This window comes from Triticum urartu, chromosome 7A (genome assembly GCF_056163025.1).
Source record: "Triticum urartu cultivar PI428250 chromosome 7A, HENAU_Tu73, whole genome shotgun sequence".
NCBI classification, from domain to species: domain Eukaryota; kingdom Viridiplantae; phylum Streptophyta; class Magnoliopsida; order Poales; family Poaceae; genus Triticum; species Triticum urartu.
The window spans coordinates 393,225-465,313 of NC_141879.1; the positions used below are offsets into that span (position 1 = coordinate 393,225).

General features: G+C 42.8%; 1 long non-coding RNA gene and 4 pseudogenes across 1 annotated transcript; 3 read left to right on the top strand and 2 right to left on the bottom strand.

Annotated features, from left to right (window-relative positions):
* The first annotated feature begins 921 nt into the window (after nucleotides 1–921).
* Nucleotides 922–3,070, top strand: LOC125532148 (disease resistance protein RGA2-like; annotated as a pseudogene).
* Nucleotides 3,071–4,133: 1,063 nt separating this feature from the next.
* Nucleotides 4,134–9,973, bottom strand: LOC125532149 (DNA (cytosine-5)-methyltransferase CMT3-like; annotated as a pseudogene).
* Nucleotides 9,974–10,786: 813 nt separating this feature from the next.
* Nucleotides 10,787–12,935, top strand: LOC147956637 (disease resistance protein RGA2-like; annotated as a pseudogene).
* A 1,063-nt stretch (nucleotides 12,936–13,998) lies between these two features.
* On the bottom strand, nucleotides 13,999–20,532 carry LOC147956638 (DNA (cytosine-5)-methyltransferase CMT3-like; annotated as a pseudogene).
* Nucleotides 20,533–52,148: 31,616 nt separating this feature from the next.
* Nucleotides 52,149–55,464, top strand: LOC147956639 (uncharacterized). The gene is made up of 2 exons (XR_015612318.1): nucleotides 52,149–54,849; nucleotides 55,216–55,464. It is a non-coding gene; the product is annotated as an uncharacterized LOC147956639 (long non-coding RNA).
* Nucleotides 55,465–72,089: the final 16,625 nt, after the last annotated feature.

A 72,089-nucleotide genomic window follows, 5' to 3' on the forward strand; every position in this document is an offset into this window, starting at 1 on the left:
GGGCGCATGATAGCCGCCGTGAACCCTGTTTTCCTAATGGCTTGCTTGCGAAAACTGTAGAGAAAAACGGTGCCATCACCGTAGACGATGCCGCGGAAACTGTCCATGGCCATCCTCGTCTGCTCTGGGAAGGGGGGGGGGGGGGGGGGGTAGGTTTAGGGTCACGGCTCCGGTAAAAATGCCGATGAGTTTTGGGTCGGGGCCAGCGACCAAGAACCAAGCCGCCGTGCCGTCCGCGCTAGCCACCCGGTTCCTTGTTCTTTCCTGGACGGTGGTTGGTTTGGTTGTACCCCCGGCCGGCGGCTCTGGGAGGAGGATGTCATCGTTGCTGCGGCAGGGGTGACGGAAGTCGACGATGGAGTGCACCATGCGGTAGTCGCGCGACGTGAGAAGCCACGGCAGGCACGATGTCGCCAACGCCGCAGGGGAGAGCAGCGCAGCCGCGTCGCGCCATGGCCTGCAGACCGCAAATAGTATTTGTTTTTTCTTTAATTAGCATGCATGCATGCATGCATTACTTTTCATTGATGTCAAATTGATGCCTCACTGTTCAGTAGTAGGTTACAAGACCAAGATAAGAAAGTGGTGAGGCGCCCGAGCAGCAGGCAGACCTGTTATTATCATCGGCGTTGGAATGGGCTTCATGATCTAGGATCCATTGGGCTGTTGGCAGGCTCGTGTTGGCCTAGGCGTACATGTTTGACACATCCTGCGCTACGCTCTCTCTGTTTCTTAGCTAGGTCAGTCGCCGCACCCTCGCTCTTTAATTTCTCGTCCTCGTTCCTATCGCCCTCTCTCGATTCTGGAGGCCGACGCACACAAATCCGGCCAGATCAGCATGAAGATGCATGGCGGCGACGAGATCGAGATGGGTTCGCTGCTGGGCAGCATGGCGGCGACGCGCTGCTGCGGGCGTGGGGCATGGACAAGGCCCGTCAGAGGCTGGAGCGCCACCTCGCGGCCGTCCAGTGCATCCTGCTGAGCTTAGCGAAAGCAAAACTCTCTACTCCTGGCCAGACTATAAGAAACACAAACCTTCAACACCATTCTTACACGCCCAATGCATATTCACCACCTCTCTACTGTAGTCTGCATGCTGGCTCAGGTAGTGCTATAATCGTGACAAGCCGCATCAACCAAGTTGCTTCTATCATGGGCACACTTCCTCCACATCAGATATCACTTCTAGATGAGGATCAATCATGGAAGCTTTTTCGTAGAAACGCATTTGGAAGGGGAGTGGAAAAGCAAGAGGAATTGATTTTAATGGCTAAGAGTATTGTCCACAAGTGTAAGGGATTACCTCTTGCTATCAAAACCATAGCAGCCTTACTTCGTTCGAAGCATCGCGATCAGTGGGTTTCTGTTCTGGATAGTCATGGTTGGAAAGATGCCATCCTCACAAGTACTGGGATTGTACCTGCACTACAGCTAAGCTATGATCACTTGTCGTCAGAAGCAAAAATATGTTTTTCCTTCTGTGCTATTTTCCCCAAGGATAGCCCGATGGATAAAGACATGTTAATCCAGCTATGGATGGCAAATGGCTTTATTGCATCGGAAACAAGAGGCCAGCAAATTTTTGATGTTCTAGTTTGGAGATGTTTCCTACAAGATGTCGAGATTCAAAAGAATTTGCTTTTTGGGTTTCGAGATGGGTTCATCCACCGACGAACTACCTGCAAGATGCATCATCTTGCTGACTCCGTAAGCGGAAATGATTGCTCCATTTTGCAAGAATCTTCTTCATGTCAAGAATTTTTTCAAGGATCCACAGATGATGCTAGTTCATTACAGCATGAGGTTCGACATTTGTCACTTGACTATGTCAGTAATAATATTATTGCCGCCATGAAGGAAATTCTAGCTCCCCGGCCCCGCACGATATTAGTCTTCCAAAGGAAAATTGGGATTGGGATCCATCCGAGTATGGCCAAGTCAACATTCGTGTCCTTACGAGCACTGAAGACATTCTCATTCGGGACAAATATGACAAGCTTGAAGCATCTTCGTTATCTAGATTGTTCTTACTCTGATATATCTGCACTGCCTGAAGCCATTACCATGATGTATAGCTTGCAAACGTTGAAACTCACTGGTTGTGCAGACCTTAAGAAGTTACCAGAAGACATGAGATGTATGAGCAGTCTTCGGCACATGTTCCTCATTGGGTGTGATAGTTTGGAGCGCATGCCACAAGGTATTGGTCAGCTGAATTCTCTACAGACATTGACGAATTATGTCATCGACAGCGACGCAGGTCGTGGAATTGATCAACTAAAAGATTTGAGTCTAGGTGGTGCTCTTTGTTTGACTGAGCTGAGAAAGGTGCATAGTGCAGAAAATGCTAAACAAGGCAATATGTCCGCCAAGCATAATTTGAAACGATTATTACTCGATTGGGAAGATGGGCCTTCTTATGTCATAAATGTTGGATATGAAGTAGATACTAAAGCAGAAGGAATATTAGAGGCCCTTTGTCCTCATAAAAGCCTTGAAGTTCTACTTTTATCTAATTATACCGGTGCTAAATTGTCATCATGGATGCACAACTCTGCACTGTTAGAGCATCTTAGTGAGCTTCGTCTTGGTGACTGCAAGAACTGCAAGGATCTTCCACCATTATGGCGGTTGCCCTCTCTTGCGCACTTGGGTTTGGATCGTATGCCTAGGTTGAAAAGTATATGTGTTGGCAATGATGATACAAGCATTGGGGAATCATGCATGTTTGTCTCCAAGATCCTTCTTTCCTAAATTGGAAACGATGATAGTTACCAACATGGATAATCTAAAGAGATGGCACCAGGAGGTGTCAGGACAGGTAGCGGCTGTATCATTTCCTCAGCTTAAGAAGCTAAAGATTTCTGGATGCCCAAGGTTAATGACACTGCCGGAGGAACTTGTGCAGCAACTCCCAGCTCCCGAGGAAATATGGATCGTTGAGTGCCCGAACTTGGAGGGAGCCTTCTCAAGAGGAGGCGCTTATTGGAATTTGGTCGAAGGAATTCCATATAGATCAATTGACCCTTACTGGAATTGGGTTCGACTTCCACGGAGACCGAGCCAATAAGTGCTTCACTTGCCTTTGATTGGGGATTTGATGTCAAGGCTCAAAAGCACTGTGTGGCTTTATGTAAAGATTTTTCATTTGTGTGGCTTTTCTCCAGGTATCTGTTGTTATCACACCATGCAAACCTTGCCTTAGTTCCTCCACAACTTCTATTAATCATGCTCATCTGCAAACACAAGTGTTACATTTCTGCTTGCTGGGATGAAGCTGTATACTCTGCAAAAAAATGATGTATGCATTCCAGCAAGTAGTGACCGATCTGAGATGATATTAAAGTTTACACATTTGGAATCTGAGATGATATTAGAGATTACAACATCAGGATGGGAAGAGATGAATAAAACACCGTTAGGGGAGGGTAATTTCTGGAATCCTAAATTTTCCAAAGTATTACAAGGAGAATAAACTTAGGCAGATCGGCAATGGTGCTTGCTGGGAGGTCAATAACTGTAATTGGTGAGGAGGAGGGCGTTTCTCCATGAACAAGTTGTATCTCAACTAGCTAGTACGTAGTTTATACTACTTATTACTTGTACCCTTCAAAGTTCCAATATCCATTTGTTTCTCTTTCTCACGTCCGGGCAAGCAAATTACATACATTTTACTGACGACTATTCAGATTCCTTTACTACATACTCCCTCCGTTCCTAAATATTTGTCTTTCTAGAGGTTTCAAATTGACTACCACATACGGATGTATATAGACATATCTTAGAGTGTGATCCGTATGTAGTCACTTGTTGAAATCTCTAGAAAGACAAATATTTAGGAACGGAGGGAGTAGAATAGAGTAGATTCATTCAGATTCAGTCCTACATAAACCAAACCACCTTCACTTGATAATCCAGCAGCCACAATCTGCAACTGGCCGGACCCCAAACGCCAACAATTTCATCCACTAGTGTAGACAATAGAAGCTCAATGAACCAAACATCATCATGCAGATGCAGGCATGTTTCCAAGAGTAACAACAGGGGCAAAACAGAATGAAAACATGAGCAATCAAGCACAGCAGTGCTTACTCATCAATCAAGTCCTAACGAGTCATCATGATAGCTAGTGATTAGTTGTTCCCAGATGAACTCAGGTCTGAAGCTCCTTCCAACTCCTTCGCCGTCGCCTCGGCACCAGATGACGATGCCCTTGCCCTCGCCCTCATCGTGGCCACGTCAGAGAAGCTGTCGGGCAGCACCATCAGCGGGTCGCTGTTCCCGTCCGTCTTGCGAAGGAACGCCTGGGCCAGTGCATAGCCCAATGCACGGGCAACTGGGACCGCCACCGCGTTGCCGACTTGCATGTATCTGCCAAGCTCAAGCAAGCATCATTCAGGAACATTCAGGAGGCGCAAATGTTCAGCTCGGGTCCAGTCTACATATGTATGTATGTGTGATGAACCTACCGCTCTTTGATGGGGCCGTACATGCGTTCTCCCTCACCGTCAGCACCCGCGCCTGATCCGGGTGCAGAATGACCTAAATGCAGGACAAACACACACACAAAAAAAAAAACTTATTCAGGGACTCCAGCAGCGAACGGGTGAATAACGCGTTGCCCTTGGGAGGGGAGGGGAGGGGAACAACAACCGGAAACGTTAAGCTGAAAATTAGAAAACAGAGAGCAAAAGATGAGAGATACTGCAAACAAATTATGAATGAAATAGTCTGACCTGGTTGTGCGGTTCTGCTCTGGTGAAAACCGTCGGCACTGTCTCGTCCCACCACAACCGTCCGAAAGGCCTAAAACAACAATGTATATATGTAACTTTGTATGTATCAAAGAAAATCGTTGACGACAACCCATCTGAGCTCCGGAAAGGAAATTAAGTGGTGGAAGCAGCTCCGATACTCACTTTAACGACTTGCCATGCACAAACGACAGCGCGTACCAAGGAACCTGGAAATGTAGACGACTAATAAGATTTTTTTTCTTTTCTTTTTGAGATTCTATAAATAATAAGTAAGAGCTAGTAGATTGCATATATAGTTGCTATATATGTTTTTGGTAATGCTTTGGGTCATATTGGAAAAAAAGAATTGGGCAGTAGAAGGGTACCCACCAATGGTTTGCCAGACTCAAGACAGGGCGGCTTAACTGTAGGATCCATATACACAACATTGTCATGGCCGACCTTGACGCCTGTCAAGTTACGGAAGTTGGCTCCCTAATAACACACAAAGTTCAACATATGGTCATGTAGGGAGAATGCAACGGGCAAACAATAGTGAGAACTATATGAAGCCTCCTACCTTCTGATATGGTATTTGCTTACACGCTCATAGTCATCTTTGTTCAGCTTCAAAGGCCGGTGATCAAGGAGCTTACCTTCTGAGGGACATTTGTTATCACCAAATGAGTAGTCCAGCATCTCTGGAACATGTCAGGAGCTTCAACCCATTACAAAGGTATATATATGAAACTGAATTGCAAAGTGAAAAACAAGGCCTTTCATTCCAATACAAACAAACAAAAACGTGAGCGTATTCAGGTTGTTAATAGAGCTATGTAATTTACCTTTACGACTTAGCCGGATATAGCGCTGCAAGTCTGTCTTTGCTTCCACACTATACACAGTTTCATCGGCAGTTTCATCGTTGCTTACCTGGATGTACAAAAGATGTTAGATATGTCGAGGTTATGAAATGTATAGGTTGGGTAGAAACTTGCCGTGGGCAGATCTGAAATGGCGTCACGAAGACACAGAGCCTCCTTCAAGGTTGGTTTCTGATTTTCATCATATGCAACAACGCTTTGCTGCAAAACAGAATCAATCTGGTCAGCATGCATGTTTACACTTGCTAGTGGATTGGTTTCAATATAATTTTACTTACAGAGAAGGCACTCGGTGCTCCGCCACGTACTACTACGTCGTGTGTTGGGAGGGGATACTTTGGGAGCACCTGCATAGCCAAGTACACCATATCAATCATCTGAGTCATAGAGTTGTAGAGAACACTGATAATGACAAGGTACATTTACAAACCATGGTCGGGAGGGCTCCCCATAGGAACATTCGCATTCGAAATTGTGGCAGCCCATAGCAACCGGCTACCATCAACCCCATCCGAGATTGATAGTTCAGTGCCACCAAACGGCTCAAAGCATACCTACCAACAGAGCCACCATTGAGCTTAAGAATATCCGCGACGTTTTCCATAAGCACATATTTTGGCTTAAGGAAGGAAACGATGTCCATAAATGTGACAATCTGTCTATTTTTGTCATCATCCAAGGGTTTGTAACATTTTCTGTGCCGATTGTTCCCGCTCAATCCTTGACAGGGCGGGCCACCGCACAACACATCAACATCACCCTTTAAAACGTGATAGGACAATCAAATACCATTAGCGAATCTTGTGTTTAGCCAATATTACCAAGTAGAAAGAAGATAGGAAACACTCACTGGCAATGATAAGATATTTCGCCTATGGCCTTCTTTAACAAATTCTTTAATTTTAAGTGGGTAATCGCTGAACATTGAAGCAGAGTCATTGCACTTGAAATACATTTTTTTAAATAACTTCAGATTAGATACTAACCAGAGTTTCTCCATGGTCTCCCAGGAATCCTCAACCCGATGGTCATTCCATTGCACCTGTTAAAAAATTATATTATGATGGCATGTACAGGAACAACAAATATACCAACACAACAAGCGAACAAGATGAGAATGAGGAGTACCTTGAAGTATATGCATTTTTCTCTCTTGGCGCCACCATAGCAGATCGCGGTAAGTTTGTCTATGACAAGCTTGCCTTTTCCAAGTTCATGTTCTTCCCCTCCAACCTTCAACGGACTAGCTGAGGCATCGTTATTATGTTTGTAGATGTACTTGTCACATAGGACAGACCATTCCTCTAGCAACGAGAGAAAATCCTCCAATTTTTCATTACGAACCTACGTCCAAAAATCAAGAGACAAATTATATATTCAACAAACAAGAGAGAGCATTTATACAATATAACGAAGTTTAAGATGCACCAAGAAATACCTCTGTGATTGGATGGTTATACTTGAAGCTCTCACATGCATTGGTATTAAGATCTACAGCCCATCGCTACAAATATCAAGAAAAAAGGTAAAAACGAATAAGGACATGTTAGTGGAGAGAAATCAATCACTTATGTTCTTGAAAACAATAAGGTAGAACTATACTGTTTCGATCTGAAGACCAGCTATTACTGCACCCAAGCACAAGCCGGTGGACATTCCACCACAGCCTGAATATAGGTCGAGAATTGTTGCTTTTGTTGCTGCAGCGTCAGACTCTGAATTAGCTTCACCATCAAATGAGATCCCAGAATTCTCATTAATATCTACAAGCAAGGCAAATCTTGTATTATCATAATAATTTTTTTTACCACGGGAATTTATCTCGGTAGATTAATTCTGAATTTGTGTGTACAAGTTCAAGGTGGAAACTGGATTTCTGACTTCAAGCAGATTATGATCAACAACAGCGAAATTGGTGGGGAAAATAGGTCTATGTATATTTTAAAAAACAGGCTCAATGAGATTCTCCGGATTTATGCCGAATGCTCGGGTCAAGCGGTTAACCGGGAGAAGAGCTCTATTTTTTCAGTGCAAACGCAGGTCAGCCCCTCAGAGATATTATGAAAAACTCTCTCGGAATTATGGCGGAAGCGTTTTCATAGCGCTATCTGGGGTTGCCTACTGCTATTGGAAGAATCACAAGCGGCACTTTTAGCCATATTGGTGACCGTGTGCGCAACAAAATAGGTGGCTGGTCAGAAAGAAATCTTGAGTGCGCAGGAAGGGAGGTTCTTATAAAAACAGGCGCACAGGCCATACCAACCTACAGCATGAGCTGTTTTCTGCTGACAAAGAAAGTTTGCAAGACTATAACGTCTCCCATGGCCAAATATTGGTGGGGCAGTTCCCTGGACAAAAGATCTCTGCATTGGATTTCTTGGGACAAATTGACTGTGCCAAAGGCCAAGGGAGGCATGGGTTTTCAGGACCCTGAAATGTTCAACCTAGCCATGTTCGGCAAGCAGGGCTGGCGACTGCTTACAAGCCCGGACTCGCTGTGTGCTCGGGTGTTGAAGGGAAGATACTTCCCACAGACTGACTTCCTTCATGCTACGGCGCCAAGCCGAGCTTCTGCGACATGGAAGGCGATCGTGGTTGGGCGGAGGGTGTTGGAAGAGGGTTTGATCCAAAGGGTTGGCGATGGCACCACGACCTCAATATGGACAGACCCGTGAATACCGACCACAATATCACTGAAACCTAATGGCCGCATAGGAGATGCTCCACTCGCAAAAGTTTCAGATTTGATTGATGTTTACATAGGCAGGTGGAATGTGGATTTAGTCCGCCAAAACTTCACTCCCCCCGACGCGGCAACAATACTGAATATCCCTCTGAGGGTGGCGGGCGGGGAGGATACTTTGGCATGGGCTTTGAAAAGGTCAGGACACTATACTGTCAAATCGGCGTACCGATCTCTCATGACTCGTAACGAGCCTAGTTCTCCAGAGGAAGGGATGGTAGCGGAGACATCACCGAATAACAAACAGTTGTGGACTGCACTTTGGAAGCTTAATGTGTTACCAAAGATCAGAGTATTCTGGTGGAGAGTTCTTCGGGGGATTCTACCGGACTCTGTGACTCTACACTACAGGCACATCAAAACGATGAGCCAGTGTGATATTTGCCAGGCTACAGAAGAAGACCTGATGCATGCACTGATGACTTGCACGCATGCAAGTTTGTTTTGGGCGGCGGCTAGTGATCGCTTTGATTTACAGTTACCAGTGCTGCACCAAGATTTTTGGGCTCGTGACATCACTTTAGACCAGCAGCTCTCTGATGATGCACGATGCAAGATTATTACCATCATGCATTCCATTTGGACCTCGATGAACAAGTGGACACATGATCAGGAGGGGTTCGATCCGGCGATGGCCATGAAGTGGGTGCAGGAGACATTATCCATTCTTGACATACCAAGTGGACGCACTCGGGCACCGGGGCAGTGCTGGCGTCCCCCGGAAGCGGGATGGATCACCATTAACACGGACGGATCAGTGTTCGACGGCTAGCCAAATGGGGGGGCAGGGGGAGTGGCACGCTCCCATCTTGCCTTCCTAGGAGCTTGGTGCAAGCCACTGCCGGGAGTCTCGGATCCCTTCATTGCCAAGCTTCTGGCTTTTCGGGAGGGGGTAATCTTTGCTCAGCTCCGAGGATACTCACATGTGATAATAGAGGTTGACTGTCTCCACTTGGTCGATCTCTGGAACTCGCCAGGCAACTCCAGATCGATTGCGTCGCCTATCTTTAGAGAATTATTGGACATTGTGCCACACTTTATTTCCTTTTCGGTTCGACATGTCGGTAGGGACTTGAATGTGCCGGCCCATCTCTGTGCTCAGCGTGCCTGTACGCTTGATGGGACGGACAGTTGGCTAGTTGTTAGCCCAGATTTCCTCCGCACCAGCCTACGGGCAGATTGTAACCGGCTCTTGCTATTCTGAATAAAGTCCAAAATTCGATGCAAAAAAAAAAAGAATGCCCATAGTATCTCACCTTGTGACTCCAACATGTAGCTGCGTTCGTGATCATTATTATTCTCATCGTGGTCTGCATTCCACCTCCATGACATGATGCATGGTCGCCGCTTCCGCCGCCATTAGTTTGGATTTGGAGGAGGAAGCACCAGAGAGCGTCGGCGGCCCAAACCAAGACCTTGCCGTCATGATACATGGCCTCACCTCCTCGTGCCACGGTATCCAGTCTCTTTTCCATGACCGTCCACGAGATGTCGCCGGGGCGCATGATAGCCGCCGTGAACCCTGTTTTCCTAATGGCTTGCTTGCGAAAACTGTAGAGAAAAACGGTGCCATCACCGTAGACGATGCCGCGGAAACTGTCCATGGCCATCCTCGTCTGCTCTGGGAAGGGGGGGGGGGGGGGGGGGGGGGGTAGGTTTAGGGTCACGGCTCCGGTAAAAATGCCGATGAGTTTTGGGTCGGGGCCAGCGACCAAGAACCAAGCCGCCGTGCCGTCCGCGCTAGCCACCCGGTTCCTTGTTCTTTCCTGGACGGTGGTTGGTTTGGTTGTACCCCCGGCCGGCGGCTCTGGGAGGAGGATGTCATCGTTGCTGCGGCAGGGGTGACGGAAGTCGACGATGGAGTGCACCATGCGGTAGTCGCGCGACGTGAGAAGCCACGGCAGGCACGATGTCGCCAACGCCGCAGGGGAGAGCAGCGCAGCCGCGTCGCGCCATGGCCTGCAGACCGCAAATAGTATTTGTTTTTTCTTTAATTAGCATGCATGCATGCATGCATTACTTTTCATTGATGTCAAATTGATGCCTCACTGTTCAGTAGTAGGTTACAAGACCAAGATAAGAAAGTGGTGAGGCGCCCGAGCAGCAGGCAGACCTGTTATTATCATCGGCGTTGGAATGGGCTTCATGATCTAGGATCCATTGGGCTGTTGGCAGGCTCGTGTTGGCCTAGGCGTACATGTTTGACACATCCTGCGCTACGCTCTCTCTGTTTCTTAGCTAGGTCAGTCGCCGCACCCTCGCTCTTTAATTTCTCGTCCTCGTTCCTATCGCCCTCTCTCGATTCTGGAGGCCGACGCACACAAATCCGGCCAGATCAGCATGAAGATGCATGGCGGCGACGAGATCGAGATGGGTTCGCTGCTGGGCAGCATGGCGGCGACGCGCTGCTGCGGGCGTGGGGCATGGACAAGGCCCGTCAGAGGCTGGAGCGCCACCTCGCGGCCGTCCAGTGCATCCTGCTGAGCTTAGCGAAAGCAAAACTCTCTACTCCTGGCCAGACTATAAGAAACACAAACCTTCAACACCATTCTTACACGCCCAATGCATATTCACCACCTCTCTACTGTAGTCTGCATGCTGGCTCAGGTAGTGCTATAATCGTGACAAGCCGCATCAACCAAGTTGCTTCTATCATGGGCACACTTCCTCCACATCAGATATCACTTCTAGATGAGGATCAATCATGGAAGCTTTTTCGTAGAAACGCATTTGGAAGGGGAGTGGAAAAGCAAGAGGAATTGATTTTAATGGCTAAGAGTATTGTCCACAAGTGTAAGGGATTACCTCTTGCTATCAAAACCATAGCAGCCTTACTTCGTTCGAAGCATCGCGATCAGTGGGTTTCTGTTCTGGATAGTCATGGTTGGAAAGATGCCATCCTCACAAGTACTGGGATTGTACCTGCACTACAGCTAAGCTATGATCACTTGTCGTCAGAAGCAAAAATATGTTTTTCCTTCTGTGCTATTTTCCCCAAGGATAGCCCGATGGATAAAGACATGTTAATCCAGCTATGGATGGCAAATGGCTTTATTGCATCGGAAACAAGAGGCCAGCAAATTTTTGATGTTCTAGTTTGGAGATGTTTCCTACAAGATGTCGAGATTCAAAAGAATTTGCTTTTTGGGTTTCGAGATGGGTTCATCCACCGACGAACTACCTGCAAGATGCATCATCTTGCTGACTCCGTAAGCGGAAATGATTGCTCCATTTTGCAAGAATCTTCTTCATGTCAAGAATTTTTTCAAGGATCCACAGATGATGCTAGTTCATTACAGCATGAGGTTCGACATTTGTCACTTGACTATGTCAGTAATAATATTATTGCCGCCATGAAGGAAATTCTAGCTCCCCGGCCCCGCACGATATTAGTCTTCCAAAGGAAAATTGGGATTGGGATCCATCCGAGTATGGCCAAGTCAACATTCGTGTCCTTACGAGCACTGAAGACATTCTCATTCGGGACAAATATGACAAGCTTGAAGCATCTTCGTTATCTAGATTGTTCTTACTCTGATATATCTGCACTGCCTGAAGCCATTACCATGATGTATAGCTTGCAAACGTTGAAACTCACTGGTTGTGCAGACCTTAAGAAGTTACCAGAAGACATGAGATGTATGAGCAGTCTTCGGCACATGTTCCTCATTGGGTGTGATAGTTTGGAGCGCATGCCACAAGGTATTGGTCAGCTGAATTCTCTACAGACATTGACGAATTATGTCATCGACAGCGACGCAGGTCGTGGAATTGATCAACTAAAAGATTTGAGTCTAGGTGGTGCTCTTTGTTTGACTGAGCTGAGAAAGGTGCATAGTGCAGAAAATGCTAAACAAGGCAATATGTCCGCCAAGCATAATTTGAAACGATTATTACTCGATTGGGAAGATGGGCCTTCTTATGTCATAAATGTTGGATATGAAGTAGATACTAAAGCAGAAGGAATATTAGAGGCCCTTTGTCCTCATAAAAGCCTTGAAGTTCTACTTTTATCTAATTATACCGGTGCTAAATTGTCATCATGGATGCACAACTCTGCACTGTTAGAGCATCTTAGTGAGCTTCGTCTTGGTGACTGCAAGAACTGCAAGGATCTTCCACCATTATGGCGGTTGCCCTCTCTTGCGCACTTGGGTTTGGATCGTATGCCTAGGTTGAAAAGTATATGTGTTGGCAATGATGATACAAGCATTGGGGAATCATGCATGTTTGTCTCCAAGATCCTTCTTTCCTAAATTGGAAACGATGATAGTTACCAACATGGATAATCTAAAGAGATGGCACCAGGAGGTGTCAGGACAGGTAGCGGCTGTATCATTTCCTCAGCTTAAGAAGCTAAAGATTTCTGGATGCCCAAGGTTAATGACACTGCCGGAGGAACTTGTGCAGCAACTCCCAGCTCCCGAGGAAATATGGATCGTTGAGTGCCCGAACTTGGAGGGAGCCTTCTCAAGAGGAGGCGCTTATTGGAATTTGGTCGAAGGAATTCCATATAGATCAATTGACCCTTACTGGAATTGGGTTCGACTTCCACGGAGACCGAGCCAATAAGTGCTTCACTTGCCTTTGATTGGGGATTTGATGTCAAGGCTCAAAAGCACTGTGTGGCTTTATGTAAAGATTTTTCATTTGTGTGGCTTTTCTCCAGGTATCTGTTGTTATCACACCATGCAAACCTTGCCTTAGTTCCTCCACAACTTCTATTAATCATGCTCATCTGCAAACACAAGTGTTACATTTCTGCTTGCTGGGATGAAGCTGTATACTCTGCAAAAAAATGATGTATGCATTCCAGCAAGTAGTGACCGATCTGAGATGATATTAAAGTTTACACATTTGGAATCTGAGATGATATTAGAGATTACAACATCAGGATGGGAAGAGATGAATAAAACACCGTTAGGGGAGGGTAATTTCTGGAATCCTAAATTTTCCAAAGTATTACAAGGAGAATAAACTTAGGCAGATCGGCAATGGTGCTTGCTGGGAGGTCAATAACTGTAATTGGTGAGGAGGAGGGCGTTTCTCCATGAACAAGTTGTATCTCAACTAGCTAGTACGTAGTTTATACTACTTATTACTTGTACCCTTCAAAGTTCCAATATCCATTTGTTTCTCTTTCTCACGTCCGGGCAAGCAAATTACATACATTTTACTGACGACTATTCAGATTCCTTTACTACATACTCCCTCCGTTCCTAAATATTTGTCTTTCTAGAGGTTTCAAATTGACTACCACATACGGATGTATATAGACATATCTTAGAGTGTGATCCGTATGTAGTCACTTGTTGAAATCTCTAGAAAGACAAATATTTAGGAACGGAGGGAGTAGAATAGAGTAGATTCATTCAGATTCAGTCCTACATAAACCAAACCACCTTCACTTGATAATCCAGCAGCCACAATCTGCAACTGGCCGGACCCCAAACGCCAACAATTTCATCCACTAGTGTAGACAATAGAAGCTCAATGAACCAAACATCATCATGCAGATGCAGGCATGTTTCCAAGAGTAACAACAGGGGCAAAACAGAATGAAAACATGAGCAATCAAGCACAGCAGTGCTTACTCATCAATCAAGTCCTAACGAGTCATCATGATAGCTAGTGATTAGTTGTTCCCAGATGAACTCAGGTCTGAAGCTCCTTCCAACTCCTTCGCCGTCGCCTCGGCACCAGATGACGATGCCCTTGCCCTCGCCCTCATCGTGGCCACGTCAGAGAAGCTGTCGGGCAGCACCATCAGCGGGTCGCTGTTCCCGTCCGTCTTGCGAAGGAACGCCTGGGCCAGTGCATAGCCCAATGCACGGGCAACTGGGACCGCCACCGCGTTGCCGACTTGCATGTATCTGCCAAGCTCAAGCAAGCATCATTCAGGAACATTCAGGAGGCGCAAATGTTCAGCTCGGGTCCAGTCTACATATGTATGTATGTGTGATGAACCTACCGCTCTTTGATGGGGCCGTACATGCGTTCTCCCTCACCGTCAGCACCCGCGCCTGATCCGGGTGCAGAATGACCTAAATGCAGGACAAACACACACACAAAAAAAAAAACTTATTCAGGGACTCCAGCAGCGAACGGGTGAATAACGCGTTGCCCTTGGGAGGGGAGGGGAGGGGAACAACAACCGGAAACGTTAAGCTGAAAATTAGAAAACAGAGAGCAAAAGATGAGAGATACTGCAAACAAATTATGAATGAAATAGTCTGACCTGGTTGTGCGGTTCTGCTCTGGTGAAAACCGTCGGCACTGTCTCGTCCCACCACAACCGTCCGAAAGGCCTAAAACAACAATGTATATATGTAACTTTGTATGTATCAAAGAAAATCGTTGACGACAACCCATCTGAGCTCCGGAAAGGAAATTAAGTGGTGGAAGCAGCTCCGATACTCACTTTAACGACTTGCCATGCACAAACGACAGCGCGTACCAAGGAACCTGGAAATGTAGACGACTAATAAGATTTTTTTTCTTTTCTTTTTGAGATTCTATAAATAATAAGTAAGAGCTAGTAGATTGCATATATAGTTGCTATATATGTTTTTGGTAATGCTTTGGGTCATATTGGAAAAAAAGAATTGGGCAGTAGAAGGGTACCCACCAATGGTTTGCCAGACTCAAGACAGGGCGGCTTAACTGTAGGATCCATATACACAACATTGTCATGGCCGACCTTGACGCCTGTCAAGTTACGGAAGTTGGCTCCCTAATAACACACAAAGTTCAACATATGGTCATGTAGGGAGAATGCAACGGGCAAACAATAGTGAGAACTATATGAAGCCTCCTACCTTCTGATATGGTATTTGCTTACACGCTCATAGTCATCTTTGTTCAGCTTCAAAGGCCGGTGATCAAGGAGCTTACCTTCTGAGGGACATTTGTTATCACCAAATGAGTAGTCCAGCATCTCTGGAACATGTCAGGAGCTTCAACCCATTACAAAGGTATATATATGAAACTGAATTGCAAAGTGAAAAACAAGGCCTTTCATTCCAATACAAACAAACAAAAACGTGAGCGTATTCAGGTTGTTAATAGAGCTATGTAATTTACCTTTACGACTTAGCCGGATATAGCGCTGCAAGTCTGTCTTTGCTTCCACACTATACACAGTTTCATCGGCAGTTTCATCGTTGCTTACCTGGATGTACAAAAGATGTTAGATATGTCGAGGTTATGAAATGTATAGGTTGGGTAGAAACTTGCCGTGGGCAGATCTGAAATGGCGTCACGAAGACACAGAGCCTCCTTCAAGGTTGGTTTCTGATTTTCATCATATGCAACAACGCTTTGCTGCAAAACAGAATCAATCTGGTCAGCATGCATGTTTACACTTGCTAGTGGATTGGTTTCAATATAATTTTACTTACAGAGAAGGCACTCGGTGCTCCGCCACGTACTACTACGTCGTGTGTTGGGAGGGGATACTTTGGGAGCACCTGCATAGCCAAGTACACCATATCAATCATCTGAGTCATAGAGTTGTAGAGAACACTGATAATGACAAGGTACATTTACAAACCATGGTCGGGAGGGCTCCCCATAGGAACATTCGCATTCGAAATTGTGGCAGCCCATAGCAACCGGCTACCATCAACCCCATCCGAGATTGATAGTTCAGTGCCACCAAACGGCTCAAAGCATACCTACCAACAGAGCCACCATTGAGCTTAAGAATATCCGCGACGTTTTCCATAAGCACATATTTTGGCTTAAGGAAGGAAACGATGTCCATAAATGTGACAATCTGTCTATTTTTGTCATCATCCAAGGGTTTGTAACATTTTCTGTGCCGATTGTTCCCGCTCAATCCTTGACAGGGCGGGCCACCGCACAACACATCAACATCACCCTTTAAAACGTGATAGGACAATCAAATACCATTAGCGAATCTTGTGTTTAGCCAATATTACCAAGTAGAAAGAAGATAGGAAACACTCACTGGCAATGATAAGATATTTCGCCTATGGCCTTCTTTAACAAATTCTTTAATTTTAAGTGGGTAATCGCTGAACATTGAAGCAGAGTCATTGCACTTGAAATACATTTTTTTAAATAACTTCAGATTAGATACTAACCAGAGTTTCTCCATGGTCTCCCAGGAATCCTCAACCCGATGGTCATTCCATTGCACCTGTTAAAAAATTATATTATGATGGCATGTACAGGAACAACAAATATACCAACACAACAAGCGAACAAGATGAGAATGAGGAGTACCTTGAAGTATATGCATTTTTCTCTCTTGGCGCCACCATAGCAGATCGCGGTAAGTTTGTCTATGACAAGCTTGCCTTTTCCAAGTTCATGTTCTTCCCCTCCAACCTTCAACGGACTAGCTGAGGCATCGTTATTATGTTTGTAGATGTACTTGTCACATAGGACAGACCATTCCTCTAGCAACGAGAGAAAATCCTCCAATTTTTCATTACGAACCTACGTCCAAAAATCAAGAGACAAATTATATATTCAACAAACAAGAGAGAGCATTTATACAATATAACGAAGTTTAAGATGCACCAAGAAATACCTCTGTGATTGGATGGTTATACTTGAAGCTCTCACATGCATTGGTATTAAGATCTACAGCCCATCGCTACAAATATCAAGAAAAAAGGTAAAAACGAATAAGGACATGTTAGTGGAGAGAAATCAATCACTTATGTTCTTGAAAACAATAAGGTAGAACTATACTGTTTCGATCTGAAGACCAGCTATTACTGCACCCAAGCACAAGCCGGTGGACATTCCACCACAGCCTGAATATAGGTCGAGAATTGTTGCTTTTGTTGCTGCAGCGTCAGACTCTGAATTAGCTTCACCATCAAATGAGATCCCAGAATTCTCATTAATATCTACAAGCAAGGCAAATCTTGTATTATCATAATAATTTTTTTTACCACGGGAATTTATCTCGGTAGATTAATTCTGAATTTGTGTGTACAAGTTCAAGGTGGAAACTGGATTTCTGACTTCAAGCAGATTATGATCAACAACAGCGAAATTGGTGGGGAAAATAGGTCTATGTATATTTTAAAAAACCTTCAAAGCCCAAAAAATAATTTTGAAAATCTAATACAACAAATTTAGCAATGGTACTCCAAAGGTTATAAGCAGAGTGCAAAGCCATGTCAATATATAGTAAGTTTCTCTATAGAGCCAATATATATAATGTTCAAAACATAACCAAGCTGGTTTGCCCTTGATGCAGGCAGCAATTACCTGGTGTGATATTTTCAAACGTCGAGTAGGGGACAGTATAGGACATATCAAAGTACAGGTCCGCGTCAGCCGCTACTTGAGCCTTGGCTTCTTGATCAAGCTGAAACGAGGTGTGCAACAAAACTGAGAAACATTTACATAGGTAAGGCATCATAGAGTCATGAACAACGAACTATACTTACCTTGGGATCGACCTGGATGATCTTGACCTTGGACACAATACAATCAAGGTCATTATCGTTCCTTTCATCAGACAAGAAAACACGCTTCGGGTCGTGGGTGTGGTCCTTGACAAGTTTCGTGTTGGATATCACTGTGTCTTGTGGACGGAAGAACCACCGGCACGTGAAGTAGCGGCCACCGTCGACGCCCTCGAAGAACTCTGTTATCCTGCCGATGTAGTCCGGCAGATTTTCTCCGGCCTATGCACAAATGGGTACGTAGAAAGGAATTAATAGTTGGAAGTATAGGATTATTTCTAGTCGCAACAATCAAGCAATGCGGTCTTTACTACTACTACTACTCCTATTACTTGTTTAGAAAAAGCGACCTCTGCATTATTCCAATGCAATGCGTACATAACCAATTTTAAATCTATCTATCTATCTATCTATTATATAATTAAAACAAGAGACAAATAAGCCATCATGTTCATCCACATATGCTAATATTATTTAAACCATTTGATTAGAATAGCAACGGCTAAGATTTAAAAGTAATTACGTACCATGTTAATCTGATTAGAATAGCAACGGCTAAGATTTAAAAGTAATTACGTAACATGTTAATCTGTAGAAAACGGCATGATTGAACCATCACGTTGTCACGTGTCTATGCATAAAAAGGATGTAGTAGTCGAAAGTACCTTTCTGCTCCCGAGCTCATTTGAGCTCGGTGAACAGTAAAATCGAAAAAAAATAAAAAAAATTGAAAAAAAATCCAATTTTTTTTGGGAGAAACATTGACAAAAGTTCTACCTGCTTGCAAAAATTCGTCATGGAATCACATTCCTGTGAGGCGTAGCAAAAAAAACAAATTCAGTGCTCCAAAATGCTTTTCAAAGTAGCATTTTCAGAGTACCAATTTTGTTTTTTCTGCCACGCCTTCTAGGAATGTGATTTTAAGACGAATTTTTGCAAGCAGGTAGAACTTTTGTCAATGTTTCTCCCAAAAAAAATTGGAATTTTTTGAATTTTTTTCGATTTTATTTTGATTTTACTGTTCACCTGAGCTCATTTGAGCTCGGGTGCAGAAACTCTGCGTCCTGTAGCAGTCCGGGTGTGAGACAATAGCCGGTCAAAAAAAAGGAAAGCAAAAGTCCAGATCTAACACAGAACCTAACTACAATTGGAAACTCCACTGAAAGCTGTACACACCTCACGGTAGCACTAGTAGAAAACGGGCCTATTGTCCCGGTTCATAAGGACTTTTAGTCCCGGTTCCTGAACCGGGACTAAAGGGTCGTTACTAATGCCCTGACCCTTTAGTCCCGGTTCTAACCAGAACCGGGACAGATGGGCCTCCACGTGGCCGGTGCGCTGAGCCCAGGCAGGAGGGCCTTTGGTCCCGGTTGGTGGAACCAACCGGGACCAATATGCATCCACGCGTCAGCATTTCTGTGGCTGGGGTTTTTGTTTTTTTAAAGGGGCTTGTTTAGGAGTTTTGGGGGTTAATTTAGTTTGTTATTAGCTAGCTAATAGAGAGAAGTGTGCTCTCTTATATCTCCTTGCTTGGTTTATACCAACGCTATGCTATGCCTAAACATGGCTTAGATTGAAGTGAAGGCAACATATGTGGTGCATGTCGAAAGTAGTACTAATCCAAACTTGATCAAGTTAGGATTAATTAGTACTAATTAATCCTAACTTGATCAAGTTTGGATTAGTACTACTTTCGACATGCACCACATGCATGTTGCCTTCACTTCAATCCAATCCATGTTCATTTCACCCATTGATATATATATATATATATATATATATATAATAACTCTTCATGCTCACATCATGCATCATCATAATAATAAGTCCTACTAATCATCATGATAGAACTTCTACTCGTTATTAATAACAAGTCATACGATCATCATCCTCATAGTCATCGAACCCAACCCTACTTAATTGTTCTGAGCACATGATCATCAGTATTAGGTAGGACCTAAATACCCTCTTTAAGGTAAAATAGCATAAAACAGTATAGACCCTGACTCTCCATTATGGAGAATGGAGATCATCCTGTCTCCAATTCTTGCGCCGCGCTTCCTTTTGAGTCCAAGAACCTCTTTACGAGTGTCCATACATTTTTTCCATTCTCTGATTTGCATGTCTCCACTTCTTTTAGAAATCCGGTATGGACAGTTGAGATTCGTAGGATGACCTGGATATATGTTCAAAACATCAAGGCGACCATGCTCATACATCAGATGAGGCACACAATCCTCTGGGATTATCTGTTGAAAAACATAGTAATAACTTCATAGTTAGCGCAATGAAGTACTAGTTTTATATAGAAGTATGCAAAAGATGCACGTATGTCGTAATAGTAAAAAATCTTACCAGGGTATCTCCATAGTAGTTACCGTAGTTCAACACGTGCACTAGTGGCACGTATTGACCATAATGTTGAGGAGTTTGATTGTAGATATTGTAATTCTCAAGATCATTACAAAATCCAACCAGATGATTTTTCTCCTTGTAAGTTAACTCAGAGCCATCGGTGTAGTAAGTTCTGTCTACCATCTTCTGCACATTCTTTGATACTTCAAAATAAGTTGTCAACTATTTTGAAATGAACAATATAAGTTAGTTAATAATTAACTATGTTTGAGAAACTCACATAACGGTAGAACTGGAGGCGTATCAACAAGGACCCAAATGTCCATATTGTCTTGCTCGATTTCAGGATCACCAAGATCCATGGTGACAAGCATACCCTCATCAAAACCATACAATTTGCAAAATGCTTCCCAATTTTTGCAACCAAAATGGGTTACGCTCTCAGCATTATACAACTTTACTTCAAAATCCACATCATGATGGGTCCTTAGGTGAATTTTCTTCGTTTCAAAATTTCCATGGTCTTCAAAATCCATCCTCTTCAAGACATAGCGTCTTGCATGGCATGGGATAAACTATACTCGAATTGTAAAAGATGAAAATTACACGTTGAAATAGTTGAAGTCATGCTTAATTATGAAAAAAAACACTTGTCGTCGTTGCGTACCGTTTCAACTTCGAAGGTCTCCTCGAGCTTAATGCTGAAGCGCCGATCATCGTCCAGGTGAGGCCTGTCGCACAGACCTCGATCGTCGTGGCACCATTCGCACTCCCCCGGGAGACTTTCGTCGTCCGATGATGACATTTCCTATACGTTCATAATTCAAAGATTAAACATGTACAATTAAATATATATATATATATGTACTACAAAAATTAAATTAGATCATTATTATTCAACTAATCATATGCATATGCCTTGCATAGTGCTCTCCAATTTGAGCATTGAATAAGAAAAATCAAATCGCAAAATAAAGTAGTATTCAAATTAGGATGCATTCAATTATAAGAAAAATACATCATCTCCATGTGTCCGTACATCGTCGAATATTATCACTAATACACGTCGAATACTATCATACATATCGCCAGTATAGCTAGAACCGTAGCGCCCGACGGGTATCGGCGCGGGCGGTGGACACCCAAAGGGAAGGAACCATCACAGGATCATAGCTCCAGTGAGATCCCTGAAGAACCTACCAGGTATTCTCGAACCTGCCCTCCAATGCAACCATGTAGCGACGGACGTGCTGGTCCTCCTCACTGACACGGTGACGTACCACCTCCGCGGTGTCCGGAAGCCTCGGCACTGTCACTGGCCCACGCGACCGCCACCAAACAAGGATCGGGTCAATGACGGGCTGGCTCCTCACCAAGCTACGCCCCCCGGAAGGTAGCGCCTCCCAGTACCACCCCGGCGGAGCCCAGTCCCGGACATGGCCCATCTGGTCAAGCAGGTGTCGTCCTCCGCCGACTCGACGACGAGGATGCGGGGTAGGCATCGTCCACGTCGATGCAGGAATAATTGCTTTAACTAAAAAAATAAACTAGTTCTATTAATTTTCTTGCTAAAAATAAACTACTTCTATAGTAAAATAAACCAGTTTTATTAAATCAACTAGTTCAACTACTAAGCACTTACTATAAATAGAATAAAGTAATACTTACTAAAAATAAACAAGTTTACCTAGTTCTAACTAATTCCATTAAACACTTTCTAAGTAGTACTTACTAAAAGTTATCGGGGAGGGGGGTATATCGACAACGACATACCCGATAACAAAAATAAGAAGAGGAAGAAGAAGAAAAAAGAGGAGAAGAAGAAAGGAATAGAGGAGGAGATCGAAGAAAAAAAGAGGAGAAGAAGAAGGAATAATAGAGGAGAAGAAGAAGAATTCTTGTTCTTCTCCTCTATTCCTTCTTCTTCTCCTCTTTTTTTTCTTCTTTTTCATCTTCTTATTTATTTCTCCTCTTCTTCCTCTCCTCTTCTGCTTATTCTTCTTCTTCTCCTCCTTCTTCCTCTTCTTATTTTCCTTTTTTCTCTCCTTCTTTTTCTTCTAAATATGAACATATACATAAATGACTTTGATCATACATAATTTTCAGATTCCTACACAATATGAACATATACGTAAATTGACAAAGAAAATTCTATGAACAAAAAAAATCATAAAAAATCTATGAACAAAATTACAACAGAAAAAAATCATAAAAAATCTATGAACAAAATTACAACAGAAAAAAATCATAAAAAATCTATGAACAAAATAAAAATTCTATGAACAAAATTACAACAAAAAAATTCATAAAAATTCTATGAAAAAATTGACATATTCTTTGCATATATATGAACACACAAATTTTTGCATATGCAACAATAATATGAACAGAAAAAACTTCTAACTTTTGCATCTAAATTAACTACAACAACTCAATTAACTATACATCTAAACTACGCATCTAAATTAACTACAACAACTCAATTAACTATACATCCTAAATTACGCATCTAAATTAACTACACATCTAAATTAGGAAATTACGCAACGGGGCGGCGATCGACGAGGAGGCAGGACACGGGGGCGACGGTGAGGGGCGCGGCGACGGCGACGGTCAGAGGTGCGGAGACGGCGACGGTGAGGGGCGCGGCGACGGGCGATGAGGAGGCAGGGGGCGGCGACGGTGACGGTGAGGGGCACGGCGTCGGGCGGCGAGGAGGCAGGGGGGCACGGGGCGGCGACGGCGTCTGGGCCGCGCGGGACGGCGTCGGAGGCAGGGGCGACGGCGAGGCGCAGATCGAGGGGCAGCCTGGCGGCGTCGTCGGGCGGGGAAGACGAACTGAATGAAAATTTTCACAAGTGCTACTTATATAGACGAAGCATTGGTTCTGGTTCGTGACAGAAACCGGGACGAATGCGACCTTTGGTCCCGGTCGGGCGGGGAATACCCACTTTTCGGCAGCCCAAATGGCGGGAAGCGGCGGCCTTTGGGCCCGGTTGGTGCCACCAGCCGGGACTAAAGGGGGGCATTGGTCCCGGTTGGTGCCACGAACCGGGACCAAAGGGCGTGTACTGGAACTGCCGCGGTGCGTTGGGATGTTTAGTCCCACCTCGCTAGCCGAGAGGGGCTCGGAGTGGTTTATAAGCCCTGCCGAGCCGACCACTTCGAGCTCCTCTCTACTGCAGGCTTACGGGCCTAAATCCACTCTCTGTGCCTGTGGGCCTACTGGGCCTACTGTGGGCCTGCATCCTGGCCCAACTAGCGGGTTTCTAGTCGTATGCAGGCTGTGGTGGCCCAGTAGGCGGCATTTTTTAAAAAAAATCCAGTTTTTTGTTTTTTTACTTATAGCAAAATACTTACTAGTTTTTCAGTTATTATTTTTGGTTTTAGGTAATAAAAATTATAAACTAGTTTGTAACAAATTATCAAAATGCCATTAATTTTCCAATTTGAATTCTTTGAAATTTATGTGAATCACTAGTTTGTAACAAAAGAAATATTTATGATAATTCTTTTTGCTATTAAAGTTTATTTTTGCTTATAATGTTTTGAACAGAAAATACTTTGATAATTTTAGTTGCATAAATTTTATATAATTTTAGTTTCAACAATACTAGAGGTTTATACCTTGAAATTTAGTCCCACCTCGCTAGCTGAGGGAGCTCGAGAGTGGTTTATAAGCGCTGCTGCACCTTCCCTCTCGAGCTCCTCTCAAATGCAGCCTTTCGGGCCTAACCCTGTGCGGTGTGCCTGTGGGCCTACTGGGCCTCCTGCGGGCCTGAATCCTGGCCCATGATACGGTTTCTAGTCGTATTCAGGCCGTGGGGGCCAAGTAGGTGGCACCTTTTTTTTCTTTGTTGCTTTATTTATTTTATTTTGTTTCTACTTACAACAAAATACTTATTATTGCTATTTTTTCCAGTTTTTTTGTTTTGTTTTCTGCATTATTTATTTTCTTTTTTTTGCTTTATTTTTTAATTCTTTATGCTTTTAGTTTTAGAAAAATTATAAACTTTTTGTTAATGCCATTAGTTTTCAAATTTGAAAACACTTTGTGTATTATATTTACTATGTACAATCTTTCTCCACAGAGATACCGAAAATTATAAACTTTCTGTTAGTGCCATTAGTTTTCAAATTATAATAGTTAAAATTTGAATTCTTTGAAATTTGTGTGAATCTCAAGTTTGTGATTAACTTTACTAAAAAAATGAACATAGATGTGCCTATAGAGAAAATTCAACCTAAATTCATAATCAATTTCTATGAATTTCAGAGAAATTCTTTATGAATTTAGGTCAAATTTCCTGTATAGGAGCATCTATTTTCATTTTGAGAGGAGCTCAACAAGGCAGAGAGGGATGGGCTTATAAACTAGTGTGGGCGCCCTTCGGTTGGTGAGGTGGGACTAAACTGTGAATCGCAACGAGGACGAACCATTTAGTCCCGGTTGCAGACATGAACCGGGACTAAAGGGGACCTATTGGTCCCGGTTCATGCCTCCAACCGGGACCTATGGTGGTGGGCCAGGAGCGAGGCCCATTGGTCCCGGTTCTACCACCAACCGGGACCAATAGGTCCAGACGAACCGGGACCAATGGCCCACGTGGCCCGGGCGGCCCCCTGGGCTCACGAACCGGGTCCAATGCACCCATTGGTCCCGGTTCTGGACTGAACCGGGACTAATGGGCTTACCCGGCCTGGACCAAAGCCCCCTTTTCTACTAGTGTAGCAAACAATGCCAGATTGTACGACCATTGCATGTGATGATGTCACGATGACATCAGCAAAACAATTTTTTCTTTCATTGGAATATTCTCAATCATAGATTTTGCAATGGATGCTAATTATAAAGAGATCTAAAACTACACACAAAGGAAAACATATACACATGTATATGTGTATGGAATTGGACTCAAGCGAACCCAAAGTCATCCGACGGTACAACCTGATATGTCTGCATTCGATGCATGATCAACATCTAACTGGATGCCATCAATCAGATTTGTGCAATTAATCTACCCGAATTACGCCAAATACTAGCATATACGTGGGACTAAAGGCAGTTATTTTTTGTGAAGATGATAAAATGTAGACGCAAGTTATGCTAAAAAATATATTACTTAAACTGATAATAGATGTTTGAGCTGGAGTGCAATTTTTATTGGGTAGATAACACATATAAATCAATTACACATATACATGGTACAAAATGTAGTTTTTTTTTACTAAGTGGTTAAACTGTACACATTAGTTCATAGCTAATATGAGAGTGACGTAAAGAGGAAGTTGTACCAAATATGTTGTAAACAGCATACCTGGTCAATTTGTAATAATTATAGGTCACTACAAATCAACATACACACGATAATAAAGAACAATGTTTCAATGGAGCAAGTGTAAATATTGGTGCTATATCAAATTGGCGTGGACAATAGTAATAAGACAGACGGTCCTAGATGCATACATAAATATGCCAGGAGGAATCTAATCCACTATGGATTTAACTCTATTTTACGTTGGTAGTATTGTAATAAGAACAAAATTTTAGCATTTTTATTTTCATACCATACTGTGCGGGACTTATTTTGAAAATAAAGATGCCCATGAAAATACAAATAAAGTGTAAATTTAATTTCGCAGCAAAATCCATTCATAGTACAAATTATATATATGCACCAAAGAGAATTGGTGTAAGGAAAAGAAGGAGTTAGAAAAAAAAATGTTCTTATAAATATCGGTGTACATAAATTTATATGGACAGTTGTACATATTTGTATACGAAATTCAAAGCACAAACGGAACATCAACAAAAAAACATCAAATAGCGTGCAATATGTAGCAATGAAAGAAAGGGGAAATACATCCAAACATGCCTCAGTGTATTCTGTGCATGTATCACTTTGCGCATTGGAAATAAGAAGTGTGCATTAGATGCATCAACATGGATAGTTTTTGGCAGTATATGGGAAGAGCTTGATAGGAGCATGATGGACACGAGCAGAAGCATTCATATCACGAGCGGACCAAGTCCATGGTGATCGAGAATAATCAAAAAGTAGTAGGTTGAGAAGCATCGAAAAATAGATGCATGTCTTATGTAGAAGATATGAATGACACTAGGTAAGAAAGATGGACGGGTGATATATATTTGTGAGTAAGCGCATCTCTTGCAAAGGAAGGTGCATAGTGTTTTTTCACCATGGATAAAGGTTGGAATCACAAAACATCTATAATATACATTCTAGAGTGATAGAGTGTCATAAATTCCAATTTTGATGACATGAGATATACCACCGAGAAAGAAATTAATCAACATAAAGTTATTTTAATAGATCAACCTAGACATTACAAACTACACTAGTAAAAAGCCCGTGCGTTGCCATGGGCATTTAAAAAATCTACAGATAGCATGTGTAAACATAACTGCGGGGCGGCCTGCGCATTTGTGCGGCTAGATTTTAGATGTACTACCATACATGTTCTTAAGTATATGATTTTGACAAATATTTTTTATATGAACATGCAATATCATAGATCATAGCACCGTGATGGACACTCCGCGAAAGAATAAAGGTATTATTTTATTGACAAATTTATTACACTTTGTATATTGATACAAAACATTGGATTTTTTATTGCACATTTTGTTCTAATTTATGTGCTTTTGTGACTCGTGCATCATAGATAATTAGACACCGGTATAATTCTTTTTAAACATCATTTAAAATAGATTTTATGAAAACTTAAATTAAATATACATGGGTTAAATCTAGACATTTCTCCATTTGTTCACCTATCTCACAATTAGTGGTATTGCTATTATACGTTACTCAGTTAGTGTGATGCCATGCATCCATATGGTCCAATACATATTCGTATGAGCGAAAGAATGCGTGGTTGGATGGTTAAGAGGACAATGACTTATAGTTGTATGGTTAGGAGGATAATGGTATTTTAGCCCACCAATGTTCAAATCCTAGACTTGACACTCGTGCTTGCATTTTTTAGATTTATTTCAGGCCTTCTAGTGATGTGCGTTCAGTAGGAGAAGACGCTCCCGTAGTCAACGAAGGTGTCTGTAGCGACTTCGTCAATCTCAAAACAATGTGCCAGCTTATAAGTCTCTCAAAGATGCTCATATGGACAGTGTTCCAAGAATTTCCACTTGGTGTTTGTTGCTCTTTGTTACTTTTCTTCATGATTTCAGAGCATCTACAGACACAATGAACAAATTTGGCCCCTCAAACGTCTGCAGACGCACCCAGGTGCATCCACGGATAGTGTCCTCTCGTACCTTAAATTTTCATTTGCAATCATAAATCCTATTTTTCCAAACATCAAATACATGCAAACACATGCACGTCGATCATTTTGGATTTGCATGTCAGTTCTAGTGTATACGATTACGATCCGAACCCACAGTCCATGTTGCGCCGACGGGGTTGTTTAGATTTGCAGCAATGTTGGGGATATCACTTACCGGGAACTTATCGGTCGACCCATGATCGATAAGGGGTGAATCGGCCAGTTTATCGGCATATCGGCCGATTTATCGCCATATCGGCTGATCTATCGGTCGATTTATCTTATCGGCCAGACAATGGTAAGCGATAAATCGGCCGATTTATAGGAATATCGGAAGATATCTTGAACAGTGATTTGCAGTGAAGATTAACACCCAAGTTGGCCTGGCGCGGTAGGAGGTTTAGTTCCACCTTGCCGTGCGAGAAGCGAGTCGACCGACTTAAATAACCGTGTCGTCCAAAAGTGATAGGCATTGATGGCTGAAGATTATTGCGTGTCATTATTGTTAATATTCCTCACAAAAGGAGCATTGATGGCTGCCCAGCACTTTTTGCTTCGTAGGTGCAGCGTGTAGTCCGACGGTAGAGGGCAAGGTCCGGCGCAAGGGTGGCGGCGAAGGTAGCAGACGTCCGATGGGAACACGATCATAAAGAAGTTTTTAAAAATATATATGAAGTTCTAAAGGAGTATGCATCTGAACTTGTGAGCATTGTACATGCATTCCCCCCTTTACTTCCTTCACTATACACTTAGATTAACATCTCTATGCTACAAATTAAGAAAATTAAAAAATACTTTATGTAAACAAAACAAATTCACGACATCTATCTTGGGTGGTATAGTAGGACACTACATGGAAAAATATCACAAATGAACATCTTTGTTGCTTCACCGAGAAAAATAGAATGGCCCTCTTGTCTCGTATGAAGAATGTAAGTATATAAGTCAATACAGAAGATAAGAGGGCCATCCTATTTTTCAAAGATTCAAAATTAGGAATTTACAAGAGAGTTACAACCCTAAGGCGAAAGGGGAAAATAACAAGAATATTTTGTATAGGGTGTGGTGCCTCTCACAGCCATCTTCGAACTACTTAATGTCACCTTTTGTTAGGAATGTGCTAAAAAATCGCAATGCAAAATTACATGTTCAAATTTATCAAAAGAAAGTACTCACGGGACTTCAGATAAGAGCAAAACCTAGCATGAAAATACCAAAGGCATATTCTTTTCCATCGACAGTTCATGCTAAACTCTCGAGATTCCTGAGTGAGGCTCCCCTCCCTCCCTCCAGTTCCTCCACCTCATACTAACCCCCTCTCGCCGCCGCCGGCGTGCACCATCGGGCCTTGCTCGCGTGGTGTCAGCGGCGGCGGCCCTGACATTCCCCGCGCATGGCGACCCTGCTCGGAGGTGGCGGCTGGCGGCGATGCTCCTAGTTCGTCAACGGGTCTGCCGGCGGCGCGCTGTCTTGGGTTGTGCAGCACCGGGTGGTAAGGTGGCGATGGCGCGACTGATTGGCTGCCTATTTCAGAGGAAAAAAGACAATTGCTAGACCAGATAAGAATTTACTTACTGCTCACTCTCTTCCTCGAGTACTCCTCTTCTTCTCTCGTCTCGCTGCAATCAGTGAAGCTCGCTCGCCCCTGTGCCGCCCGATGGCTCGACCCCCTTCGTCACAAAACCCTATACTTGAAATGATATTGAGAGTACACCAAACTACACAGCAGAATTCCAAACTGAAGCTTTATATCTAGCATATCATATCTATTCCATATTTCAAAATGCAGGAATACACTGCAACTCTGCAGCACACAACACCATGTATTTGTTCTATTATGCTACATTGCCATTTACTCTTTACATGGCCTTCTGTTCAGCAATAACTAAACCGTGCCCTAAAGAACTGTATTCCTTTTAATTCACAACATGGCAATCCCATGTAATGCTTGCATTACTGAGATAAGAAAGCAAGCAATCGACCCCCTTAATTAATTAGTAGGACCTTGATCCGGCGCTTAGAAGCTTGCATACTGTGATAAAAATAAAGTCAGCAAGCCTGTTGTATTCACAAGAAGCAAGCAAACAACCAGCTTATAATTAATTATTAGGACATCCATCGCTAATAATGGTTCACGGTACAAACAACTCTTGAACCATTTGTTATTAATCGGAGGAACCTGGTTCAGTGATCAATCTTGTAAAACCTGACATACTGTTACTGTGTTACATATAGGAAAACCATGGGAAACAACATAATCGAAAATATTCATAGATGAGGCCCAATATAGAAAACCAAAGGTGACAAAAAATATGGCAATGAAAAATGCTCTCTAAACTGAACTAAATAACCCCCACCTATTCTGATCCATGAACATTTTGCCAAAGAATCAATTCATGCTATAATAGTATGCACCTACAAATTGCTTCTTCCTCTTCCTCTATCACCTGGAGGAAGTAGATAGTGATACTTATAAAAAATTATCATAATATATCAAGAAATAAACATGAATAAATATACGTAAACAGAAAGTATGTTAACACAATCATAAAATGATAGGCATGGTTCTTCATTTATTTTCTATCTGCTTTGCTCTTCGTGTCTTCTTCCACTATTGCCTCACCCCCATCCGTCGTTGTTCTGTCATCACGTTCCTCAGTAGGGAGGGAACAAAACACAAACAAGTAATCTGAGAAGAGTATTTTTTAGAGAGGCATGCGGGCATTGACATATCAGGGAAAACATCAATGTCTAAACATTCCTATCAAGATTTCTAGCTTTACTCTTACAATGTTGGAAGTGGGTGTTGAATGAAAAATATATACTGTCTCATAAACTCCTTCACGTTTTGTTCAAGGATTTACCTTCATCAGCTATTGAATTCAGATTCAAACCAGCCTACCCAAAGCCACCAACACATAAATCAGGCAACATAGCCTAAATCACTATGTTCAACTCGGGGTGGTGATTCAAACTGCATGTACTCATTCAGGGCGGTCCGATTCCAAGTTTCTAACAACCAAAAAATCATTAACGTGCAACTATATATCACAACAACCTACAAATGTTCAAATTTCATACTAATCGAGTTCCATGCAGACCTTGTCATGCTGCAAGCAACGCAATAAATTTGAAATTAATCTGATTGGAGTTCCACAAATCTCAGCCACGCACAACCAAAACTAAGAAGCAATGAAAGCTCACCGGGGAAAGGATTGAGGAAGAGATCGCACCCGAGCCCGCGGCACGAAGCTGCCCTGGCCGGCAGGCGCCGGTCCTTCCGCCTCCCCATCATGCACAACCATCTAAGCACGCTGCACAGAGTATCGGGTCCGGGGCCTCCGCGTCTCCTCCCAGCTCCAACAGCACGCCGCTAGCATCTCCCCGCCCGTAGCAGCTCCGGCGGCGTTCGTTCCTGTCGGGGACCTCCACACCAGCGCCCAGCTCGAGCAGCAAACGCATAGCCACCACACGGGCGTCCCCGCCACGACGCACGCAACAACGTCGACGGTGCACTTCTTGTCGCCTACATCCTCCTAACCAGGCGAGTGCACACATGCACCCCTCGGACCACCCTACCACGAACTGGGTCGTCGTGCGCCCGAAACTCCCGCCCACCCTCCACATCAGACTTCTTGGCGTGAAAGCTCTGCATTCGTGAATATATCCGTGCCCACAATATGTTTGTGGGACAAATCGGATTCTCCAAATCAGTGGATCGACCAGACCCGGCAGCTGAAAAAATTCATTGGCATCAGTGGATCATTGTGTTTGCCCGCCAAATTGCCGATGCTGCGGCGGCGCACGCTTCCCTAGTCCGCCCAAATCATGGACGCCGTGCACGGCGCTCTTCCGCTCGCGACGCCCACTGCACCGCCTCCGGTCCCGCGGGTGTGCTCACGCCGCTGATGCCCGTTGGTCATCGCTGCTTGTCGCTGCTCGCCGCGCAGCCAGGGAATCGCACCACCACCGTGAAGGATTCAAACCATTCCAATACTACAATATGAGCGATCTGGGAGGAGTACGTACAGGAAAGTTGCCCTTCCCGTTCCAGGATTACAAGGAGCGATTTCTGGTTCGGGCAGGTATAGGGAGAAAATATGATTTCACCTATCAGAAGATTGATGAGTATGGGGTTTGCATCTACTTTTGTCAGGCGTTGGTGCATCAAGGGAAGAAAAAGATTGTGTTCCAATTTTTGCAGGAAAGATGTGCCGTGAATTAACTCAAACTATGGTAAGTGGGGATTGCATGCCGATTTTACCTGTCTTCTAAGGAAAGAGGAGGAACAACCGAAGTAAGGAATAAAATCGTTGGGGGTTGACCTGATCGATCGATGGGAGGGGCTGCGAACGAACGAACGAACGACTTACGGACTGCTCCATTAGGAGTAGAGATTACTCTTCATATATATGCATTGTCTAGCCGCGCAAGTGTGCGGGACACACTGCTAGTTAAAGTTAAGGTAACAATCTTCAGTACTGAAGTAAAAAAAAAGTGCTGACCTTCTACTCTGCTGTTGCAGTGCTGCTACGATAGACGAACAAACAAACTAGGTATATAGCAAGACTAATCTGATCGGAAGGAAGCTAACATGCATGTATTCAGAGATGAGACCTAGACTAGAGGTGAAGAATCCCTCAAAAAAAAACTAGAGGTGAAGAGAGCTAGGGATGTTAATTACTGTGTTATATATCGTATATCGTACCGTTACATAGACGTAGTCGCCAATGTTGTAGATGGTGTCGTCGACCTTGGCTGATCGGTAGTGCGACTTGGCCAGCTTGACCTCCTCATCGTCGGCGGCGGCCGCTTTCCTGCTCCAACTACATTAATGTCGTCTTGAGCACATGCATATATAGAATGAAGTGACACATATATAGATGAAGATATAGGACGCATGAGTTACCCCCTCCTTGGGTTTTGTCACGGACCCAAGTACCTCTACGGCCCACAACCCTGGAGAAGGCCGGCCCAGGAGGAACCCACAACCCTGGAGAAGGCCGGCCCAGGAGGAAGAATTCTTCCTCCTGGGCCGGCCTTCTCCAGGGTTGTGGGCCGTAGAGGTACTTGGGTCCGTAACCCGCTTCTTCCTCCTGGGCCGGCCTTCTCCAGGGTTGTGGGCCGTAGAGGTACTTGGGTCCGTGACAGGTTTGGGCCGCGTTGGCGCTTGTATCGATTGGGCCACCTGCTGTGCGCCTCCTCGGCGAGGAATGGCTCGCCAACCAACACAGAGTCAGAGTCGCTGTCGGTGGCAGCCTTGGGCGCGGGCTGCGCCGGCGCCTTGGATCTCTTCCTCTTCACCGGAGACTTGACGACAGGTGTGCGCTTGCGGTTGCGGGTGGAGGCCCTCAGCGTCAGCGGTTGTTCCGTGGCGAGGGCGGCGGCCGGCGGTAGGCTCTCCATGTCCATGGCTACTTCAACTTCCAGCTCGCAGCTCACTGGGTTCGTGGAGATGGTTTGGAAGATGGATCTGAGTGTGTGCGGGTGCAGGTGAGGATTTTGGGGGTTTTAAAAGGAGGTTTGAATTTTGATGATGATGATTTTGCGGACGATCAGTTTTGGCTGGCCATCGGAACCGGAGCATGCAGGAGGTGAACGTTGGAGCTGTATGCTGATTGATAGTTTCCTTCCATTTTAATTTTGATTTTGATTGATTGTTTCCTTCCAATCGTATACTTTACTTACTTACGTGATAAGTATATTCCAGTTTCCTTCCTTAAATTGCTTATTACGTTTCCATGCCATCATATATTTCAATTACAATATATACTATATAGTAAATCAGATTTGGAATGTGCACCGTGCTTCCATGATTACCATCAGATTTGGAATACGTGATTGATTCATTGATTTTCTTTTTTTTTCAGTGTACACACGTGGTTAATTTCCCGTTTTCCAAGGTATATATACGTGATTGATTTTCATTTACCGAGTGAAGTCTGAAATAAACCTCGTTTTCATACGACCTGTCGGAACTTCCACCTCCAAATCCCGGTCGTTAGAGCCCTTGAGGTTGTTCCCAAACAGGGATGGATGATGTGGAGTGGGGCGAGACCGGAAATGCTGAGTCGGCAAGGTCATGGGTCCCACTGGTCTTGGCGCGGGCCAAAATCAGGGGGAGGGGTCAAGTAGAGACTTTTTGGGGGGCATTTATGCCGTGGTACAATAGTCTGATTTTCAGCTATGCGCCAATTTTTCTTTTACTTTGCTTCTAGTGTAGGATTTTCTCGTTGAAATCATGGAACCGACAGAGTTGTTGAATTTCGTATTTCACTTTTCTTTTTTTCCTATTTTGTGTTTTTACTAGTGGAGTTTTTTCCTTTTTATTTTATATTTTGTTCTTTATTTCTTTTTAAAATTCATGAAAATTTCAAAAAATAAACCCAAGAACATTTATTCAATTTTGTGAACATTTTTTGAAATCTGAGAACATTTATTCAATTGTGAATATTTTTTTAAAATCTGAGAATATTGTTTTTGAAAAGGAAAAATGTTTTGAAATTCACAAAGATATTTTGAATTTATGATTATTTTTTCAAATTCGTGGACATTTGTTTTGAAATGGTGAATATTTTTTGTAATTTGGGAGTAATATTTTTGAAATTTGCGAACATTGTTTTTAGATCTGTGATTTTTTTTTGATGAAATTTTATGAAATCTGGGAACATATTTTTGGAATTCACAAACATAGTTTGAATTCACTACTCCCTCTGATCCAAATTAATTGACGCGGCCTCTATACAATGTTGTATATAGGTTGTGTCAAATAATTAGGATCGGAGCGAGTAAATTTTTTCGAAATTCACGATCATTTTTTGAATCAACAAACAATTTTCGAAATTCATGACCATTTTTTGAATTCATGATCATCTTTCCGGATCGACAACCATTTTTCGAATCGGCAAACATATTTGGAAATCCATGATATTTTTTTTGAATTCATGACCAATTTTGAATTAACGAACACTTTTTGGATCAACAAACACTTCTCAAAATTTATGAAGAATTTTGAAATTAGGAACTCATTTGAATTCCTTAACATTTTTAAAAATGAAAATAAACAGAAATAACGAAAAACAAAATGGGCCGCCCGCCCGGCAATGGGCCTGCGCAAACCGCGCGGGGACGTCCCGGGGCGCTGCTATAACTGCCGGATCGCCTGTTGGCCCATAAATGCGTCCCTCACGTCGCTCAAACGTCCCTCATGTTTTAAGTTTTAGGCTTTCGTTTTTATTTAATTTTATAATTGTACTAAAGAATATATTTATTAAAAAATATTTTACTGCTTCAATAAAAAATGACTTGCAAGTAAAAAATGTTTTTCATGTATTTGAAAGTAGTTATTCGTCTTTTATTTTTAAAAAGGTTCATGTGTTGCAAAAAAAATGTACATCATGTATTTTAAAAAATAGAAAATGGTCGTAAACTATTTAAAACAAATCATCATGCATTGAAATTTGTTCACCATATATTTGAAAACTATTAAAAAAAATTGTCGCGTGTATCTCAAAGTGTTGATGCAATATTCATAAAAATACACAATGATAGTTTTTAGATACACTTGGACCAATTTTTGGTACATGACAAGAAATTATCGAATAAATGATAACCATTTTCTTAATACATAACGGTTACTGGGATACATGTGGATACAGGGGCAAGAAGGGCCGCTGGAACTACATGTGCTTATTGGGATTATTTGTTCTTTGATTGCAATGCGGGCCTCGAAGGATTATTTGTTATGCTTTCTAGGGTTGATGTATTTGTTAAGTATGTTAATCATGCTTTTGTTAAGTAATACTCCCTCATTTCCTAAATATAAGTCTTTGTAGAGATTTAACTATGAACCACATACGGATGTATATAGATGCATTTTAGAAGTAGATTCATTCATTTTGCTCCGTATGTAGTCCAGGATGTTAAGCACAAAGATTAAGCAGCTTGCAGGTGTTGAGTTTCTTGGAATCCTCTCTCTCTGATGGATGAGCAATACTACTTAGATGATTATATCATGAAAATTTCTCATGGATTACTTAGCTAGCTATCTAGGGAAAACAAAGCATCAAAATACTAGTACTAGTATCATCAATTCCAGACACCATCCATTTACACATACTCCACTGATTCATGTATAACACATTATGTATATATATGAGGATCGGATCGGATCGCTAGGGTTCCCTTTATTCTTTCTTTCCCATCCCACAAGAGAGAAAGGAGGATCGACCGAATTCTACTAACACAGACAAGTTAGGAAGGAGGGAGCTTCTTCCTTCCCACAAGAAGGTATTTCAAGTCAAGTCAACCCACCAACTAGACCAGACCAGGCAACAAAAGAATATCTCTACTTTTTTTTCTCTCTCTTTCTACAACCATGACAGGCAAAGCGGGGAGGGGAGACGAGGGGACGGAGATCAATAGACGGACGGCGCCACTATTCATCACCAAAAAAAAGCTTCCAATTCAATTCAGATCAACAACAACAACATAAGTCTTCCTTCTTCTTATCTTCTTTCCTTGCATTCAGATTCTCTTCCCTTCTTCCAGCCCAGTCCGTTGCCCCTGCCTGATACACACATAGAGCAGCAAACCACTCATCGGGTTCACTGCGGTTTGATCAATTACTAGTGTTTGGGATGCAATGCACAGATATAAATCAATGTTACAACCCAACGTGCACGCTCATCGATATATCGATATATAAACAAACAACAGATGGCAAATCACAACACGGTTTATTTAACAAGGGAGCTACATGCCTACAGCATCTCACATTAAAATGACTCCAGCGCAGCAGGGAATGTGCACCAGACAAACAACAGGTGCTTGGGATGCAATGCACATATATAATATGAATGTTGCAACCCAATATATATGCGCCCTCGCCAATATATAAACAAACAACAGATGCATGGCAAATCACAACACGCTTGTTTTAGGGAGCTACATGCCTACTACATCTCACATTAAAATGATTTCATGGCAGCAGGCAAAAATGAATGCAAATATAGCAGGGGCAATGTGCAGCAAACAAACAACAGGTGGTGGCAAAGCGCAGAGCGTGTTAAAAAGGCCTCCATCGCAACATGGAAAATAAGTTGGCCTATGAGGAGGTGAAACCGCTGGATATGATGCTATACTATATAGGTGTCATGTCACTTCTCCTTCATAGTCACATCAAAAGTTCCAAAAAGAAAAAAAACAGGATTTACATTCTAAACTATACTTTCATTATAAACAGTTCCAAACAGCCTGGCTCTAGTAAGGGAATGGATTGAAAGAAATTAACAATAGAATAAATCAAGCTAGGACACAACACAGCAAAGCGTAAACTAAAAACTGACGACAGTCAACATATACCCATCTCTCGACAATCTCATTCAACTTCGCCCAAACTTCTTATTCCAGAAAAACAGATATTATCCTAATTCACTTGAATGCGTAGATGGCACTTCTTTGTGTCCAGGATTTAAAAATCAAATTTAGTTAAATGCATAGATGACACTTGTTTGTGTCCAAGATGTAAAAGCCCTACCGTGTCCAGGATGTAAAATTCAAATTCAGTTAAATGCATAGATGGCACTTATTTGTGTTCGGGATGTAAAAACCCTATTGTGCCGCAAGACCAGATATAACAGCTTGGTATTTTTCTTTGTTCTACATCAAAACTATAAAATAGTCAACTAGGAAATATAGCATTCCATATAACTACCATTAGATGCAGTGCAAGTGTGTAACTACTGACAAATCTTGTTCCATGAGCGCAACCCTTTCCTTTCAAACAAGCCTATACAACAATGAATACATACATAGCAAAATGAATGAATCTACACTATAAAATAGGTCTATATACATCCGTATGTGGTAGTCCATTTGAAATATCTAAAAAGACAAATATTTATGAACGGATGGAGTAAAATCTACATTGAGATATTGAACATTTGAACAACAATGGAAAACCATACAGGGGCGAACTAAAACCGCCTCTCTCTAGCCGTTTTACTTGTACATACACGTGGCATTGGCTAACCAAGACAAATAAATGAAAACCTCAGCTGCAGGCTGATCGCTTAAATAAGCGAACATTTTTCTACACTCAGCTCCAAGTCAAGAATCACCACTCTACAGCTCATCAATGTATTGCAAGATAGAGAAATAAATATGTAATAAATTACCTCCTTTTCCCCTCTTCCTTGCAAGCGCCTCAGTCGAGATCATCATCATACGAGCGGCCGCTCGCATTGGCATTGGCATTGACATCGTTGTTGTAGTCACCAGATGGTGAACCAGCAGCGTCCTGGTCCTGGTCGTTGCTCTCCGCCTGCTGCGCGCCAAAATCGGCCCCGAAAGGCCACGGCAACGTAACCCCGAACCTCCTCTCCATGACCCTAGGCGAAGCAGGCCACCACCAGGAGGAGACTCGGGGTCATCAGTAGTAGGCACCTCGATCTCATGGCGACAGACAGGGTAGGAGCTGCGGATGTGGAGCCAGGGGAGGATGCAGTCCTCGTGGAAGACGTGCTTGCAGGGGTGCTGCTTGGCCTTGGCGACGGCGCCGAGCAGCAAGTCGTCCATGCAGACGGCGCACACGTCGACGGCCGCCATCATCATCATGTCATTGTCAGGGGAGACGGCCTTGGCCCCGAAAGGCCACGACAATGTGACCCTAAACCTCCTCTCCATCACCCTAGGCTCGGAGATACTCATACTCATGGGCGAGCCGCGAATCCAGTGGTGGATTCTATGGGGGTGGAACGCCGGGGATCACCGGAATCGGCCGGCGGCCGTGGGGGTGGAGAAAGGGGATCTCGAGAGTTGGGCTTGCAGTTGCAGCAGCTCCAATCTTTTTCTCGCTTTGGTAGAAAACAAAAGGGCAACCAACCAATCACATGGGAGGCCACGGACCCCCTCCCCTCCCCTAAATCAAATCCTGACCATCCATTCCATTACATCAACACGTGAAATTCTTCACTCATACAACACAATTTTTCACATTCCAACTTTACTTTATGCATGATTACTTAGAGGCTACTAATAGGGATATGTACATCTAATAAGGACATGTACGACTCATCCATGGAGCATCAACCGGTGAGATGATGCATTATTGTTATTCCAAAAGCAAAGACTCGACCATTTCCATGTTGGTTGGGCCTTCGGTTGCGCCTGTGCCCGCGAGTCCAAGGCCGCTGCTGGTGTCGGCCCGTCCCTCCGCGCCTAGTTTAGTTCATTACTTATCTAATCTAATTGTGGTATGTGTGCCAATTTGTAAAGGAAAATCGATACAAACCCTAGGTAGAAGAGATCTTGCTATCAGGGCATTAGCTACAAACTGTGTTGGAGCTGCATCTCCTAAAATCTCCGGACGAATAAATAATCAGATCTGAAAAAGGCCTAGCGGGGGGAGCTATAAAAATTAATGTGGACACATGCTCTTTCCAACAGTCTCTTGATGGTGCTATAGGGCTTGTTGCACGTGATGAGTAGTGCAACATGGGTGTTGCCGTTTGTGAGTAGTGTTGATTCAGCAGAGATCTTGGCCATCAAGCATGGTCTTTATTTGGCAGCGAGAATCAGATGCAACGTTGCTCATATTGAGTTCGATTCTAGTTTTGTGGTGGAGATTATGCAAGAACAGGAAGATTACCATGGCGAGGAGGTTGCAACGATCACATAATGCACTGAGTTGGTTTGTGATTTTGCAAAGGTTTCGTTTCTCATTGCTTTCGTGAAGCCAACTCGGTAGCTGATCGCTTGGCTGGCCACTCCTATAGTACTAGATCTTCTGATTTTTGGGAAAGTTTTGTCCCTGGTTTTATTTCTCAAATTCTTGTAAATGACATGTCTATCATTGGAGAAATAAAGTCTTATTGATAACCAAAAAAAAAACTTTGCCCCTTCCCTACCCCCCATAAGAACTATTTATTTCAATGTTGTTCGAGTTTGATTCAGTTTTACTGCATGTTTGAATGTCTCCAATTAAAAGTACAAATATTGAGTTGATTCCAACAAAAAGGAAATACAGAAGGATAAAATTATGGAGGTTGCATATGGCGAATCTGAGTTTGTGAACCCATGTGTATGTGTCTGGTGTGTAGCTGGCTAAACTAATGATCTGGAGTAATATTTTGGAAAACATATATGCTAATAGTTGGGACTTGGAACAACAGTGGACTTATCTAAAGGGTAAATGAGACTCATTTTGTAAGCATAACACACACCCAACAGCCAAAACTGACACCTAAATCGTATAAGCGCGGAGAAGACTTTGCAAGGACAGTAGGACCTGCCAAGACAATTCTTGTTCTTCTTTTATCATCATCATCGTCGTCGTCGTCGTCGTTGTCGTTATTTTTTGGTACCAACATTTGGTAAGGAATTTGTATCAAGTACATATGATATCGTAAGGAATCATCTCTGGCCTGGGAGGTGGTAGTCCAAGGTGAAGCATTACAATATTGGGAATGGCCAATAGGACTGGAAAGTCAAATGCGCCTCTCGCAGTTACACTGCCACCACGGTTATTTCCGCATAGTAGAAAAGGGAAAACCCGATAGTATAGTCCTTTTTTTTCACCTTTTTGTGTTTCCCTAGTGGGTTTTTTCTTATTTTTATTTTATTCTATATTTTAATTTTTCTTTATTCCTTTTTTAAATTCGTAAACATTTTTCAAAAATATTCTTTGAAATCCAAGAACATTTATTCAATTTTGTAAAAAAAATTGAAATCCGAGAATATTATTTGGAATTTGGAATTTATTTTTGAAATTCTCTAAGATATTTTGAGTTCACGAACATTTCTTGAAATCACGAACATTTTTTGAATTGGCGACCACTTTTGAAATTTGGAAGGATTTTTTGAAATTTGTGAATGTTTTTGGATCTACGAATAGTTTTGAACTGACGAACATTTTTTGCAATTTGGGAAAATATTTTTCGGATTCAAGAACATAGTTTAAATTAAATAACATTTTTTTATCAGCGAACATTTTGAAATTAGGAACTTTCTTGAATCCCCGATTTTTTTAAAAAAATAGAAAAACATAAAAAATGAAAAATTAAATGGGGCGCACGTCCCGCAATGGGCCTGCCCAAAGCAAGCCGGGACGTGCGCGTCGGTTACATCGTGTTACGCACGGATTAGGAGCTTCCTGGAGCGCAACTATAACTCGCTTGTAGCGAGTTAAGCAGCCGGTTTAAATGCATCCGTCACGTCGCTCAAATATCGCTCAAGTTTAAGGTTTTTGGATTTATTTTTTACTTTAATTTGATAATTGTCCTAAAATAAATATTCGTATAAATTTTTTAGTTTACTACTTCAAAAAAAAGCTATGTGCTATTTTTTCATGTATTTGAAAGTAGTTATTCATCATGTATTTTACAAAAGGTTCATGCATGTTGAAAAAAGTGTACATCGTGTATTAAGAAAATAAGAAATGTGCATCAACTATTTAAACAAATCATCATGTATTGAAATTTGTTCATCCTATATTTGAAAATTAATAAAAAAATTGTCGCATGTACCTGAAAATGTTCATGCAATTTTTATAGAAATACACAATGAACATTTTTTTTGAAGAAAAACTAATATTTTTGGAATATATCATGAATAGTTTTTAGATACACTTGGACCAATTTTTGGTACATGACAAGAAATTCTTGAATAGATGATAACCATTTTCTTAATACACAATCAAGCTTTTTAAAGTACAAGACCAACATTTTGTTTAATACTTCGGGGCACATATTTTTTGGACACCCGCAAAACATATTTTTAGCATGATTTGAGCCTTTTTTAAATACACAACCAACACTTTTTATAAACACTATAAACATTTTTGTTATAGATGAAAAAATATACGAATAAGAGAAAATAAAATATTGTGAATGGAAAAGGAATTAGAAACGAATTAAAAAATGAAAGTGTCAAAAGAAAATAACATATCAGAGAATGTAAAAAAAGAAAAGGGAATAGAAAAGAGAAACAGGAAACAAATAGGAAAAAAGAGTTGAAGACAAACACAAGCAGCTCCGTCCAGAACTCGAGCAACATCCGTCACACCTTGTCATCCTCATGCATTGTGTCTGAAAGAAAGAAAATTGTGGAAGCGTATGCTATTCGGCAGGGACGCGTTCGTGTTATATAGAGATGTCGGATTATAAGATAGGTTGCGCAGGTTGTTACTAGGCTTGGCCTCTACTCCAAGCTATACAAAGATAAGCCTATCCTAGCTAACAACCTGCCGTGCCCAAGATTACATGTACTCGTACGTACCAATACGTGACAACATGTCACAAAATACTAGCCTATACATTTTCTACAAGCCTATCATTTAACATCCTCCCTCAATCTTAACTCATCAAGGTTTAGATTGTTCTTGAAGGCTTGAAACTGTCGAATTTGTAAAGGCTTGGTGAAACCATCAACAACTTGATCTCCTGTTGGAATGAACTGTATCTCTAATAGCTTCTGTGCTACTCTTTCACGAACAAAGTGATAGTCAATATCTATATGCTTTGTTCTAGCATGAAATACATGATTTGCAGAGAGATATGTTGCACCCAAGTTGTCACACCACAGTTGTGACACATGTGACCTTCCGATTCCTAGTTCATTAAGTAAAGTTTCAATCCACATTAGCTCAGCAGTTGCATTTGCGAGAGACTTATATTATGCTTCAGTACTGGAACGTGATACTGTTGCTTGCTTCTTAGCAGTCCAAGATATAAGATTAGACCCAAGAAAAATAGCAAAACCTCCAGTAGACCTTCTCTCATCTGGACATCCAGCCCAATCCGCATCAGACAATGCACTTATTCCAGTTGATGGAGATCTACATAACTTGAGCCCTATTCCAGTACTTCCTTGAATATACCTTAGTATTATTTTGACAGTTGTCCAATGTAAGGAGGTAGGAGCATGCAAAAATTGACAGACCTTATTTACTGCAAATGATATATCAGGTCTAGTCAAAGTTAAATACTGAAGTGCACCAACTATGCTTCTGTACTTAGTTCCCTCTTCGGCGCTCAACACCTTCCCTTCATGCAATGACAACTTATCAATGGTAGACATGGGTGTATTGGAAGGCTTACAATCCTTCATGCCTACCCATTTAATTATGTCTCTGGCATACTTGTCTTGAGTTAACATAATACCATCATGCATTTTTCTAACTTCAATGCCCAGGAACTAATGTAACTCTCCCAAGTCTTTAAGTGCAAACTCACTTCTCAAATTCTTTAGAAGAGCTAAGGTAGCATCTTGTGATGAACTAGCAACGATTATATCATCAACATAAATTAACATAAAGATGATCACCTTCCCTTTCTTGAAGAAGAATAAAGAAGTATCTCCTTTTGAAGCTCGAAAACCTAGTTGCTGCAGTTTCATACTCAATCTTGAATACCAGGCTCTAGGGGCCTGCTTTAGACCATACAAGGCCTTGTCCAACCTACATACATGATGTGGTTTCAAGCCATCCTCAAATCCAGGTGGCTGCCTCATATAAACCTCTTCCTCGAGAACGCCATGTAGAAATGCATTCTGTACATCCAATTGACGAAGACTCCAACCCCTGGAAACAGCAATGGACAGAACAAGTCTAATAGTAGCAACTTTAACAACTGGACTAAACGTGTCCTCATAATCAATACCATAATGCTGCTTAAAGCCTTTAGCCACTAGCCTAGCCTTGTATCTGTCTATTGTGCCATCAGGCTTTCTTTTAATCTTGTATACCCACTTACAATCTATCACATTCCTCCCTTGCTTAGGAGAAACCAAGTGCCAAGTCTAATTTTTCATGAGAGCTTCATATTCTATATTCATAGCCTTTTTCCAATTATCATTGCTTAGTGCCTCTAACGGATTTTGAGGTTCACTAGTGGAAGCAAAGTTTGCAAACTTGAAGTTTTTCTCATACCCGACTGTCCCATCTTTAAACTTTGATGGTTTCAAAATACCTTTTTGTGCACGTGTAGTCATCCGTAACTGTGCATGGTCATGTATTGAATTATCAGCCATAGAAGATCCGAGCCCATCACCTCGTACCCGATCCGACCGAGTAGAGGCGGGCGAATCTCCCTCGACCGCCGCACTCCTGACTGGGCTTGGATCCCGTGCGGGTGCACTGTGCAGCGCACTGCCTGGGCTCAAGTTCTGTGCGTGTGGGCCAGGTGACGCACCACCCGCCCCATGTGACGACAAAGGCGTGCCAGGCGTGCCGGGTCCGCCCGTGCGGGAGCTTGACGCGTGGCGCGCGCCAGACGGAGGCGAGGGCAGGTCGGGTCCGCCCGACCAATCACCACCAGTCCCGCCAGACCAGGGGCCAAGGGGCGCCAGGAGATCTTCCTGGGGATCCGCAGGCGCGTCAGTTGGCCCCCTGCCACCAAATCTCGCGGGATCAGCGCCCGCAAGTGCAGGCGAATCTGCTTCGTGTTCCGCACCAGGCGTTTCCTGTTGCTCCTGCTGCTGCATAAAATCATGACGATTTGGAGTGCTGTTTTTTTTCACTGCTGTTTCCGTTAGGATTAGGATTATTAAACAAATGATCATTAGCAATATGTTCACCCCCTTGATCAGTAGGATTTAATAAATCTGGTGAAAGCAAAAGGATCTCATCACGAGACGAGCACCGGCATTAGGATGGAGTGTAGAGAAAGGAAAAACGTTTTCATCAAACACAACATCCCTTGAAATATAAACACGCCCGGTGGAAATATCAAGGCATTTGAAGCCTTTGTGAAGGTTGCTATACCTGAGGAAAGCACACTGCTTGGAGCGAAATTGAAGTTTGTGATTGTTGTAAGGTCGGAGGTTGGGCCAGCAGGCACACCCAAAAATTCTCAAGATAGAATAGTTGGGTTTTTCATGGAAAAGTCGTTCAAGAGGTGTTTCAAAGTTGATCACTTTGCTAGGCATCCGATTTATCAAGTAGGTTGCGGCAATGAAAGCTTCACCCCAAAACTGCAGGGGCATAGAAGCTTGAGCAAGAAGAGACAAACCTACTTCAACAATATGACGATGTTTCCTCTCAGCTGAACCATTCTGTTGGTGCGCATGAGGGCAGGAGACATGGTGAGATATACCTATTTTGGTAAAGAAAGAGTTGAGTTTAACATACTCCCCTCCCCAATCTGTTTGGAGAGCAAAAATTTTGCGATCAAATTGTCGCTCTACAAGTTTCTGAAAATCATGAAACTTTTGAAACACCTCGGACTTGTGTTTGATAAGATAAATCCATGTAAATTTACTGAAATCATCTATGAAACACACATAATATTGCTTTCTTCCTAACACACACAGCAGCCTGATACAAACACACACAACAGCAAACCACTCATCAGGTTCACTTCAATTTGATCAATTACTAGTGTTCTGGATGCAATGCACAGGTATAAATCAATGTTGCAACCCAATGTGCGCCATCGTCAATATATAAACAATAGATGGCAAAGCGCTTCACGGTTGTTTCGGGAAGCTACAGGCCTACTACATCTCACATTATAACGACTCCATCGCAGCAGCAGGGAAATTGAATGCAGATATAGCAGGGGCAATGTGCACCAGCCAAACAACAGGTAGCAAAGCGCAGAGCATAACCGCAAGTTAAAAAGGCCTGCGAGGAGGTGAAACTACTGGGGATGATGCTGTGCACATTTTATAGTACCGAATTGGTTAAGTTCACAGCTTCTCCTTCATGGTCATATACCTTCCTACCTCCGTGCCAGCCAAAAAAGGAATATGATTCACATTCTAACCTACACTTTACCGAAAAAGGGTTTCCCCCGCTTTGTATTCCAAAGCACCAACACCGATACAGAGCAAACGCTGGGGCGAGCAGCACAACTAACCTACACTTTCACCATCAAAGGTTCCGAACAGCATGACCCTAGTGAGGGAACGAACTAAATAAACTTACAAGAGAATTAATCCAGCTAGCTAGGACACAAGACAGCAAAGTGCAAACCAAAAATTGGGAATAGTCCTCTAAAATAAGTTTTACTGCTGAATGCATAGATACTTGTTTGTGTCCAGGCTGCTAGTATAAACCCTAGCACATGACAAGACCAAACAAAACTGCTGGATATATTTTCCTTTGTTTCACATCGAATAGGAATCCCGTACACCTATCATAGATGCAGTGTACGTAAATGTGTAACTACTGACAGCAGCCCAGCCCTAATTATATTTTGAACAACCCTTTCCATGCATACAGCTCTGTCTAGCTGAATATATAGAACATGCACGCCAGCTTTGACCAAACAATCAACTCATTGAAAGGTAAATACTAAAACCAAACCTAAATTGAGATCATCCTACGTACTCCCTCCGTTCCGATTTACTCGTCGTGGATTTGAACTAAAACCACGACGAGTAAATCAGAACGGAGGGAGTACGTCTTACACGGAAGCAACCGTAAGTAATAATGATGAAATAAGGGACGGTGCATTAGTCGACATCATTGTTGTTGTGGTCGCTGCTCTCTGCCTGCTGGGCGCCAGAAAAAGCCCATGCCAGCGAGATCCTGAACCTCCTCTTCATGACCCTAGGCCAAGGGCCACCACCAGCACCAGCACCAGGAGACTCAGCTGGGTCATCAGTGGGCACCTCGATCTCATGGCGACAGACAGGGTAGGAGCTGCGGATGTGGAGCCAGGGGAGGATGCAGTCCTCGTGGAAGACGTGCTTGCAGGGGAGCTGCTTGGCCTTGGCGGCGGCGCGGAGCAGGAAGTCGTCCATGCAGACGGGGCACACGTCGACGGCCGCCATCATCATCATGTCATTGTCAGGGGAGACGACCTTGGCCCCGAAAGGCCACGGCAACATGACCCTGAACCTCCTCTCCATCACCCTAGGCTCGGAGATACTCATACTCTTGGGCGAGCCGTGAATCCACGCGGTGGATTCCATGGGGGTGGAACGCCGGGGATCACCGGAATCGGCCGGCGGCCGTGGGGGTGGAGAAAGGGGATCTCGAGAGTTGGGCTTGCAGTTGCAGCAGGTCCAATCTTTTTCTCTCTTTGGTAGAAAACAAAAAGGCAACCAACCAACCAACCAACCAACCAATCACATGGGAGGCCATGGTAGAAAACAAAAATGAATGCAAGTATAGCAGGGGCAATGTGCAGCAAACAAACAACAAGTGGTGGCAAAGCGCAGAGCGTGTTAAAAAGGCCTCCATCGCAACATGGAAAATATGTTGGCCTGTGAGGAGGTGAAACCGCTGGATATGATGCTATACTATATAGGTGTCATGTCACTTCTCCTTCATAGTCACATCAAAAGTTCCAAAAAGAAAAAAAAACAGGATTTACATTCTAAACTATACTTTCATTATAAACAGTTCCAAACAGCCTGGCTCTAGTAAGGGAATGGATTGAAAGAAATTAACAATAGAATAAATCAAGCTAGGACACAACACAGCAAAGCGTAAACTAAAAACTGATGACAGTCAACATATACCCATTTCTCGACAATCTCATTCAACTTCGCCCAAACTTCTTATTCCAGAAAAACAGATATTATCCTAATTCACTTGAATGCGTAGATGGCACTTCTTTGTGTCCAGGATTTAAAAATCAAATTTAGTTAAATGCATAGATGACACTTGTTTGTGTCCAAGATGTAAAAGCCCTACCGTGTCCAGGATGTAAAATTCAAATTCAGTTAAATGCATAGATGGCACTTATTTGTGTTCGGGATGTAAAAACCCTATTGTGCCGCAAGACCAGATATAACAGCTTGGTATTTTTCTTTGTTCTACATCAAAACTATAAAATAGTCAACTAGGAAATATAGCATTCCATACAACTACCATTAGATGCAGTGCAAGTGTGTAACTACTGACAAATCTTGTTCCATGAGCGCAACCCTTTCCTTTCAAACAAGCCTATACAACAATGAATACATACAGAGCAAAATGAATAAATCTACACTATAAAATATGTCTATATACATCCATATGTGGTAGTCCATTTGAAATATCTAAAAAGACAAATATTTAGGAACGGATGGAGTAAAATCTACATTGAGATATTGAACATTTGAACAACAATGGAAAACCATACAGGGGCGAACTAAAACCGCCTCTCTCTAGCCGTTTTACTTGTACACACACGTGGCATTGGCTAACCAAGACAAATAAATGAAAACCTCAGCTGCAGGCTGATCGCTTAAATAAGCGAACATTTTTCTACACTCAGCTCCAAGTCAAGAATCACCACTCTACAGCTCATCAATGTATTGCAAGATAAAGAAATAAATATGTAATAAATTACCTCCTTTTCCCCTCTTCCTTGCAAGCGCCTCAGTCGAGATCATCATCATACGAGCGGCCGCTCGCATTGGCATTGGCATTGGCATCGTTGTTGTAGTCACCAGATGGTGAACCAGCAGCGTCCTGGTCCTGGTCGTTGCTCTCCGCCTGCTACGCGCCAAAATCGGCCCCGAAAGGCCACGGCAACGTAACCCCGAACCTCCTCTCCATGACCCTAGGCGAAGCAGGCCACCACCAGGAGGAGACTCGGGGTCATCAGTAGTAGGCACCTCAATCTCATGGCGACAGACAAGGCAGGAGCTGCGGATGTGGAGCCAGGGGAGGATGCAGTCCTCGTGGAAGACGTGCTTGCAGGGGAGCTGCTTGGCCTTGGCGGCGGCGCGGAGCAGGAAGTCGTCCATGCAGACGGGGCACACGTCGACGGACGCCATCATCATCATGTCATTGTTAGGGGAGACGGCCTTGGCCCCAAAAGGCCACGGCAACGTGACCCCGAACCTCCTCTCCATCACTCTGGGACAAAGATGCGGGCGCCGCAGTAGCACGGCCGTGGGGTGGAGAAAGGGGATCGAGAGAGTCTCCTATTTTATTTTATTTTATTTTATTTGGCAGGAAACAAAAAGGCAACCCTTCCTCCCCTAAATCAAATCCCGACCATCCATTACTTCTGCATCCAACGCATGAAATTCCTTCACTCATAGTACAACACAATTTTTCACATTCCAACTTTTCTTTTTGCATGATTACTAGAGACTATGGCACCACCTGAGGGCTGAGGCTGAGGCTAGGCTGGCACGTGCGCACCTATCTTGTCTAGGCGAGTGAATTGCAAAAAACATCGACATTGAAGGCTAGGTTTGCAGAAACCACAAGTCTACTGTTTTATGCCCAAAAACACTATTTCCCAGGCTATTTTCTACAGTTCTATTACCCTGACCACAGAAACTCCATACACCAAATTTTAGCTCATTTAATTTAACCAATCTCCCTCAATATGTTTCCCAAATTTAAGTTCAGTGGAGAACATTTTGAAGGAAGTACCATTTTTATTTATTCAAATGGTATGAAATTTTTACAGTTCCTTCATATGCCAAACTTATTATCCTACAGCAAATTTCAGCACAATCCAATCATCTATGTAAGCCCAGCTTCAAATTCTATTTTCTGTCCAGATTGGCACATTGCAAAGCAAGTGCTATCTAGACACCTCCTATTGCCCTCAAAATTTTTGTGCCATCTTCCATATCCAAATCATTGCCACATTCCAATATTCAGCTCCATTTGCCTACTAAATCTTCCTCGGCAAATTTCCAAAGTTTCTATCCTGAGAGAAGCTTTGTGAATGAAGTACAAGCTAGGATTATCCAAATGGTATAAAAAATTACAGTGCTTTCCTATGCCCAAATGACCATACTCCACAAAATTTCAGCTCAATCCATGTACTCATTTGAGCCCAGCTTCAACATCCATATTTCTGCCTGATGTGGTACTTTGCAAATCAAGTGCCATCTAGGCTCCTCCAGTTGAGCTGAAAAATTGCCAAGACAGTCTCCCTAGTAGATGATCATCCTCAGCCAAAACTCAGGCACATTATCCATGTGCATTTCCCGTACCGCTAATCAAACACTTGGCTACTAATTCATGTTTGAGCATAGTTCGGTCTCCTCGTGAGATTCTTTGGTTGTAATTTTCTCCTTGGCACCTACCTGGGGAGTGCCCAACCCACTAGACATGTCTAGGCCGCCCAGAACGCATGGCAACGCCACGGTCACGCGGCGGGCATGCGAGTTTACACGCTCTGGAGTTGGAGCCCTCGACCACCGTCCAAACCTCGACGTATCGCCACCAAACCATGTTTTTGTGATTAAATATATACTTATGTAACTATAAATGATTTTTAGAAAAAAATAAAGAGCAAACTATAAGGTACCTGCAGTTCAAATTTGACCCGTTTCCTACTAAATTGGAGGAAATTTGTCTTTTTCACGAGAGGTGGATCAAAACTTTTGACACCTAACCATTTGGTCAATTGTGCATTAAATATATCCAAATATTATAGAAAAATGATTTGGTACAATTTTGCAACAAATATATGGTAGGTCCTTCACAAAAAAACTCATTTTGGGCACTCTGAAAATGGAAAATGTATTTTTCGTCCAAAGAAAATGAAAACTTACTTAGGCAACATTGTTTGCCATTCCAAGATTCACCCTTGTGAACGATATGGGATCATTTGAACAAACTCTGTCATGAATGTGGCCATAAGATTGATCATTTTGTCTTGAAGCCATAAACCTTCACACATGATAGCTCATTTCTGAGAACACTTTTTAAAAATAATTACCGGATTACAAGTTTATTATTTTTCCTGGTATCTTGGCCACGTATAATGACACAATGCGAAGGTTTTCCAAATTTTTTGTTTTTTTAATTTTTCATGCCTGTTTCAAAATGCGGTCAAAACGGCAGGCATGACCGTTCCTCGCTAGTGGTTGAATCTTGGAAACATTTGGTGTTTCTCTAATGAAATAGATACTTTTGTACCTAGAAATAATTTTTGGAAAAAATCATGAGCAAACTATGAGGCAGCTGCACTTCAAATTTGACCCACTTCCTTCTAAATCGACAGAAATTTGTCTTTTTCACAAGAGGTGGATCAAAGTTTCTGACACCCGACCATTTGGTCAATTGTACATTAAATATGTCCTAATACTTTAGAAAAATGATTTGGTCCAATTTTGCAACAAATATATGGTAAGTCCTTCATAAAAAATCATTTTGGCACTCAAAAACTAGAAAATGATTTTTTTCGTCCCAATAAAATGAAAACTTCCTTAGGCAACATTGTTTGCCATTCCAAGATGCACCCTTGTGCACAATATGAGATCATTTTAACAAACTATGTCATGAATGCTACCATAACATTGATCATTTGGCTTGAAAGCCATTGATCTTCACACGTGATAGCTCGTTTTTGAGAACACTTTTTTAAAATAATTACCGTATTACAAGTTTATTATTTTCCTGGTATCTTGGCCACATATAATGACATAATGCGAAGGTTTTCCAATTATTTTATTTTATTTTTATTTTTCATACTCGTTTCAAAATGTGGTCAAAACAGCGGGCATGACCATTCCTAGCTAGTGGTTGAATCTTGGAAAACTTTTGGTGTTTCTCTAATGAAATAGATACTTTTGTACCTAGAAATAATTTTTGAAAAAAAATCATGAGAAAACAATGAGGCAGCTGCAGTTCAAATTTGACCCGCTTCCTACTGAATCGACAGAAATTTGTCTTTTTCACGAGAGGTGGATCAAAGCTTCTGACACCCAACCATTTGGTCAATTATACATTAAATATGTCCTAATACTTTAAAAAATGATTTGGTCCAATTTTGCAACAAATATATGATATGTCCTTCATAAAAAACTCATTTTTGGCACTCAAAAAATGGAAAATGATTTTTCGTACAAATAAAATGAAAACTTCCTTAGGCAACATTGTTTGCCATTCCAAGATGCACCTTTGTGCACAATATGAGATCATTTTAACAAACTATGCCATGAATACTACCATAACAGCGATCATTTTACTTGAAAGCCATTGATTTTCACACGTGATAACTTGTTTCTGAGATCACTTTTTTAAAATAATTACCGTATTACAAGTTTATTATTTTTCCTGGTATCTTGGCCACGTATAATGACACAATGCGAAGGTTTTCCATTTTTTTATTTTTTTATTTTTTCATGCCCATTTCAAAATGCGGTCAAAACGGCGGGCATGACCGTTCCTCGCTAGTGGTTGAATCTTGGAAACTTTTGGTGTTTCTCTAATTAAATAGATGCTTATGTACTTAGAAATGATTTTTGGGAAAAATAAAGAGCAAACTATAAGGTAGTTGTAGTTCAAATTTGACCCGCTTCCTCCTGAATCGGCGGAAATTTGTCTTTTTCACGAGAGGTGGATAAAATCTTTTGACACCCAACCTTTTGGTCAATTGTACATTAAATATGGCCTAATATTTTAGAAAATTGATTTGATCCCATTTTGCAACAAATATTATGTAGGTCCTTCACAAAAAAACTCATTTTGGACACTCAAAAAATGAAAAATGAATTTTTTGTCCAAAAAATGAAAACTTTCTTAGGCAACATTGTTTGTCATTCCAGGATGCACCCTTGTGAAAAGTATGATATATTTGAACAAATTATGCCATTCCAGAATGCACCTTTGTGCAAAAAATACAAGAGAAACAAATAGAAGAACACAATTACATAAGCTTTGTTCTCATTGGTTGAAATGTTTGTGCCATGGATCGATGACATGTCATCCATCCATCCATCCAAGAAACCGCCCCCCCCCCCCCCCCCCCCGCGCAACCCGACCACCCAAACCCTATCAATCTCGCCACCGGACTCACTCTCCCCCCTCATCCTCTCCCGCTCGCGCACGCTCAAGCCGCTCGCCGCCACCACGTCCGCCGCCGCTGCCGCGCTCAGGGCGCAGTGGCCTCCTCCCCGCTCGCCGCCCTCCTCGCCCCCTCAAGGCCGCCTCCTCGCCTCCTCCAAGGCCGCCTCCTCATTCTAGCCGGCCCTCGATAAATCTACCTAGCTGCGCTCCGTTCTCTACCCGTGTGATCCAAGGGTCCAACGGGAAGAAGAAGCCCGCCGCCGCCCCCGGCTCCCGCCACCCACCACTCTCCTCCCCACCTCAGATCCTCTCCCCTCTCCCCACTCCCAGATCCAACTGGCCTGGTGGTCGTCGTCCGGGACGGCATGCTCATCCCGCGGCCCGAGACGGAGGCCGTCTCGGGGTCCCTCTGCCGCGTCTTCACCGTCTTCCCCTTCGTCGTCACCAATCACGGCGCCGGCTCTGTCATCTTCGGCCGCGGGTACCGGGAGTATCGCCTCGGGGAGTACTCGACCTGGCTGCATTGCCGGGTTGAGGACGCCGACAACTGGGCCAAGATCCGCAGCTGCCTCCGCGACGGTGGCGTCTGCCAGAGGTTCGGGGCCAGGAGGGAGTCGCTGCAGCAGTTCGTCAACAACAACCTCTCCCCGATTCAGGTCGATTTCTTCACATGTTCTTCGCCCTTAAGTTTAATCCTTGTGATTTTGGTGGTTAGTGCGGATTTGTTATGAGCACATTTAGTTGGAAAATAAATTCCCTGCTGCTACTGCTAGTTGGATTTTGGGGATACGAATCGATTGGTCTCCAGGGATGCGGAAATTTCATCTCCACTAAAAAATTGCGGTATGATGGTTAAGTCTAACGAGTGGCATTGCTTGTCGAGTTGGTACAGATTGTGTGTGGGTATTCCGCAGGACCGATAGAAGAATCGTCGGATCCCATCTCCTCCAGGACCACCACATGTGACACTTCAATTCGTATGAATAATTGCTCTGCAATTTTCATGCTACATTGTCAATTAGTGATTTAATTTCTGCACCACTGTCTTCCAGTGTGCTGTATTGCTGTTGTCTCCCCTCTTTGCTATATTGCTTGGCTGTCTATTTGTCTATTATGTGCTAAAGTGCTAATGGATACAACTAGCTTGCCTTTTGTGGCTGCATGGCAATGTATTATATTGAGATAGGGTTCTGGTGAAGATTAATGCAAGATTCGAGCGGTGGTAGAGACTAGTGCGAGCTATTTAACTTGACTTATTCAGTTTGATCATGGCATGTTTCTGTACAAATTGTTTCCACTTGATTTCAGCAAATTTTGAGGATGACCATGACATTGCTTTATTGTACTCTATTTTGATGAAAGAATGGCCTTGTGATAGAATTTGCATAAACTTAACTGAACTGTGGACTTAGTGCTGTGAAACTTCTCACATTGCATTTTTTTTCCTTTCTGACTATCAGTTTTTCGCCCCGACTATCATAATTCTCCCTTGTTGCGTGTGGGAATACCTTGTTCATGTCAATTATAGTATCCACTCATGAAATTGAAACCTTCAACATTATTATATTGGAGACTACTGGTCCGTGTTGATCTACTGGTCCTGTGTGTATGTGTGTGTGTGTGTGTCGAGAAAAGTTGTGGTTTGTGCTGCTCCTTTGTAACGTGATGAAACAAGCACCTGTAGTGTCTGAGTGAGTGAGTGTTTGTCTGTTGCCAACTTACACTTTCAAAACCGCGTTAAATAACAAGTTTGTTCGAGCAATTTTTTTAGTCTCCTCTTTGTTCTTCTGGGTTTTTTATAATCTTATTTGGTAATTCTGGTGGTACATGTGTAGTAAGTAAATAGTGCTACTGCTTAACTCAAAATTTCATTTACAAAGAATAAAAAGGATGAGCATTTCTCCAGCCAATGTCTAAAGTAGTTGCTGTTGTGATCGGCTGGACCTATGCATTTCATTAGAACTCAGCTATAGCTTGGACTATGCTTCTGAACAGAATGAAACATTTCTCTTTCTTTTATCTGTCTTCAATTCTTTGGATCGAACGGCTCTCTTGAACACATGTAAGTTAGTGTGGTGATGGTTAAACAACTACAGTAGATCGGCGCTTTTGCATTTTTGCATTTCTCAACCTTGGATATTTTGCCAAAATAAACCCTTAGATTCGTTGCCATTCCTTTGATAATAATTTGTTGTGGCCGTTAAGTATTTTTAGCAGTAATAAACCTGTCTCTTTCATTCGTGTGGCAGTTTAGTGTTTACAATATCTTGGATACAACCAGGGGATACACTGCCAGTAGATAGAGCGGACAACAAGTTCACTTGATCTAGCGAACATATGAGCCACCTTATTAGCACTATGACTTACATGAACAAAAGAAATGGAAGTAAAACTGGACAATGAAGATTTAATATCAGCAACAATTTTCAGTGTTTTCCTCAACTTGTTTTTGCTGCCACTTGATATATACTTAGCTTGTACTTGAAGCTGTGGTTTAATGATGGTGATTTTGTTCTACTTGGATGCATTGGTACCCCCATCATCGAGCACACGGATGCAACAGTGGCAAGAAGATCATGTCCGTGTGCATCACTAAGCACACCATGGCAATCATCCACCTCCGCACAGATGCTAACTCAATCCAGATCATCGTCGACGCTATCATCCACAGGTATCTCTCTCGGTTCCCTTTATTCTCTCCTGCGTTTGTGATGATAGTTTGTGAGCTCGGACTAGTAGATGTTAGATCTTGCATGTTGAATGGATGGCCGTCGTACTAGAATGATATTGTTGTTTAGGCACAATGTGTTGAATTGAAGTTGCAGGACCTGCACTCGTGCCATGCATATTCTTATTGTGTCTGTTGTCTTGTATGAATACCTCATTTTAACTAGCTCGGCAACAAAAAGCACGGTACTAGCTGAAATGTGTTTATCATTCTATAAAGAATTGCTCTTTACTCCTTTTTTTTGAATGGAATGTTCATAATATATTGGCTCCAGTTTTTCTAATTCTTCCCGGCTGATTCATGTAACAGGGCGACCAGTGAGTTAGCCCAGTCCTGACTATGGTTGTCCAGTGAGTCTGGCATTTGATCGCTATCAAGGAGCTCCATGCTGAAGAAGAAAACACTTCTAGAGCTTGTAACTATGATTCCCATACTTGTAGAGCTTGTATCAGCTTGTAAAGCCTGTAAAGTACTGTATATGTTACAGCTTGTATTACTTGTCATTTGTAGAGCTTGTACTGAATCTAGCTATTGTTATTAGAAGTATTATGTGTGTTTTCCGCTTGGCAATTTAAATAATGGTTATTTATTTTACTGTCAAATTGAAATATGAAGAATCTGAGCCTAATAGCTGGGACCCACTTATCAGAACCTGACAAGTGGGACCCGTTTGACTAGTGGACCCATTTTATAAAAAAGAAAACTAAAACTGTGTTGGTACAAAAAGGCCATGGCCCAGAAAATAAAAAGGCCGAATTGATGGGCTAGGCCCATGTAGCTAGCGAAAATTGACAGGAAAAAAATATATATATATATGGGCTGAATTAATGGGCTTGGCCCATATAGACACCAAATCAGACCGGGCTGATTCTTATCAACGACCTTTTCATTTGGTCGCGATTTTGCCATGTCAGCTAGCCAAGTTGGATCCGATGTGACCTAGGCAGACAGCTAGCGACCAAAACAGAAGGTCGTAGGATCAACGACCTTTTGTTTTGGTCGTTGCCTTCAATGACCATATCACGCAAAATGTCGTTAATTTCCATTAAAGACGGACGGCTTTTGACCATCTGCTTTTGGTCACAAAAAGGTCGCAAATGAAAAATAATGACCATTTAGCGACCAATAATGATGGTCGCAAGTTGACATATTTCTTGTAGTGACAATGTGACACAGGAGAAGATCAAGCTACAAGCCAGTTATGAGAGGTTGGTTGAAGATTTCAATGCCATTTTGGATGCCTAGGAGCTGAGGGCCCAGATAGAAAGGAAACCTGATGAGAGCAAGCTACAGGAGAAGTATGACATGGTTAAGAACATGACTGTGCTCAAGTCAGTGTCATTAGGAACATGAAGTTGAAGCTTGCTGAAGAGAAGAGGAAGTTACATGCCCAAACTAATGAGCTTGAAAAGGTTGTGGAGCAGACCAAGGTGAAGTTGAATGCTATCAATTCCATCTTAGATGAATGAGCCATTGGGCAGTATCATGTAATATGCTACTTATTAGTACTATCATCATGCTTATGTAATGATCTCCCAAATATGCTACTTATTACTGAAGGAAATATGCCCTAGAGGCAATAATAAAGTTATTATTTATTTCCTTATTTCATGATAAATGTTTATTATTCATGCTAGAATTGTATTAACCGGAAACATAATACTTGTGTGAATACATAGACAAACAGAGTGTCACTAGTATGCCTCTACTTGACTAGCTCGTTGATCAAAGATGGTTATGTTTCCTAGCCATTGACATGAGTTGTCATTTGATTAACGGGATCACATCATTAGGAGAATGATGTGATTGACTTACCCATTCCGTTATCTTAGCACTCGATCGTTTAGTATTCTGCTATTGCTTTCTTCATGACTTATACATGTTCCTATGACTATGAGATTATGCAACTCCCGTTTACCGGAGGAAAGCTTTGTGTGCTACCAAACGTCACAACGTAACTGGGTGATTATAAAGGTGCTCTACAGGTGTCTCCAAAGGTACTTGTTGGGTTGGCGTATTTCGAGATTAGGATTTGTCGCTCCGATTGTCGGAGAGGTATCTCTGGGCCCAGTCGGTAATGCACATCACTATAAGCCTTGAAAGCATTGCAACTAATGAGTTAGTTGCGGCATGATGTATTACGGAACGAGTAAAGAGACTTGCCGGTAACGAGATTGAACTAGGTATTGAGATACCGACGATCGAATCTCGGGCAAGTAACATACCGATGACAAAGGGAACAACGTATGTTGTTATGCGGTCTGACCGATAAAGATCTTCGTAGAATATTGATACGTCCATTTTGCATCATGCTTTTATATCGATATTTATTGCATTATGGTCTGTTACTTCACATTATATCACAATACTTATGGCTATTCTCTCTTATTTTACAAGGTTTACATAAGGAGGGAGAATGCCGGCAGCTGCAATTCTGGGCTGGAAAAGGAGCAAATATTAGAGACCTATTCTGCACAACTCCAAAAGTCCTGAAACTCCACGGAATATCTTATAATAAATAATAAAAAATCCTCGCCAAAGATGAAGACCAGGGGGGCCACACCCTATCCACGAGGGAGGGGGGCGCCCCCCCTCCCTAGGGCGCGCCCCCTACCTCGTGGGCTCCCTGGTGGCTCTCCGACGCCCATCTTCTTCTATATGAAGTCTTTCGTCGAGAAAAAAACAGGAGGCAACCTTTCGGGACGAGACTCCGCTGCCACGAGGCGGAACCAATCTAGGACTCCGGCAGAGCTGTTCTGCCGGGGACACTTCCCTCCGGGAGGGGGAAATCATCGCCATCGTCATCACCAACGCTCCTCTCATCGGGACAGGGCAATCTCCATCAACATCTTCACCAACACCATCTCCTCTCAAAACCCTAGTTCATCTCTTGTATCCAATTCTTGTCTCCAAGTCCGGGATTGGTGCTAGTAGGTTGCTAGTAGTGTTGATTACTCCTTGTAGTTGATGCTAGTTGGTTTATTTGGTGGAAGATCATATGTTCAGATCCTTTATGCATATCATTACCCCTCTGATTATGAACATGAATATGCTTTGTGAGTAGTTACGTTTGTTCCTGAGGACACGGGAGAAGTCTTGCTATTAGTAGTCATGTGAATTTGGTATTCGTTCGATATTTTGATGAGATGTATGTTGTCTAGCCTCTAGTGGTGTTATGTGAACGTTGACTACATAACAATTCACCATTATTTGGGCCTAGAGGAAGGCATTGGGAAGTAATAAGTAGATGATGGGTTGCTAGAGTGACAGAAGCTTAAAACCTAGTTTATGCGTTGCTTTGTAAGGGGCTGATTTGGATCCATATGTTTCATGCTATGGTTAAGTTTACCTTAATACTTTTGGTGTAGTTGCGGATGCTTGCAATAGAGGTTAATCATAAGTGGGATGCTTTCTCAAGTAAGAACAGCACCCAAGCACCGGTCCACCCACATATCAAATTATCAAAGTACCGAACGCGAATCATATGAACGCGATGAAAACTAGCTTGACGATATTCCCATGCGTCCTCGGGAGCGCTTTTCCTATTATAAGAGTTTGTCCAGGCTTGTCCTTTGCTACAGAAAGGATTGGGCCACCTTGCTGCACTTTATTTACTTTTGTTACTTGTTGCTCGTTACAAATTATCTTATCACAAAACTATCGATTACCACTTATTTCAGTACTTGCGGAGAATACCTTGCTGAAAACCGCTTATCATTTCCTTCTGATCCTCGTTGGGTTCGACACTCTTACTTATCGAAAGGACTACGATAGATCCCCTATACTTGTGGGTCATCGAGACTCTTTTCTGGCGCTGTTGCCGGGGAGTGAAGCGCCTTTGGTAGGTGGAATTTGGTAAGGAAAAATTTATATAGTGTGCTGAAATTTACTGTCACTTGTTACTATGGAAAGTAATCCTCCGAGGGGCTTTTTCGGGGTATCTTCACCCAGACCAGTAGAGAAAAGAGTTGCTCCTCAACCTACTGAACCTATTGAAAATGAAATTCCTTTTGAATTTCCTTCGGGTATGATAGAAAAACTGCTAGCTAATCCTTTCACAGGAGATGGAACAAAGCATCCTGATGAGCACTTAATATATGTGGATGAAGTTTGTGGATTATTTAAGCTTGCAGGTATACCCGATGATGTTGCTAAGAAGAAGGTCTTCCCTTTATCTTTGAAGGGAGACGCATTGACATGGTATAGGCTATGTGATGATACGAGATCATGGAACTATAGAAGATTGAAATTGGAATTTCATCAAAAGTATTACCCTATGCATCTTGTTCATTGTGATCGCAATTATATATATAATTTTTGGCCTCGCGAAGGAGAAAGCATCGCTCAAGCTTGGGGGAGGCTTAAATCAATGTTATATTCATGCCCCAATCATGAGCTCCCAAGAGAAACAATTATTCAAAAAATTTATGCTTGACTTTCTGAAAATAATCGCACCATGGTCGATACTTCTTGTGATGGCTCTTTTATGATGAAGACTATTGGATTTAAATGGGATTTATTGGATAGAATTAAACGCAACTCTGAAGATTAGGATCTCGACGAAGGTAAGGAGTCAGGTATGACACCTAAGTTTGATTGTGTTAAATCTTTTATGGATACCGATATTTTCTGTAAGTTTAGCACTAAATATGGGCTTGACTCTGAGATAGTAGCTTCTTTCTGTGAATCTTTTGCTACTTATGTTGATCTCCCTAAGGAGAAGTGGTTTAAATATCATCCTCCCATAGAAGTAAAAGTAGCTGCACCAATTGAAGTTGAAGAAAAGACTGTCACTTATAATGATCCTATTGTTCCTACTTCTTATGTTGAGAAACCACCTTTCCCTGTTAGAATAAAGGATCATGCTAAAGCTTCAACTGTGGTTCGTAAAAGCAATATTAGAACTTATACACCTCGTGAGCAAGTTAAAGTAGAACCTAATATTGCTATTGTTAACGATCTCTTGTCTGATAATATTGATGGGCATGTTATTCAGTTCTGCGGTGAAACTGCTAGAATTGCTAAACCTTGTGCTAAAGATAAACATAGACCTGTGGTAGGCATGCCTGTTATTTCTGTTAAAATAGGAGATCATTGTTATCATGGCTTATGTGATATGGGTGCTAGTGCTAGTGTTATACCTTATGACTTGTATAAAGAAATTAAGCATGAAATTGCACCTGCTGAGTTAGAAGATATTGATGTCACAATTAAACTTGCCAATAGGGATACTATTTCAGCAATGTGAATTGTTAGAGATGTTGAAGTCTTGTGTGGGAAAACTAAATATCCTACTGATTTTCTTGTTCTCAGTTCCCCACAAGATAGCTTCTGTCCCATTATATTTGGTAGACCCTTCTTGAACACTGTTAATGCTAGGATAGATTGCGAAAAGAATGTTGTTACTATTGGCTTGGATGATATGGTTCATGAGTTTAATTTCTCTAAATTTAGTAAACAACACCGTGAAGAATAATTGCCTAGTAAGGATGGAATTATTGGTCTTGCTTCTATTGTCGTACCTCCTAGTGATCCTTTAGAACATTATTTGCTAGACCATGAAAATGATATGTTTATGAATGAAAGAAGGGAAATAGATGAAATATTCTTTAAACAGGAACCTATTCTGAAACACAATTTTCCTGTTGAAATCCTAGGGGATCCTCCTCTACCCAAGGGTGATCCCGTGTTTGAGCTTAAACCGTTGCCCGATAATCTTAAATATGCTTATCTTGATGAAAAGAAGATATATCCTGTTATTATTAGTGCTAACCTTTCAAAGCATGAAGAAGAAAGATTATTGAAAACTTTGAAGAAGCGCCGTGCTGCTATTGGATACACTCTTGATGATCTTAAGGGCATTAGTCCCACTCTATGTCAACATAAAATAAATTTGGAGGTGGACGCCAAACCGGTTTGTGATCCTCAAAGACGTTTGAATCCTAAAATGAAAGAAGTGGTAAGAAAAGAAATACTAAAACTTCTGGAGGCAGGTATAACTTATCCTGTTGCTGATAGTCAGTGGGTAAGTCCTGTCCATTGTGTCCCTAAGAAGGGAGGTATTATTGTTGTTCCTAATGATAAAGATGAATTGATTCCACAAAGAATTATTACAGGCTATAGGATGGTAATTGATTTCCGCAAATTAAATAAGGCTACTAAGAAAGATCATTACCCCTTACTTTTTATAGATCAAATGCTAGAAAGATTATGCAAACATACACATTATTGCTTCCTAGATGGTTATTCTGGTTTCTCTCAAATACCTGTGTCGGCTAAAGATCAATCAAAGACTACTTTTACATGCCCTTTTGGTACTTTTGCTTATAGACGTATGCCTTTTGGTTTTTGTAATGCACCTGCTACCTTTCAAAGATGCATGATGGCTATATTCTCTGACTTCTGTGAAAAGATTTGTGAGGTTTTCATGGATGATTTTTCCATCTATGGATCCTCTTTTGATGATTGCTTGAGCAATCTTGATCAAGTTTTGCAGAGATGTGAAGAAACTAATCTTATCTTGAATTGGGAAAAGTGCCACTTTATGGTTAATGAAGGTATTGTCTTGGGGCATAAAGTTTCTGAAAGAGCTATTGAAGTTGATAAAGCCAAGGTTGATGCTATTGAAAAGATGCCATGTCCCAAGGACATCAAAGGTATAAGAAGTTTCCTTGGTCATGCCGGATTTTATAGGAGGTTCATTAAGGACTTCTTAAAAATTTCTCGGCCTCTGACTAATTTATTACAAAAAGATATACCATTTGTCTTTCATGATGATTGTGTAGAAGCATTTGAAATACTTAAGAAAGCATTGATCTCTGCACCTATTGTTCAGCCACCTGATTGGAATTTACCCTTTGAAATTATGTGTGATGCTAGTGATTATGTTGTAGGTGTTGTTCTTGTTGGGGAACGTTGCAGAAAACAAAAATTTTCCTACTCGTTTCACCAAGATCATCTAGGAGTTCATCTAGCAACGAGTCATCGGATGCATCTACATACCTTTGTAGATGGCGCACGGAAGCGTTCAAAAGAACGGTGATGATGTAGTCGTACTCGACGTGATCCAAATCACCGATGACCAGCGCCGAACGGACGGCACCTCCGCGTTCAACACACGTACGGGACGGGAGACGTCTCCTCCTTCTTGATCCAGCAAGGGGGGAGGAGAGGTTGATGAAGATCCAGCAGCACGACGGCGTGGTGGTGGATGCAGGGCGTCACAGAAGCAGGGCTTCGCCAAGACTACGAGAAGGAGACGTAACGGGGAGAGAGGGAGGCGCCAGGGGCTGGTATATCATCCCTCCTCTCCCCCCCACTATATATAGGGGTGCCATGGGGGGGGCGCCGGCCCTAGTAGATGAGATCTACTAGGGGGGGCGGCGGCCAAGGGGAGGTTTCCCTCCCCCCCAAGGCACCTAGGGGTGCCTTCCACCACATGGACTCTTCCATGGTGGAACCCTAGGCGCATGGGCCTATAGGGGGTGGCGCCCCAGCCCACTATGGGCTGGGTTCCCTCCTATTTCAGCCCATGTGGCCCCCCGGGACAGGTGGCCCCACCCGGTGGGCCCACGGGACCCCTCCGGTGGTCCCGGTACAATACCGATAACCCCGAAACTTGTCCCGACGCCCGAAACAGCACTTCCTATATATAATTCTTTACCTCCGGACCATTCCGGAACTCCTCGTGACGTCCGGGATCTCATCCGGGACTCCGAACAACATTCGGGTTACTGCATATACATATCTTCACAACCCCAGCGTCATCGAACCTTAAGTGTGTAGACCCTACGGGTTCGGGAGACAAGCAGACATGACCGAGACGACTCTCCGGTCAATAACCAACAGCGGGATCTGGATACCCATGTTGGCTCCCACATGCTCCACGATGATCTCATCGGATGAACCACGATGTCGAGGATTCAATCAACCCCGTACGCAATTCCCTTTGTCTATCGATATGTTACTTGCCCGAGATTCGATCGTCGGTATCCCAATACCTCGTTCAATCTCGTTACCGGCAAGTCACTTTACTCGTACCGTAATGCATGATCCCGTGACCAGACACTTGGTCACTTTGAGCTCATTATGATGATGCATTACCGAGTGGGCCCAGTGATACCTCTCCGTCATACGGAGTGACAAATCCCAGTCTTGATCCATGTCACCCAACAGATACTTTCGGAGATACCCGTAGTCTACCTTTATAGTCACCCAGTTACGTTGTGATGTTTGGCATACCCAAAGCACTCCTACGGTATCCGGGAGTTACACGATCTCATGGTCTAAGGAAAAGATACTTTGACATTGGAAAACTCTAGCAAACGAACTATACGATCTTGTGCTATGTTTAGGATTGGGTCTTGTCCATCACATCATTCTCCTAATGATGTGATCTCATTACCAATGACATCTAATGTCCATATTCAGGAAACCATGACTATCTATTGATCAACGAGCTAGCCAACTAGAGGCTCACTAGGGACATGTTGGTGTCTGTTATTCACACATGTATTACGATTTCCGGATAACACAATTATAGCATGAATAAAGACAATTATCATGAACAAGGAAATATAATAATAATGCTTTTATTATTGCCTCTAGGGCATATTTCCAACAGTTCTAGGGCAAAGAGTTGATAAGAAATTAAATGTTATCCATTATGCTAGTAAAACTCTAGACAATGCTCAAAGAAATACAACACGAAGTGGGTAGACAATGGCGCTTCCACCCACCCACCCACCCTCCGGCTACTCTCTCCGGTGATCTCCCCGTTCCTCCGGTAACTTTTGGATCTTCTCCGCGCATTGGATTTGGATTTCCCTCCTCTCTCTTTGGATCCCATTCTTTATGGGTTCTGATGGTGGTGCTACTCTCGATCTGGATTTTTCTCATGGTGTGGCTTTTGCCGATGAGGTTTTTAGATCTTATGGTCTTTCGATCCATCCTTTGGAGGGATCCCGTCCTTTTGTCCTGGTGGTCTCTTTCAGTCGGCATGATTTCCGGCTTGATGAAGATTTTGTGGCTGCGGCACTTGAGGCAGCTCTAGGGGGTTCAACAATTGATCTTATGGTGACATATATCAAGGATAAGGTTTTCTCATTTGTGGTGTCTTGCAAGGAGATTGGTTTTCATATTGTTGATTCACGCTCTTATGCTTGTCCTCAGTTTAAATGTTATTTTCATCTCTGGGGTAATGGTGGGCCAAATTGGTGGCGTGAGTTTTTGATCTGGAAGGAGTGTGATGCTGAGTGGATTCTTGTTAGTCCCTCTAAGCGGCGTGCTACTCTTGGTATGTTGGCTATGCATAAGCCCCCTGTCAAGTCTGCGATCAGATCTGCTAATTCTAATCGTAAAAGGCTATCTTTCGCCACGTTCCAGAATTATGATGTGTGCAAAGGGTATCGCTATCCGGCTACTCAAAATTGTCTCGAGTTAGCATCTTTGTCTGGTTATGATCTTCCCCCCAAGGAACGAGTTGTCATTCACCCCCCGCCGCCGGTGGAGCTTCAGTGGACGGTTGCCTCGCCATCGATCACCTTTGGTACGGTCGCTCCTATCCGATCGCTTTCCCCGGAACCACTAGCTCCATCACCGACGCGTTCTTCGGGCGGGATTGCTAATGTTTCGAATGATGCCATGATGGGCCCCTTCGCCATTTTGGGTTCTTCGGACTCGGTTGTCACTGGACCTTCGCCCACCTGTCTTCCCAGGCCAAGTTTTTCTCCGTTGAGTGGCGGCCCAATTTCTGTGGAGCCCAGTTCTTCTCCTTCTTCTCCAGTTGGGCCTTTTAGCCCTTCCACGTTGGTGATCCCGTCCACGCAGGAGGCTCTGGACGCTTTCGAGACCATGGTCAATGACATGGTGGACCAAGTGCTTACGTGTTCTCGTTGCTCTTTGGGGGGCCACCTGTCTGTCAGCTGCCCCTGCACCGTTGGATGTTTGGCATGTGGAGATCCTGCTCATTCAAGAAAAGACCGCGAGTTTATTGCGATTGAAAAAGGTTTATGTTGGAAACGGAAGCGTCCCGCTATCTCGGATAGACCGGTCTCCTTGCGTCGGAAAGCATGCGCTGCCGCCATCTCTGCAGGCTAGCCCTATCACATCACCATTAACCAGCCCGCAATCTTGTGCTCCGCACACCCCATCTGCTCCGCCTCCTCTGACGCCACCGCTCCCTTCCTCGCCACCGCCCATGGACAACTTCGCCCTGGATCCGCAGCGTTATGTGCCGGTGGGCCATCACATCATTGACGGAGGTGTTCATCGCGTTCCTCAGACTTTCGTTACGCCCCCATCGCCCGTTGTTCGTTCGCATGAGAGCTTCATGATTGCTGAGGTTATGCCGGCTCCACCTTTGCATCAGATGGGTCAGATACGTGAGCAGGTGGTTGAGCTTATCAACCACATGGGTTTTCATGTTCGTTCTGCTCAGCCATGGATTTCTGGAGTGGGTCTGTTTGAGGTCAGAGATGCTGGCGAGCGTTTTGCTTTGATTCAACTACCTCCTCAAGATCTTGGTCAGGATAGATTTGTTCGTTTTATGAAGCATGACCATGGCGAGGGTTTTCGTGGGGTTCAAGGTTTTCGTGATGGATGTCCGATGTTCTTAGGTGTCCCCCTGGATCTCCGTAATACTGAGAATCTCAGGGCTGCTGTTAATACCTTTGGAAAGTTCCACCATTGGATTAGTGATGATCCATATCTTGTCAGATCTGTTGTGTTTGCCTCCTTCCCTGAGGATATCCTGGTTCCTAGGGACGTGGTGTTTTCTGATTATGCTGCCTGGGGTGGTGCTAAAGTTTCTTGGACAGCGCCGTGTTACATCCTAGGAGCTAATTTTGTTGAGCAAATGCCGCAAGATGAAGATCCCATGCCTATTGACGGCAATCCTCACCCCCTGCCTGGTCACTTAATACATGAAGATTATCTCTTTGCTCTTCCGCCTTATCCAGCTCTTGGGTGGAACGACGTGCCGCCTCCCCCGCCTCCCATGCATAATCAGGGTGGTGGCTGGGGCTGGCATGACAATGAGCAGGATGCCCAGGAGGATGCAGTGCAAGTTGAGCCCGTTCCTGATCAGGAGTCTATGGTCATTAACCAGCAGGATTTCTCGGGCTCTATTGGCCAGTCGGATAGTCAAGTTCAGGCTGATCCTCCCTTACATGATGTGGCGATTGTGCAAGATCTTCCAGCTGTAGTTGTGCAAGTTCTTGTTGATAATGGAAATGTTGCTTTGGCTGCCCAGCCTGACGTTGCACCAGTGGAACCAATTCTCATTGAGGGTGGTCTTCAGATTGGTATTCAGCCTGCTGTGGAAGTGGATGAAAATGTCATTCAGTTAGGTGAGCCACCCGCTGATCCTGATGCATTGGCTATAGTGCCGTACCAGCCACCTGTGCTGCCACGGCAAGATCTTGTTGTTGGCTGAGTTCATGTTGTTTATGGCCCGCCTTTGCCTCCTGAGATGGCCTGGAGGCGTACTTTCGATACTCTTTTGGGGCGCTGCTCTTCTCTTCAGGTTCCAAAGCCGGTCCTACAGTCTTCTTTTGGGTCACTGCTCCTTTCCAAGAGATCGTGGTCCCTGGCTTTTGAGAACGTCCATTGGGTGTCAGATTTTACCACTGATGATTCGGCTAGCATGGTCGCCCCTTTGTCTACTCTCCCACCTTCCAGGGGACTTGCTCGGGCTCTGTTTCCTGACAGCCAGATGGAGTTGGAGCACGACCCAGGCCTGCAGTTTGCGACTGCCCCTGATGAGCAGTTCTCTTTTTCTGCTCCTTCTATGAAGAAGAAGAAGGCCTCCAAGCGTGGTCGTCCTCTAGTCGTGGACTCTGAACTGCGCCGCTGCACCCGTAGCTCTGCAAGACGGGATGGTTTCAAGCATGTGCTTCAAGCCTTGCTTATGACTGAACCTAAGAAGAAGAAGCCCCGTTCCAAGCCTCTGATGGATGATGATTCTGCCCATAGCATGCCCTCAGTGCCACCTCCAACACCTCTTTGTCATATTCAGCAAATTGGAGCGGAAGTGGGGATCTCTGCTGAAAAGCTCACTGTGGATGCGCTTATGGCGGATCCTTCTTCTGCCAAGGACAAATCTTCTCATGAATAGCTCGGGCTGTGCAAGCGGGGTGTGGTCGACCCATAACTGGACTAGTTATCGTAGGATTTATCTAAATACTTTGTCTCTGGGACCTGTATGCTTTCGTTGTCTTTGCAAACTTCTGTTGTTTGGCTTTGCTGCATGTCTGAAATGCTCTTTGTGCTGCCTGCTATGTGGGCATGCTGTTAAAGTTGTAAACGCTATGTTCCATGGATATTCGGTCTAATAGAAGTTGGCGTGTTATGTGTTGGAATGTTCGGGGCCTAAATTCTGATGACCGTCAGCATGCTGTTCGTAACAAGGTGGATGAAAGTCAGGCTTCTGTTATCTGTCTGCAGGAAACAAAAATGGAGTGTATTGACTCCAGAACTGTCAGAAAATTTTGCCCTCTTCATTTTGATTCTTTTGTTTATAGCCCTTATGTTGGGGCTTCGGGCGGCATTGTTGTGTTGTGGAACTCCTCTGTCCTTGCAGGGAGATTAATTGAGGTCAAGCAGTTTGGCGTTGTTGTGCACTTTACTTCCAAACACAACAATGAGCAATGGACGTTGGTTAATATTTATGGGCCATGTCGTGGCCAGGCTAGGGATGATTTTGTGGACTGGCTATATAATCTCTCCATCCCTGACTCTGAAAATTGGCTTGTTTTGGGAGACTTTAATTTTATTAGATCCACTGAGAACAGAAATCTCCCTGGTGGCGATGCTAATGATATCTTCATTTTTAATGAGATTATTGGGCACCTTGGCTTGCTTGAGTTACCTATTAAGGGGAGATCTTTCACTTGGTCCAATATGCAGGATACTCCTCTACTAGAGCATCTCGATTGGTTTTTCACTTCCTCAAACTGGATCTCTTGTTACCCCTCCACCCAGGTGTTGCCCCTGGCCAGGACTGCTTCAGATCATGTGCCTTGTGTGGTGGCCATCAACACTTCCATCCCTAAGTGTAATATCTTTCGTTTTGAAAATTACTGGGTGGAGCTGCAGGGTTTTATGGACTGTGTGTCTGCTTCATGGGCTACTGCTTCCAGCAAAACCAACATCTCGGCCAAGATTGCTGACAAATTTAAAACCTTGAGGAGGGATCTTAAGAGTTGGCACATGAATGTTTCCAAAATGAAAATATTAATTGCTAAATGTAATAGGGTGGTTCTCATTTTGGATTGCTTGGAGGAATTGAGGCCACTTTATAGACATGAGTTCAACTTTCGTAATCTGGTCAAGTTGCACTTGGAGCATCTGCTGCACCTTCAGTTTCTGTATTGGAAGAAGAGGTGCACTATAAGATCTATTAAAGTGGGAGAGGAGAACACTAAATTCTTTCATGCTATGGCTTCTGAAAGATTTAGGCATAACTCCATTGCTTCTCTGCAGTTGGATGATGGTACAATTGTGTCTGATCATGAGCAAATGGCTGCTGCTCTCTGGCAAAACTTCAAAAATAGGATGGGAACTAGTCATGGTATTGAAATGTCTTTTGATCTTTCCTCAATTTTACACAGAGTCGAGGGCCTTGACTCCCTCACTAAGATGTTCTCCAAGGAGGAGATGGATAATACTGTTAAGAGCATGCCCATTGATAAGTCTCCTGGGCCAGATGGCTTTAATGGACTCTTTTTTAAAAAGTGTTGGCCTATAATTAGTAAGGATTTCTATGAGCTGGCTTCTGCTTTTCATGAGGGGTCTGTAAATCTGGAGAACATCAATTATTCTTATATCACCCTGGTCCCTAAGAAGAGATCTCCTGAGTCTGTTAATGATTTTAGGCCTATCTCTCTTTCTGGTATGGGGGTGAAATTCCTTTCTAAGATGGCTGCTAACAGGCTGCAGCTAGATATCATAAGATGTTTGCATAAAAACCAATATGGTTTTATCAAGTCCAGAACCATTCAGGACTGTGTTGCTTGGACCTTGGAATATTTGCACCAGTGCCATCAGTCAAAGAGGCCTATTGTCATCCTCAAGCTGTATTTTGAGAAAGCTTTTGACTCTATTGAACATGAGGCCATTTTCCAAATTTTGAGGCACAAGGGTTTTAATGATAAGTGGATTTCCTGGGTTAAACAGTTTCTGGCTTTTGGAACCTCTTCTGTCCTGCTGAATGGAGTTCCTGGAAAACAATTTGCTTGCAAAAAGGGGGTTAGGCAGGGTGACCCTCTTTCCCCACTTCTGTTTGCCATTGCTGCAGATCTGTTGCAATCAGTAGTCAATGATATGCACCATAAAGGTCTTCTTCAGCTTCCTATTCCTTGCCATGATAAGGAATATCCAATTATCCAGTATGCTGATGACACCCTCATTATTATGCCTGCTGAGGAATCTCAGTTGCTCTCATTGAAGAAAATGCTCTTCCTTTTTTCTAAGTCCACTGGATTGCATGTTAACTATCACAAGTCATCCCTACTTCTATTAATGTGGATTCAGTGGAGATTGCTAGACTTGCTGGTGTTTTTGGTTGTGTGGTTGGCACCCTACGTTTTACTTATCTTGGCCTTCCTGTGGGAATTACAAAACCCAAGATCTTGGACTTAATGCCTCTGGTTGATAGTATGGAAAGGAAGCTCTCTGTTAGCTCTTATTTCCTTGCTCATGGAGGAAGACTGCAGTACCTGATATCTGCCCTTTCTTCTGTGCCAATTTTCTTCCTGTGTAGTTTGGACTTGCCTCCTGGTATTTTAAAGCGGCTAGAGAGAATTCAGAGGCGGTGTCTTTGGAGGAAGTATGGTCATGATTCTGGTCAGTCACTGGCAGCTTGGGGTTTGGTTTGTAGACCAAAGAACAAAGGTGGCTTGGGTATTTTGAATCTGAAGTTGCAGAATGAGGCTCTGCTCCTTAAACATGCTAGCAAATTCTACAATAAAGTTGATGTGCCCTGGGTTCAACTCATCTGGAATACTTACTACCATGGTAGGGTTCCTCATGCCACCATCATTTGTGGTTCTTTCTGGTGGAGGGATATATGCAAGTTAATGGATAAATTCAGGATGGTCAATGCAGTGCATGTTAATAAGGGTGACACTGTCCTCTTTTGGTCTGATTCTTGGACATTGGGGGACACTAATATTCCTCTTGAGCAAAGGTTTGCTAGGCTTTTTTCGTTTGCTATTGATCCCCTTATCTCTGCTGCAGAGGTTTTTGAATCGACTGAGCTCACCTCTTTATTCCATTTACCCCTCTCTGAGAGAGCTTTTGGAGAGCTGCAGTCTTTGCAAAACCTGCTTTTGCTTTCTGACCATAATCCTCAGCTCAATGACACATGGGTATGGAAAGAGGATGGCAAGGGATATTCTGCCAAGAAATACTATTCCTTCTTGCATAAACACATTGTGCCCAACCCACTCTTGTCCTGGGTGTGGGCTAGCTGGTGCACTATGAGGATCAAGTTCTTTGCTTGGATGTTGATTATGGATCGGTTGAACACTTAGGATATGCTGGAGAGAAGGCACTGGAATGTTTCTGAATCAAACCATTGTGTACTTTGTCCAACGCACACCAAGGAGGATAGAGATCACCTATTCTTTCAATGTAATTTCAGTTGTAGGGTCTGGAATTATCTTCAAATAAACTGGATGGCTGGAGATGATATGGTTGCCATTGCCTATCATGCTAGAAGGGATTTTGCTAAGCCTTTCTTCTCTGAGGTGGTTTTCCTGGCATGCTGGAACATCTGGAATGTTAGGAATGATAGGGTGTTTAGGAATGTTACACCCTCTTTTCGTAGATGGAGGTCTTCCTTTATTCTAGACATTTCCCTTTTGGTTCATAGAATTAAGCCTAAGTTTAAAGAGGACCTGCTTAGATGGATTTCCTTTTTGCCACCTTGAGGTGAGTTTATTGTTTTCCCTCTTTTTTGCTTTCTTGGGTCTTTAGTTCCATACCCTACAGTTTCAGGTCAAAAAAATGCTCAAAGAAATTATGCTACTACTAAAAAGGAATTCTTAGCAGTTGTATTTGCATGTGATAAGTTCAGACCTTATATTGTTGATTCTAAAGTAACTATTCACACTGATCATGCTGCTATTAAATATCTTATGGAAAAGAAAGATGCTAAACCTAGACTCATTAGATGGGTTCTCTTGCTACAAGAATTTGATTTGCATATTGTTGATAGAAAAGGAGCTGAGAACCCCGTTGAAGACAACTTATCTAGGTTAGAAAATGTTCTTGATGACCCACTACCTATTGATGATAGCTTTCCTGATGAGCAATTAAATGTTATAAGTACTTCTCATAGTACTCCTTGGTATGCTGATTATGCTAATTACATTGTTGCTAAATTCATACCACCTAGCTTCACATACCAACAAAAGAAAAAGTTTTTCTATGATTTGAGCCATTACTTTTGGGATGAACCACATCTTTATAAAGAAGGAGTAGATGGTGTTATTAGACGTTGTGTACCTGAGCATGAACAGGAACAGATCCTATGCAAGTGCCACTCCGAAGCCTATGGAGGACACCACACTGGAGATAGAACTGCACATAAGGTATTGCAATCCGGTTTTTATTGGCCTACTCTCTTCAAGGATGCTCGTAAGTTTGTCTTATCTTGTGATGAATGTCAAAGAATTGGTAATATTAGTAGACGTCACGAAATGCCTATGAATTATTCACTCGTTATTGAACCATTTGATGTTTGGGGCTTTGATTATATGGGACCTTTTCCTGCCTCTAATGGATATACACATATTCTAGTTGTTGTTGATTACGTTACTAAGTGGGTAGAAGCTATTCCAACTAGTAGTGCTGATCATAACACTTCTATTAAAATGCTTAAGGAAGTTATTTTTCCGAGGTTTGGAGTCCCTAGATATTTAATGACTGATGGTGGTTCACACTTTATTCATGGTGCTTTCCGTAAAATGCTTGCTAAGTATGACGTTAATCATAGAATTGCATCTCTTTATCACCCACAGTCTAGTGGTCAAGTAGAATTGAGTAATAGAGAGCTCAAATTAATTTTGCAAAAGATGGTTAATAGGTCTAGAAAGAATTGGTCCAAGAAACTTGATGATGCATTATGGGCCTATAGAACTGCATATAAAAATCCTATGGGTATGCCTCCGTATAAAATG